General features: G+C 32.7%; 3 protein-coding genes and 2 long non-coding RNA genes across 7 annotated transcripts; all 5 read right to left on the reverse strand.

Annotated features, from left to right (window-relative positions):
* Nucleotides 1-8,858: 8,858 nt before the first annotated feature.
* LOC120074161 lies at nt 8,859-9,765 on the reverse strand. Its single transcript, XR_005480913.1, has 2 exons — nt 9,645-9,765; nt 8,859-9,215 (listed from the first exon to the last, which is right to left on the reverse strand). It is a non-coding gene; the product is annotated as an uncharacterized LOC120074161 (long non-coding RNA).
* An 11,705-nt stretch (nt 9,766-21,470) lies between these two features.
* On the reverse strand, nt 21,471-29,680 carry LOC120073723 (ethylene-insensitive protein 2). Of its 3 annotated transcripts, none has more exons than XM_039026529.1 (8): nt 29,257-29,680; nt 27,438-28,269; nt 26,820-26,906; nt 26,536-26,646; nt 26,242-26,454; nt 25,809-25,991; nt 23,040-25,688; nt 21,471-22,464 (listed from the first exon to the last, which is right to left on the reverse strand). In XM_039026529.1, the coding sequence occupies exons 2-8, from the start codon at nt 27,684-27,686 to the stop codon at nt 22,081-22,083; spliced, it is 3,876 nt and encodes a 1,291-aa protein (XP_038882457.1). In that variant the 5' UTR covers nt 27,687-28,269; nt 29,257-29,680; the 3' UTR covers nt 21,471-22,080. The 3 variants fall into 3 exon arrangements, with proteins under 3 accessions (XP_038882457.1, XP_038882455.1, XP_038882456.1); XM_039026527.1 differs by having other exon boundaries at nt 25,809-25,994; nt 29,257-29,679; XM_039026528.1 differs by lacking the exon at nt 29,257-29,680 and adding an exon at nt 28,914-29,055 and having other exon boundaries at nt 25,809-25,994.
* Nucleotides 29,681-38,413: 8,733 nt separating this feature from the next.
* Nucleotides 38,414-44,415, reverse strand: LOC120072584. The gene is made up of 4 exons (XR_005480543.1): nt 44,357-44,415; nt 40,679-40,769; nt 40,416-40,490; nt 38,414-38,667 (listed from the first exon to the last, which is right to left on the reverse strand). It is a non-coding gene; the product is annotated as an uncharacterized LOC120072584 (long non-coding RNA).
* Nucleotides 44,416-45,823: 1,408 nt separating this feature from the next.
* LOC120072782 (CASP-like protein 5A2) lies at nt 45,824-48,358 on the reverse strand. Its single transcript, XM_039025274.1, has 3 exons — nt 47,863-48,358; nt 46,726-46,858; nt 45,824-46,187 (listed from the first exon to the last, which is right to left on the reverse strand). The coding sequence occupies exons 1-3, from the start codon at nt 48,075-48,077 to the stop codon at nt 45,996-45,998; spliced, it is 540 nt and encodes a 179-aa protein (XP_038881202.1). The 5' UTR covers nt 48,078-48,358; the 3' UTR covers nt 45,824-45,995.
* A 17,365-nt stretch (nt 48,359-65,723) lies between these two features.
* Nucleotides 65,724-69,622, reverse strand: LOC120073289 (auxin response factor 18-like). The gene is made up of 4 exons (XM_039026038.1): nt 68,779-69,622; nt 67,568-68,701; nt 66,361-67,277; nt 65,724-66,260 (listed from the first exon to the last, which is right to left on the reverse strand). The coding sequence occupies exons 2-4, from the start codon at nt 68,675-68,677 to the stop codon at nt 66,191-66,193; spliced, it is 2,097 nt and encodes a 698-aa protein (XP_038881966.1). The 5' UTR covers nt 68,678-68,701; nt 68,779-69,622; the 3' UTR covers nt 65,724-66,190.
* Nucleotides 69,623-72,089: the final 2,467 nt, after the last annotated feature.

Below are 72,089 nucleotides of genomic sequence, written 5' to 3' on the forward strand. Positions count from 1 at the left end.
ACCTCGACCTCCGGGATGGTCTTCTAAGACAAGACATTTTAGTAAACCTGGCTCTGCCTCACTGTTGTTGTTGCCTCCTCTACTGATTTTAAATCTTCTTCGTCTAATTTTCAAATGAGTGATTTACAAGACTTTCTTAAACAGGTTATTTCGTCCAATTCCTCCGCTCTTGCCGTTTTTCCAAGTAATCAATGACTTCTTGATTCAGCTTGCTACAATCATATGACTTTTGATTTTTCTCTTTTAATTACATCCACTACTGAATCTCTTCCTCCCATCTATATTGTTGACAACATTTGTATGACCATATCCCATGTTAGCTCTATTGACACACCCACGTTGCAGCTTTCCAATACTTATTGTGCTCCAAACCTGACTTTTAACCTTGCATTAGTCGGACAATTGTGTGGCCTTGGCTTAACTGTTTCTTTTTTTTTTTCTACTGGCTGTCAGGTTTAGGATCCACAGATGGGATAAACAGTTGGTGCAGGTCACAAAGTGGGAAGATTTTTTTAGCTCACATCACTTCAGCTCCCTGCTTGTTTTCTTTCTACTCCTATCACAAACTCCGCTATATATTAGTGGCATCTCCATCTTATTCATGCTTTTTCTAACAAACTCTATCATTTAATTTCTATAAAAAATTTGAATAATGTTTCCATGTTTGCTCCTTTTGATTGTTTGAATTGCAAACTTGCAAAACAACCTGCTTTGTCCTTTTCCCAGTCCAGTTCTATATGTGACCAACCTTTTGATTTAACTCACTCTAAAATTTGGGGTCCTACTCCTAATACTGTTGTTAATGGTTATCGTTATTTTGTTATGTTCATTAATGATTACTCTCGGTTTATCTGAATATATTTTCTTAAACATCGTTTCCTCTTGTCTCAAATATATATTTATTTTGCTAATATGGTTCAAACTTAGTTCTCTCGTCCAATCAAGGTTCTTCGTACAGATAACTCTTCGGAATATAAGGACTCTAGTCTTCTTTCTTTTCTCACCCAACAAATCATTCTTGTTCAACGCTCTCGTCCTCATACCTCACAAAAAAATGGGCAAGCGAAATGTAAACATTACCATATTTGGACTCTGTTCGGGCTCAAATCCTGTATGCCTCTTGTCCTACAAAATTTTTGGGGTGATGTCGCTCTTATCTCTGTCTACACAATCAATCGTCTCCCTTCATCTATCCTTCAAAACTTTTCTCCGTTTGAACGATTATATGATACTTCTCTTATTTATTCTTAAGGTCTTTGGTTGTGCATGTTTTTTTCTTCTCCATCCCATGTGAAGGATCCTAAATTAAAGAGAACCATGAGCGGAAGAAAAATCGTCCCAAATCTCATTTTTCATTGAATGTGAATTTTACAGCAAATCATGAATAAGATATGCATTTACATAAATTACAGCATGCTATATAAATAGGTTTTTGGAAACCTTACCTTTGAAGACTTTTCTTCAAGAATCCCTTGAACAGTACACGAACACTTTGAAGACTTTCTTCAAGAAAACATCAATCAAGAGCACGAACACTACCACAAAGACTTCCTCGGTATTCTTAGGTAGAGAACCCAGGAGTGATGGGCTCTGACTATTCTGGAATAAAGAAAATTTTGAGTAAAGAGGAGGAAGAACTGAGATTGTTCAACAACAAAATCAAAACTTATAGAACTCTTCTATCTTTCTTTCACTGTCAAAATCGAAGAACAGATTGTAGGAGAAGGAGAATTTTTCCTGTCTTTCAAAAAACCAAATACCACAACCACCCACTTACATGGGTGGAGAGAAAAAGGGGGAGGGAGTTGTAACTCCCTCCCGCATTTTTATTTAAAATAAAATAAAAAATGTTATTTAATATATATAAATATAAATATGATAACTAACTTATCATATTATATATATATAATTATATGTTATATCACATATAACATATAACCTACAGATTTAATATTGTATCACATACAATATAACCTATAGTTTCTTTTCTCTCTTATATGGCATTTAATATAAATTACATTTATATTAAATTTAACAATTATGAATCCAATTCATATTAATAATATTTGAATCTTATTGAAATATTTATTTCCTCTCAATTAATCTATAACTTATCAAATACATTATAATAATTATATCACATATAATTAAAATAACTTAATTATATCATATATAATTAAATCTCTCTATTAATTTGAACAATTCAAATTAATCCAAAAACTTATTCTCATTTAATCCTATTGAGCTACCAAAGGGATCTCATGGACCTATAGCTTGAAGCTTCAACGATACATAAATAATTAATCAAAATCTTTAATTAAATTATTCACCATATGTTAACTATCGAGCACTCCACTAAAGACCGACAGCTGCACTCTTCGAACTACAGATATATTTCTGTGTCCATTGGATATAATCAATCAACAGTACGATGACCCTTCATAAATTACTCGTAAGTACAACTAGGCCAAAATTATCGTTTTGCCACTATAGTTACATCTAACTCCATAAGTACCACTAATCCCTCTAATGAATAATAGATCATAGTCCACCTATGACTAAACCCCTCTTAGGCCAGGAGAGAGTGTGGCGCCACATTGTTCAAGCCCCAGAATTAGCCCTTAAGGAAGCAATTTGTCTACTTACCCTAACCTCGAGGAAGGAGTGAATTCCTTCTTGTGTAGCTGTGTTCTCAGCTCCTCAATCAGACAAATCCCCAAAATGTTAGACTTGTTGAGTCGGTGATCTGGCCACTCTCACCACACTTATTTTCAACTCCCTGAAGCATTTTGTCACTTACTACGCCCTTCCTCGTCTCTGGGTGCCTAGGTATCCACCGTAAGCCTTTCTTCATTTGAACCTCGCCTTAACTTTAAGACTATGCCATCCTAAGATGTTGCTAAATGGAAGGATCTTATCAACGTCCATGAATGATAAATCATAGATCGAACTGTCGAACCCATACAAATCAAAAGACTGCCCTTATAGGCAGGAATTCACAACTAACTCAGGATTCAGGTCATGTCACCTATGGTCATCCTAATAAAATGTAAGTCTCTATTATGAACGGTGTTATATAATGAGACTATACATTTCATAGTTCGGTCTTATACAAACTCCTTTGTATAGAATATCTTCGCTCACATGTCTATACATGAATGATCAGGATCATATCATTTATAGCACTTTACAACAATTGTAACTCCTACAAAGTGGGCCATACTCGTAGTGTCACCAGGATAAGGTACCCAGTCTTATCCATCTACTACAGACCATTTAGGTTATCACTTAAACATAATTCACTCGTATATCTCTACATACATGTTTAAGCTTACAAGATAACTTTGAATGTTAGTTTATTGGTTTGTGGTTGATGCAACAAAAATATGGAATAAAATATCATATATTTTATTAAATAGACAATGAGTTTGTTCAATACATTTACAAATTATAGAACCCTACGAGATTTAAGGCATCAACCCCAACACCATGAACATACTAAATTAGAACCGCGTGTTTGTCTCTGTTGCTTCTTTTGCTACAAAACCGAACACAAAAGTTTTCATTGTTGGGATTCTTTTTTTAACAGATTACACATCTCTCGCCATGCCACTTTTTGGGAGCATACTGTGTTCCCGAGTCTCTCGACCTTTCATGCCTCTCTCTCGAGTCCTCATCCCCTTCTTCCTGATAGTTTTATCGATCTTTTTCTTTCGTTTGCGTCTCCATGTGATATTGAGTTGAGCAATCTACACCAATTTCTATCAATCTCAATCAGCCTTCTGTCTCACCTGTGGAATCTGAACCTGTTCATGACCCTGCTTCTTTTGTTTGACACTCTATTCGAGTAAAGGCATTTTCCATTCATCTTCGAGACTTTCATGTTTTTCCACTATCAGCTTCTTCGTTGAGCCTACCTCTTTTCATGAGGCAAATACTAACCCTTTATGGCAGCAATCTATGAGTGAAGGAACTCTAGACTTTAGACAAGATGCACACATGAGATTATGTCGATTTGCCTCATTGTAAAAAAAAAACCATTGGTTGCAAATGGGTCTACAAGATCAAGACTCACTTTGACGGTTCTATTGAGCGTTATAAAGCTCAGATGGTGGCAAAAGGATTTTCTCAGGAATATAGGATTGATTATGAAAAGACATTTGCACCTATGGCATAAATGACATTTTTCAGAGTCTTTTAGCAGTTGCTGCAGCCAAACAGTGGCCTATCTTTCAAATGGATGTGAAGATTGCTTTCCTTAATAAGGCCTTATCTGAGAAAGTACACATGCAACCACCCCTGGTGTCTCTCCTCCATCCGAGAAGGAGTGTCTCCTTTGTCAAACGTTGTATGCTTGAAGCAAGCCCCGTGTGCTTGGTTTGCAACTTTCAGTTCCACCATCATTTAACATAGATATACTCTAGTCCTCATGACACGACGCTCTTTACATATCAGACGACTCATGGTATTGTTCTACTTCTCTTGTAGTTGATGATATGATTATTACTGGGGATGATCCTCAGGCTGTTTCTGATCTACAACACTACCTTGGTGAGCACTTTGAGATGAAGGATTTGGGTTCACCTAATTACTTTCTTAGTTTTGAAGTATCAATGAGCTCTGTTGATTACTCATTGTCTGAAGCAAAATATGCCTCGGACCTATTGGTGCGTTCAGGCATCATTGACTCTAGTACAACCCCAACACCAATTGATCCCAATGTTCACTTGACTTCTTTTGGTGGAGTTTCTCTTGAAGATGTCAATCTCTATTGTCAACTTGTTGGTAGCCTTATTTATCTGACAATAAATCGTCCCGACATTGCATATGTTGTTCACATTGTGAGTTAGTTCATCGCTGCCCCTCAGACCATTCATTTTACTACTGTTTTCCATATTATTCACTATGTCAAGGGAACTCTGGTACATGGACTTCATTTCTCTTCTCGATCATCCATGGTATTATCTGGCTACTTTTATGCTGATTGGGTTATTAATCCTATTAACAGGAATTTTACCTCATGTTACTATTTCTATCTCAGTGACTCCCTTATTTCTTGGCAGAGTAAGAAACAAAGTGTTATCTCTCATTCTAAGACGAAGTTTGAATATCATGTCTTGGCTGATGCTACGTCAGAGCTATTGTGGCTCTGGTAGTTTCTTGCTTATATGTGAGTTCCTCAATTGTCTGCCACTATCCTTCACTGGGACAATCATAATGTCATCCAGATTGCTCACAATAATGTTTTTCATGAACGCATAAAGCATATTGAGAATGACTGTCACTTTGTTGGTTATCATCTTCTGAATAAAACTCTTCGTTTACATTTTTCCACTACTGAGCAACCAGTCGATTTTTCACCAAAGTTGTGCCTTGGAGTGCTTCCTTCAGTTGCTTAACAAACTCAAGTTGATTTCTACTATACCACCTTGAGTTTGAGGGAGGTGAATATGTAAATGTATACTTAGTCTCTTTTGTAGAGAAGTTTTAGGTTCGTTAGAGTTTTTCTAGATTCTATTCTTAGTCTTTTTGTACTATATTTATACCCCATACACTACCATAAAATTCATCTCGGAGAAATACATTGTTCACAAAGAAGATGTATAAAATAGATTCTAATGTAGATTAAAAAGAGAGAAAAAAATACCATATGAAAATTCAGGTAAGGCTTTTGATTTGTTATGTTCAAGACAAATTCATTTTTGTAGACAGAGCACATCAATGGCAATAGAAAAACAAAAAGTCAAAGTGAGCATCAATCAACATTAATTAATATTGGTTGAAAAAGTTCATCTCCACAATAACTTGTACTAAAAAGATTCAAATTATTATCTTATAATTATTAAGATATTTGTTTACCAATTAAACTACGTTGGATTTGACATTGAAATTAATATGTCATATGTTTTCAATAAAAAAAAAATATAAATTAAAAAATATTATATCTAACTTGCCGGAATGCTGTGGCCTTGTTGAAATAATTTCTTTCAAGTAAGAGATTAAATAGATTTGAATCCTCTGCCATTCATTTCACCTACCAACATTTATACGGTCAGGATCAAGGCCCTACGTTATTTTTTGGTAGCTGATGGCCTCACGTCAACCACGATTCCCTCTTCCTTAATAACAATAATATAATATATATATATATGTGTGTGTGTAAAGTGTGGTCAAAATATTAATACGAAAACAAAATCTATTAAATAAATTGCTTTTTTTTGTTGTGTAATTTTGTGTGGTTTCAAAAGCAGAAATTTACCTGCTTTTATTTAATCGCTTTAAATAAATTGAATAACTAAATTCATTCGACTTTAAAGAAGACGGGTCACGCATTTAAAGAAACCACGATAGCTAAGAAAACTATTGATTGTTATAATTTAGGGACATTTCCAGATATTAAAAAAAGTAACATTGGGCATGTTTTTATTTAGGTAGATAATTTAAATATGAAAAAAACTTAAATGCAATCTCTGTTCTACGGTTGAACTTTATTCAATAAAAATACGTCATGTGGTGAAAGAATATTTTTTAAATTGATTTTTTTTATAAATATTGAATTAGGTGTAAATTGATCATCATTGTTCGTTAAATATTTAGACCTCCACATATGTGGTACAAAACAAAACGTTTTAAAAAAATATTTAATTAAAACAAAATTTCCAAATATAGATGATTAGCTACTAAGTTTAAATGGTAATTTAACAAAGCTATATAGTTGCTCAAAGCCCAAAGGTACTATTTTATTTTTATTTTTAAAGTTAAACAACATGTGGAGCATGTGGTTGTGTAACAACTTTCCTTCATATGAGTCCTTTTCCATGGTTTTTTTTTTTTAACTTCTTTATAAAGAAATAAGGTAAAGACTTGAGATTCCGTTTGGATTAACTTGAGAAAAAATGTTTTTCAAAAAATTAATTTTTATTTAAACACTTTAGATAAAAACTAATTAAAATATACTGAAAAAGCTACTTTGAAAGGTTGTCTAACACTTTAATTTCTTCCAAAATGACTTAGTTTTTAAAATTAAACATTTGAAAATGTACTTCAAACATACCCTTGATTTAATGCTCACATACTGGATGAATCTTTTTTAAAAATATTGCAAGTTCGAAAGTATTTTGTGAAAACGTCTAAGTTTTCATACTTATTAGAAAAATAAAGGAGTTTTAGAGAAGGCCACAAGTTGAAGATGCGATCTTTTAATTTTGGGAACTAAATGGTCTCTAAGAGATTCGATTATTGGAAATGAATTTGGAAATCAGTCTTTTCTGGAAGAGAAATCCAGAACTATGGTGAATTTTTGTAGATGGGTTAGATGTTTGGTGGAAGAAAACATCAGAATAGTAAGGGAAAAGTGTGGCCTTGTTGTAGAGATCACCAAAAACTGTGGCCGCATTGAAGGTTTGCTTTGGGTTCTTCTTTACTTTTCTTTTCTTTTTAGGAGTTATATGGATTTAAGTGGAAATTTGTTTATTGTTGTGGAAGAAGGTGTGAAGTTTACAAAATTACTAGTTGAAAGCCAAATGGAATTTCAAACTTTTCCATCCAAATCAGAAATCTCCACTAAAAACAATAACAACTTATTAACCTAATAAAGAAAAACCAAACATCGCGATTTGTAGATATCAACGTACCTTAATTTTTTTCGTGAAAATATAAAGAAAGAAGTTTAAGGTCTTGTTTGGTAACTATTTGGTTTTTAGTATTTTTTTTTTTAAAATAAAATAAAGCTATAAACACTACTTCCACCTCCAAATTTCTTCTTTTGTTATCTTTTTTCTTTAAAAAATAAAACAAAACCAAAATTTGAAAACTTAAAAAAAAGGTAATTTTTAAAAACTTGTTTTCGTTCTTATAATTTGACTAAGAATTCAATTATTGTAAGATGTAAATCATTGTAAGAAATAGGGAGAAATTAGACTTAATTTTCAAAAACAAAAAATGAAAAATGAAAGGGTTATCAAATGGTGTCAGGATAGACATGAAAAAAAAGAGAACAAGAGAGATGAGGAAGAAAGAGGAGAGAAAGAAGAGAGAGAGGTGGAAAAGATTTTAAAATATATATTTTTTCCAACTCACTTTCACACAACATATATTTAGTTAAATTTATGTTTAAATTTAATAAATTTATTAATTAAGGATATTTACTATTGAAAATTCAATAACTAGCTCATTTAAAATATGAGAGAACCCAAACATCTATTCTTAAATGGTCATGGATCAAAAAGGAATTTTTTTCTTCACAAAATTAGGGACTCAATTATGTTTCTGAAGATAACAAGGTTGTCTTTGCCTCCTAGGGTCATCAATATTAAGGTTATTGTCCATATTTAGCAAGCCAGGCTTTGTCACAAGAAGGTTGCTTTAGATGGGTTAATCACCTTCCTGTATCTTTGTCAAATTTACTTTCAGCTGATTTTGCATTAATTCTCTTTAATAAATAAATAAATAAGGGTCTAAATTGATTCACAATTTTATAATTATTAATTTAAAATTTTTATTGATATAAAACTCAACATTAGGAGTATAATTATATTCGATTGTTTTCCCTTGAAGTGTTTTAGTAATTTTTCTATAAATTAAATGTGTGAATTTTCATCCGTACATTGGTAATCTCTAGTAGTTGATTCTAGATTAGTTAAGGTAGAGCTTCAAAGATTGATTTATAGCTCTTGCATAGTGGAATCATCACTTTTGAAAATTTGACTATGTTTTTAAAATTATTGGTAAAAAATAGATAACAAAATAAGAAATTTGAAGGTGAAAATAGTGTTTATAGGTTTAATATTTTTTTTAAAAAAAAACTAAATTAATTACCAAACCAAGCCTAAATAATTAAAAGGTAGATAATACAACAATGAGCTAAAATATATCAATAAATTAAGTTCCAATTCAAATTCATTTATTTAATTCTATACAAAATAGTAACAGTCCAAGATAGAATTTTAATATCTACAAAGAAGAAACATTCTCGAAAAAAAAAAGCGCACACACAACAGAACATACTAGTACGAGAATTGTATTGGATAGATCAATTGGGCTTATCTTGGGCTTGCAATGGGGGAGCAGGAGGCCCGTAATATACTGGCATTTGGGCTGCTTGCCTTCGTCTATGGGCCCTTACTAATAGGTAAACAGTAAGGCCCACGATCACAACGAACAACAGCATCCAGAGCGGAATTATCACCACGTAGCCCATTATATATTTCCTACGCCTTCCTTAAAAAAAATGTTTAAAAATTTTGAAAATTAATTAGTTTAATTAATCTTGATGGCTGGTTTATAAATGAATCGAGACCTTAACTTTAACTTTACTATGTTGTTATTCAAAACCTATTTTTTTAATTAAAAAATCAGTTTCAAAATTAGATAAAATTAATACAGAAAAGGAAGGGGAATTAATGAATTATGTTCGATTTGATGCAATGGAAGTAAAGGACAATAAGATTTATGGAAGAAGAAGAAGAAAACAAAAGAGAAATTGTGAAGGAAAATGAGAGAATAATCCATTAAAATGAAAATTAAATTAAAAGAAAATTTGAGAAAGAAGAGGCGAAAAAGAAGATCAAAGTATGAGAATTAGCAACAGATTAATATAGAAGAAAAAGAAATTAAGGGGAAAAAAAGGATTAAAATCGGTTTACCTTTTTCCTTTGTTTCACCGAAGCCAAAAGCAAGAACAAACCCAGGAAGGAAGAAAGAGAGAAATTGATGAAAAGAAAAAGATATTCTTTTTTTTTTTTTTTTTTTTCTCTATTATATATAATAAATAAATAAATAAATGTGTATATCTGAAGGCCACTCGATAAAAGTCCAAAGGGTGGGGGCCTTGTGATTGTGACGTGACCCATTTCGTGAAGTTTCAAACACCTTCATTTTTCCTTCCGCTAATCCAATCACAATTTAAAGAGAATTTTCTAGTCTAAATAATAAATATGTGCTTTACAATTTTAAAAGTCGAGGATGGTGTGCTTTCTAATTACTTTTTTACATTTTTTAAATCAGAGATTTGGTGGAGCAATATTTGAGTTAGGGTTGACAAAATTTCTCGTGGGGATCCATCCCGATCGAAGCGAAAAATCCCCCCAATCGAAAATGGGGTCAAACTGGGAAAAATTTTCGAGACCCCATCCGGAGACGGGACGGGGACGATATCTCCGCCCCAATCCCGACCCCGATTAATCCTTGACCCCCGATTTGATATATTTATATTTTTATAAATATTTATTTATATATATGTTTATAATGTATAGTATTGAATTGTAGCCCAATATTAAATATCCAATTCTAACTCTAAGCTCAAGAAGCCAAGTCCAAACATAAAAAACTTAAATAAAATCAAATTTTAATTAAAAAAAATTGGGAAATCCGTGGAGAACTAGTAGGAGAATTGCGTGGGAAACGAAGAATGGGACCCACGGGTACCCGTTTTCCTAATAGAGAATCTCCATCCCTGTCTCGTCATTGGTGGAGACGGGGGCGGGGGTGGGGGAGAATTTCCCCTACAGGGCCCGGGACGGGGGATGTCCCCCACCCCGTTCCGATTCTGTTGTCAATCTTAATTTGAGTGCACTTTTAATTATTGAATAAAAATCTAATTATAACCATTTGATTTTTTTATTTTTTATTTTTGAAAATTAAAACTTTTTCTAGAAGAAATAAAAATTGGTCATAGATCAAAATTTGATTTTGCAAAGTCAGTCGGCATATAATTTGAATTTTCAAACCAACCAATTAGGGTGATAATTGGTTTCAGTATTCTCAATTTTTAAGCTCACTAGGAAGCAAATCGCTGTTCAATTAAGGAAAACCTTGTACAGTTTTGCATTGTTTGGTTTCATGTTGGTTTTTCTATCCTTAATTAGGTATATTATTTATTTTAAATGGGTCATTTTTTTTCCTTTTTTTTTTTAATTAATAGTGTGCATGCGCAAGTGAACGTGTGCATACATATGTGTGGGTGGGTGCAGGTAGGTGTGCGGGTGTGCATGCGCGTGGGTGCGTGTGTGCGCGCATGTACATTTACATGCCTATGTATTTATGTGTGCACGTATGCACGTGCATATGCATGTCCGTGCATATGTGTGTATGCACTTGTCGGTGTATGTGGGTGTGTATCAATCAAAACTAAAGGTTTTTCTTTATTTTTTTTTTTAAATAATGATTTAGATCATGTTTAGTAATCATTTGATTTTTTGTCTTTGTTTCTTAAAATTAAGTTTATTTCATCCATTTTTCTTAATTTGCATATTTCTTAACTACAATTGTTGAATTCTTAACCAAATTTCAAAAACAACTTTTTAAAAACTACTTTTTTAGTTTTCTTTTTAAACCATAAATTTGAAGGTAAAAATAGCGTCCATAGGCTTAATTTTCACAAACAAAATGGTTACCCAAAGGGCGTTGATATTTTTTTCTAAAAAAAAGATAATAACAACAAATATATATGTGCTATATAATTATTAAAATGTTAAAAACAAAAATAATAGTACAGTTGGTCATTCATCCAATATATCATTGGTTCGATTTAGTTTTGACTAGGGGTTTCAATAAAAAAGATTAAAAAAATTAATAATTGTTTGTTTGATTTAAATACAAACTAACATGTTCAATTTATATTAAGATCTAAATCAAATTAGTGACGATTTAGTTGAGTGTAATTTTTTTACTTCTCGTTTCTCTCTTATCACCTAGTAGCAAATGCCAAATTGAAATTGAACGTCATATTTCAGTTTTATGAAATTTAAGAACCGAGCTAAACTCCACTTGACGTTCTAGTTTTTCATGCTATTTATAGCACTTTAACAATACACACGGTTTAATTTGACCATTAAAACTAATTTGGGTTCTTTGAAGAATGCCAAATTGTAATAGGCTTTTTAAAAAATGACCAATAAAGTTTCTACTTATGAAAATAACCAAGAAACCAGCACGGTCAATATCATAATTTTGAAAATGACAAATCTATCCCTATCCAATCACTACATTTTAGGTGTATTTAAAAACAAATTCTACTAACTTAGACAAATCTAATTATCTAACCACTTAACTAAAAAATACAATAAAATCATACTAATCACCGAAAATAACTCTCTTCATTAAAAAAAAATAATAACCAGAAAAGATCTCCTCATTTAAAAAAACATTATAACAAAAAAGGTCCATTCATTTTTAAAAAATAATAATAAAAAAAATATAATCTATCATAATGCAATAATTATGACAACTAAAGTTTAGATATTAAAAAAAACAAATACCTTATACTCAAAATAACCATTAAATATCTTGTATTGATCAAACTTTTCACATATTACACCTTAGAAATACCCCTATTTAAAAAAATAGAGAAATTTAAATATTGTCATATTTTGACACATGTCAAAAATAATTTAAATGTTCGTTAGACTAAGCCATAAAAATACTATGAATATATCTTCATCATATTTTTCTTATAATAAAAATAACTTACATCCAACATAAATACTGTAATAGTTAAAACCTTCAAAATACAAAAAAACTGTCAAATAAATTACATAAATACTTTATACTAGGCCCACTTACACTATTCTTATGTACTTCAAACCTCGTCCACGTATAAACAATTTGAAAAGCAAATGAATCTGCTTCATCTTGATCCGCCGACCATGAACAACGATAATTTTGCTTAGTCGTCAATCCAGTAGTATAGTGGCTTCACCTCAACCACGTCAGTGATGATGAAGATGAAGAAAAACAAACTACAAATATGAACAATGTGATTTAGATGAGTCATCTCCTCTATCGTTTGGTTAGTTACCTTGGTTAAAAAAGACGTATAGAATTGTTTGATATATTATCACCATTATTGTATTTGACACCATCGGAATAGCACCTGCAGATTTATTAAAAAGAAATACGATGACCGATGAGATACTTTACAATAGAGATGACAAGACTTTATACAAAAACAGATCTATTGAATACCTGAAATAAAATCAAACCAAAGTGAGTAGTGGGACCCTAAAATAATGAGAGGGTCATATTTCATTAATTCTAAAAAATGGCCAAAAATTAAAAGTGGTGTTTAATATTCGCCATCTGCCGCAATTTCTCAACTAATTTCCAATATTTGTACTCTTACAAAACTTATTGGACAGATCACTTGGGCCGATCTTGGGCCTTCAATGGAGGAGGCCCATAATGCCAGTTAAATTTGGGCTTGTTGTCTTCGGCTTCAGGCCCTTCCCGTTAGGTCAAAGATAAAAGGCGCACAATCAGAAAAATTGAAGGAAAATTATGAGAAATGCCTAACTAAAATACCCAATATTGAGATATGCCTAAATTGTCAATAATATTGTAAAAGTGCTTATCAAATTTTCACTAGGAGAGAGTGGAGATTTCTTATTCTACTTATATCTCTGTATATCTAGTTATTTACAGATATACCATAACAACATAAATACAATTTTTTCGTAAGAAGTAAGAGATTTTCGAGAAGATTTGAATAATATATATTCTTTTAACCCAAAACCAACCGAAGACTATAAATATTTATAAAAATATTATTATTTATATTCTTTATATTTAGGGTTGAGATTTTTCATTTAAATTTTATGCGATGCGTTCATTTTCTTACTATGCCACAAGATTCTTTTATCGATGACAACGAAAACATAAACAAAGGTAGTGGATCATGGTGAAGGAATGAAAGAGAAAAGTACAACGTCTATTGGTGAAGTTGCTTTCTATACCTGTCTTCGATCCTACCCTAGTTGTGTCTTCAATGGACTAAAGCAAACTGAATTTATGCAGTTTTTTAGGCATGGCGTTGTGCAACATTCATCATCACTTATGTGCAAATTGTTAGCAAACTCAAGTAGAAGTTCTACATTCTAATTGAAATCTTAGTCTAAGCAAGTTAAAGGGTTTGATGGGTTTCTCTTTTACGGTTTGAGATTGGAGAATAAGGTGGGTTTTGAATTTCAAATGGAGGAGTGCACTCTACAAAGCCATTGATGTCGGTTAATATTAATTTTGTATGCAATCATTACAATCTCATATGTAAATACCATTGTAACCTTGTATAGGTCCTATAAGTCGTCTGGGTATACCATTGTAATCTTACTTTTATTGAATATTAAAAATTAGGTGGATCTAACACAGAATACAATATCAAGCATGACGTCACAAACAATATGTATGACAAGTGAGCAACATGAAATCAAACAAAAAATTAACGACACGGAGATTAGCTATCCATTTCGGTGCAAAAACACCTACGTCTGGGGACAGTGTGCCTAATGGAACGAAATTCCACTATAAAGAATTTAACAATTATAACGAAAGTACTTATCTGATAGGCTCCCTCTTTATGACTCATGTATAGTTTCCGTTTCAACTTAGGCTCCCCCTAAGTTTGAGCTCCCTTTACTTCTACAATAATACTTTTTCAAGTTTTGTATGAGATCCCCTCAATCCTAAGAGTGAGATTCCCTCACATTCGTCATATTTAGACTCCCCTAAATATGAGTTTTCATCATCTTTAACGTACTTAGGCTCCCCCTAAATACAATATTAAATCAAACTCCTCCCGAGTTCTACAATAGTTGCCGAACCAAAAAGATCTCAACGACAAATATAAAGATTTTCAATAATAATACATGGAGGTTAAGGCTTAGACAAGTCCTAAGCTCAAAACTCTCAGTACATACTTTTCTAGTTAGGCGGCTAACCCTAAAATTGAATAAAAATACAATATTAATAAGGTTATCTTTGAGTGTCACACCTCGCCCCGTGCCCGCACTCCTGAGCCCGAGGAGACGCGTGAGGGACCACAAATACCACCCTTTTATGATACCTACTGTCCAACTAAACCTCTTTACTACACTCAATAAACTTTAAGTTAAGGAGATAACAACAACTGATTAAGTAGACTCATTTTATATTACAACAATGTAATGTTCATACAACTTCAAGACTTAATTACAAAGTTTACAACAGCACCCTGGAACTCCTCATCTTCCGCTACCTGTGGGGGGNATAAAACATAGAAAACGTTAGCTGCAAAGTTCAGTGAGTGGTAGTTTTAACAAACATAAGTTAGATTTTAGAAATTCATCTTTGGGAAAACAATTCCACAATCAACAATAATCACATAGCAAAATGTAATCTCCTCAACCTGTCAGCTGGACAACCCTGGCATGATTATGTATTTTTCCCAGGTATTCTCCGCGAATGACCCGTGATAACCAACGTGGACACAAGCTCAATACCCTATAACCCGTCGACTGTGCACATGTCGACATTCCTTGTTAGCTATGTTTGGGTACGCTGACAATCCCAGCCAGATATTCTGACAATCCCAGCCAAACGTCCTACCAAGCACGGTAACAATATCCCGAGTATGAATCCCATTTCTCAATGTGAATATACACGCATTGTGACAACAATACAAATCAAATATCCAGACAAACATATTTCCCGATCATGCCAATAGAATATATAAATTATAGAATTAGAAATTCTAGAATCAAAATAATAAAAAAAATATGTCACTATATAATTTCTAATTTTGAGTTTCTAACAATATTCCTTTAGAAACCCCCAAAAAAAAAATTTTCGAGGCCTTAGTGATTCGACGGTGCCGAGTGGAAGGGCCATCGCTCAACGGATAAAAGTTACTCTAGGGATAACAGGCTGATCTTCCCCAAGAGCTCACATCGACGGGAAGGTTTGACACCTCGATGTCGGCTCGCACGGCTCCTAAGCTAAGTGATAAAGGAAAGAAGAACTAAACACAACCTATATATATAATCACTTACATATATAGAAATCAACCATTCAAACAATGGAATAACCACTCACCTTGGTTGGTTAGGAACTTTCTTTTCCGAAGTTCCTTAGGTTTCCTTGGTTTCCCTTTTGAACCCCTAAAATCTTAGCTCAGAACTCCTCGTGGTTTGGTCGGAATCATCAAAACATCAAAGCTAGCCCAAGCTTACCCGACAGCTCAACCCTTCTGTCTTTTCCTCATTCTTTAGCCCGATTCCTTGAAACTTCTTCTCCGGCACCCTACCCTGAAAAACTAGACTCTCAGAGCTTTGAGGTGGCTTTGGAATCACTCCAAACGCACGAGTATTCTGGGAGATATCCTCGTCCCAAATTGATGCTACTTCCATACCTTCCTATCCGACAACATCTTCCCCTCTTGGAACCTCTTGACCAACGCATGGTCTTGCTACCAACGCATGCGTTCCTTTATCAACGCATAGATTCCTCACAATTGGCCTTCATATACTTCCTAATGTCCTTTGAAGAGAAATCGAGTTATCATCTGAAGTCCTTGGCCCTATTTATAGGCGTCCAAAATCTCCTCTAGCGCGACACCCTCCTGCTTGGCCGCATGTCCAAGTGTCCTTTTCTTACACTATTAACGCAATCTTTACGCCATCGCAATCCAAGGTGTCTTCTTCTTCTTTAGCCAACACATAGCACTCAAATTTTCATGTCTTCTTATGCATCCACCTCACAAGCCATATGTCCGGATGATTTAGCATCATCATGGGCGCATTCCACCTCCTTATGGTCGCAAGCCATATTGGCCGATCACTCCCTCGTGTGGCCTTTGCGTTAAACTATCCTCAAATACGTCCATCCAACTTCGTATCCGTCCATCTAACTTCATATGCGTCCATCCCATCTTTGTGTCCTTGAGGTGTCATTTTAACCCCAACATAACACCCTTCAAGCCATTGCCGCCTAACACCTTTCCCCATATGCGACCTACTAACCTCGATTGTGCCTTGTCTAATTAACGCAACCTTACCTTGTGCATCCAATTGACGCAACTTGGTCACATATGCTAGATACTCAAAAGACTCATCCTTGACCGCATATCCTTCTCTTTCGCATGGCTTACCTTTGCCCTATGCGCTCAATTAGGATTATGGCCAACATTCTTCCAACGCATATTATTAGCCTTGTCCTATGCGCCCACCAACGCATAACAACCCTTGAGTCAAGCTAGGTCTCAACTCAACGCCTCATGGTACAGCTTACCATCGCCTAGGCTCCTGCTAATGCATCCCCTATGACCAATGCATGTATGTCCTTGTTGCTTGTCAACGTTCTTAGCCTCTTGCTAAAGACCAACGCAACTAACCTCACAAGCCTTATGTACCGCCAGCCTTAGCAACGCAAAGATATTTCATCATGCGTTCACCATGGCTTGTCTCATTGCCTAGTTCATCGTTTAGCAAGGCCGCCGTAGAGCACCATCGCATAGCACCTGCGCCTATCGCATCGCAAACAGCCTACCGCACAGCTCTTGCTCATCGTGTAATGCTGATGCCCATCGTGTAGCACATCATGGCTATCGCCCATCGCATAGCACTATCGTTTAGCGCGACTCCTCGCATCGTCTAGCACCACACCATTCTGCACGATCGCCTACCGCATCGCTTAGCCCCACGCATTTGTTATATGATCGTCCAGTGCCCGCCTACATGATCGCTTACCTCATCATATAGCGCCGCTCACTTACTATACGATCGCATACCCCATCGTGTAGCGCTGCTCATTTGCTACACGATCGTCTACCTCATCATGTAACAGTGCTTATTTACTCCACAATCAACAAACGTGCGAACTCCAACACCTAGCGCCCATGTCCGCGTAACTTGAGGTTGTCGCATGCTTTGCTAACCTCTCAAGACATTGGCTAGCGCATGCTTGTCCCCGCATAGCCTTTCCTCTTGGCCATACTTTAGCTTCTTTTAATACCTAAATAACCTCTCAAATTCTAGTGGTCAACGCATGGCACAACACCAACGCTTAGCACAAGGCGAACGCATTGTCTAATACTTGGCTATTTTTTTCTAGCCTCCAACGCATAGTTCTTTTTGGATTCATACTTAACCAAATTTTCACTAGTACCGGCTTATTTCAAAGCTGCTAAACAATCTATTTAAACACTTAGAATTTTCCTACTCTTTAACATAGGATTTAACTTATACTTAGTTAATCCTTTTTATCTCCTGTTTAAGTAGGAAAAATGGAAATCCGGATTTCACATTGAGAATATCTTTTAGGAGTGAATAAATATTCTCTGCAGGAAAATAAGGAAGACAGATATGGAAATCTACAAATCACACGGACAGATATGAAAAAGATATTTGGCAGAATCTGCTACCAAACATGTACAATGTTAATAACAATGTCTTTGACGTGTTGCACAACATGTTGCTCGAATTTCACCTGTAATAAAATCACCCAACTACACTATAGTTTTATGATAATATTAGTCAATCATACTCCAATAAATTTATTGAATATTATTATAAGTTTACATATGTACTCCATGTTATTTATATTGTAACCTGTTGTATTTATGCATATATACTTAATGAAATTTATCCATAAGGCAAGTTTTTCCATATATTTATTTATTTATTTATTTTGTTTTGTTTTGTTAGTTGTACTTAGATATTGATATATTTATGTAAATATACGTTTCTACTTTTATGCACGTCATAGGTTCGATAGGATATCTATGTATATTCATTAACACTAGTATCATTTCTACTGACGTATATATACAACATGCATATACAAATCTTTGAGCTTGAGGATAAGAATGGGAAAATTAATAATTTTGAAATTAAAATTGTAATAGGTGAGAATTGTTATATTTGAATTTATTTAATTTAGATAAAAAAATTTGTATCCATTGTTATTTTATATTTGATAAGATTTGAAAAATAGTATAACAATAGCAAACTCTTAATTGGGGGTATTCTTGTCACAACGAATCCAATGAATTTTACTCAAATGAAGGATTAGACATTTTTGCAAAGAAACTAAAATGTAGGAATTTTTAAATGTAACCACCTAAATCTAGTTATTTTTGTGTTCGACCCAAAATTGAATCATTTCCATAATTGTACTCCAAATTTATAGGAAAAGTTTCTAATGCTATCGTGGTATGTCTTATTTCCACTTATATTTTGACACATTATTAGATATTATATTATTTAAATTCATGAAACCTACACAATTCTTAACTTCTTCTTTTATGACAAATAGTTAAGGGAGTTCTTGTGACAAATTTTCCATAACACAATAGTATTAGATATGTTTTTGAATTTATCATCGTGTATTCTATTACATTTTCTATGCCTACCTGCCAAATCCTCAAAAAAGATATATAATCTTTTCAAAATTGGAATATTATAATCTTTATAAAGTAGCCTCAATTTCTGTTATTTTAGCTTTTTTTTCTAATGAACTAAAAAAATTCTTGGTTTTAAAAAATGTTAAATACCAATTTCGTCCTTATATATTGGACTTTTTCTCATGTTCATCCCTATATTTTAAATATATTTACTTTAGTCCTTCTATTTTTAACTTTGGTTTATTTTGCTATACTTACAAAATATTCATTTTATTCCTTGTATTTTTAAAAATCGATCATTTTGGTTCCTTCATTTTCACTTTTATATCATTTTGAAGGGACCAAAATTGTTAGTCTTATAAAGTTCAAGGATCAAAATGAACCACAAGAGCAAAATGAACATCTTGAAACTATAGAGCCTAAAATGAATCAAAATTCAAAGCATACAGATCAAAATGAATATTTTAAAAGTATAAGAACTAAAGTAAATAAAAGCCAAAAGTATAAAAATCCAAGTATTATTTCAAAAAATTAAAAACAAGAGTTTATCGGAGGAGACGTTTAATTTTCATTTTTTCAATCACAATTAAAGGACCGTGGTCTCTTTTAACTCTGACCTCTTAAAAAGCAATAACTCAATTAAGAAATAATGTCAATCATATGACCTATTTAATAAAAGTATAACATAACAGTATATTTGGATTACATTTTAAAGTATTTAATTTAAAAAATAAATCATCTCGAAAGAAATTGAAGTATTTGACTACTCAAAATAGATTTTAAGTATATTTTAATCAACTTTTATCAAAAGTGTTTAAATTAAAATGAGTCTTTTAAAAAATATCTTTTTCTTAAGTCAATCCAAACGACCCTTTAGGCTCATTTGGGATTGTAAGCATAAAAATGATCATGGAAAAATCTCAAAAACCTATCATTTATTGATTTATCAAGAATGACTTTTTTATTATATTAACATGCAAAAAGGGACAAATAACATCTTTTAGATTTATGGTATATTTGGAATGCATTTTCAAATGTTTAATTTAAAAAATAAGTCATTTTAGAAAAAAATTAGAATATTCGACAACCAGTCATAATAATTTGAAGTATATTTTCAACCATTTTTATCAAAAATATTTAAATAAAAATGATTTTCTTAAAAAAAAACATTTTTTTCTAAGTCAATCCAAACGAGCCTTTAACTTTCCTAGGTAGTTAGTCAACTACCTTCTCTATCTGTACCAATCTTAAATTTATCATTCCATATTAAAATAGTTTGTCATATCTATTCCAAATTTCAATCGGTTCAGTTTTTTATAACTATTTTTCTTAAATTTTTATCAAATAATTTAGAATAATGAAAATTAGTCTAAGTCGTATAACTCTTTAAATAATTGTATTATAATAAATTAAAAAAAAATAGAATACCAATATGAAAATAATTGAAATAACATGTCTAGTTTGATTCATATAACAGAATTACCCCCATTTAATATTGATTTTCCTAACCCTGTAACTAAGGTTTTTTTTTTAATTTAAAATTAAAATTTAACAACACCATTTTAGATTTTTTTTTCCTAAAATAATATAACTATAAACAATTATTTTAAAATCTAGAGCAATATACCTTAATTGGCTAAGATATTGAATATTAATTTAAAAATTTCCTCATTACATAAAAGCAAAATCAATGAATTAATTGCTAATATCAAGCCAATTAATAAACTAAATGTCAATAGAAATACCAGATCTACAACTTTAATTAAATTAATTAGTTTAATGTTATTAATTTGATTGATAAGATATCTACAACTAAAAATTTGAATGTTATCAAGACCATACCAATATTTGTACAACCTCTGCAATAGTCGAATAAAACAATATTGTACCTAATCATTACCCTTATATAAATATACCTATCTACAAATAGGTTAGAAAAAAGAAGCTACTAGTTCGAATATTGTGAAAATAAAGATATGGAAAATGATTGAGATTAGTCACAAGATGGATATTTATAAACTTGTTATGCAATAATAAATGATATCATGTATCAACAGCAAATGAAAGTAGAGACCTTCCACGTGAATGTGTAATGTGAGGCCCCAGAGGTTCACTTACATTATTAATACCAATGTCTCCTTAACAGAGAAACCTCCAAATGGCCTGTTCTGAGAATTTTCCAACAACCATTCCAATTGACATTATGATAAATCAAAAGAAATTTGAACCACAGAACATTGTAGTAGCTGCCTAGAAACATTCAAACATCTTTTCAGTTCAAAAGAAAGGCACCAAGGAAAAATGAAAAGAAAAAAGAAAGGAGAGAAAACCCAGAAACTGACTAGAATATCTAGATATGAACCGATTCAGATCATCTGAATCGACAAAAACAGAGTCGAAAAACCCGAGAGGATCTGGTTGTCTTTTTACACACTGAAACAGGAAAGGAGAGAAAGTAGCTTCATCATCTAACAAACAGCAAGACTAGAATACCTTTTGTGGAAAGAGATTTTTGAAATGTTCAGAAAGTTTTGGACAGACAATATATACAGCACATTAGCTCTGTCTGCTATATACTAACTTTTTTTTTCCAACTTTTCAAGTCACCTTGTGATCTCTCCTCCAGCAATTACTTTGACACAAGTAACTGGTGCAACCATCATCATAACTATCAAATTTCCATGTGAGTTTGCACCAGTTTCCTTGAGTTTTGCTGCAACTAAGAGTCCATTGAGTCACATCCTAGCCATATTTTAACATGTGGGAAGAAAATTCGCAGCAAAGAGATTTGATACATGTTTTGAGAAAGAGTGAGAAAGAGTAAAGACCGGGCGGGGGGGGGTGGGGGGGGGCATCTCGTTCCGAACCATGAGCTGCTTTCCAAAATTAAACAGCTGGGTGATCTGTCTGTCGCCATGTTTGGGTAAATACTATGAGCTATAAGGAACGGATGTTACTGGAAGCTTGCGTGAAATAGATGATACTTCGTGAGTGGCAACAGGTTTATTGGATAACCGCCGCTTGTAGCGTTTGAGGACCGATGCCAAGTTCTCCTTCCCCTTCGGGAAAGCTACATCGCCTGCAGCTGTACCAGTTCGGCCCTTTCGGCAAGAGATCGCTATCTCCACATCCTTGACCATATCCAGAAGCATTGCAGCAGTGGTGCATTTTCCCTTGCCAGGTTTTGCAGCAGGAGGCAACATTCCGTTTGCAATTTGTGGGCTTGACCTTTGCTGGAATGCTTGGGGAATTTGCAGGCAGAAGCATGGCGGCATCGGTATACGAGGCTTTGAAAATGCAGGATCAATAATACCCTGAAAGGATGTTTACCATTACAGTTCACAAAATTAGAATTGCAAAAGCCGAGAAAAAGAAAAGTGACAAAATCAAGAAAGTCAATGCACAGTGGACACTCATTTCGTACTCTACCATGACAATCTAAACGTAAAAATTGATGACAGTTTCTACTACGTGCATGCATTGATACGAATTGTGCATATTGTTTTTAGACAAGATGGAAAAGCATCCTCGCTGCTATTTGTATCTCTCATATTTACTTTAAATGGAGCCAGTAAGATGCACATTAGCAAAACCCCCCAAACACTGCAGGCAGAAGAGATTAAAACCCACAGATTCTGAAAATATCCGTATACAAATGATTAGGTTGGACACATAAAACAATTGATCCCATCATAATATCTGTAATTCATATAATTTAAAACTATTTCTGCCCATTTTGACTGCAAAAATGTCTGCCCCACAACTGTTCAAACTCTTAATAGAAATGGACATGATCAACTAAGGCCAATGGTATTTTCAGTATGAGACATTTACCTGACACAGTAGGTTATATATGTTAGTGATACAGAGAAAAATAGACAATGTTTACCTGAAGACGATTGAGTACGTAAGTATATTTTCCCCATAGTTCTGGCCGACTTTCCATAAGTGAGAGATCCAGAATCCGGTGAATGCACCATACACCAAAACTTACAATTAAATCTGATCTCCAAATACAACCTTCCCCACAATGAGGTATTGAGGATATAGAAACGTTTGAAAAGTTCGTATCATTCTTCATTCCAAAACCCGATCTCCTATCGGGAGAAAATGAAGGAGATTCTTTCATACGGACCACCCGACCCATCTCCCTTGCCTCAGCTTCATAAAGAAATTTCTCCCTGGCAGCTACACAATCAATTAGTTCCTCATCAGCACCATCACTTTGCCCAAACAACCAGTCTGATCCTTCCAATTTAAGAAGTCTGACAATGCAGTCTCTGAAGGACTGGAGCAGCCTGGCCTCTGAATGAACAATAAAAGAAGCTTCTTGACTAATTGAATGCTTTCTCCCAATTCCTTTACTCTCAGAATTGCTATTTTTATCCAAGCCAAATTGCTCAGAAGGCTGTCTATACCAGAAAGAACCAGAATCCAAATGAGGATTCATTTGTGGTGATAATGCACCATTGTAGACATTTGACGGAGAAAGTTCATCAAATGCTAAAGGAGCAACTGATCTTGGTCCAGAAGTTGTGTAGGACACTCCACGAGCTGTTATTCTACCAATAGATGATCCATAACCAGTCACATTATCCCACTGAGAACTCTTATCTGATACGTGCTGATCACGATGAATATCGGGCAAGCTATGGTATTTCTTTGTATTAGATACACTCGATAAATTCTCACCAGTTCCAGAAGGAGAAAGATCATAATATTGTCTTTCGGACTCGGAAGGATTCCTGGATACCACGAAGTTGGAGAATCCAGGGGCAGGGGCCTGCTGACAAGCACCCAAGCCATTTTGCAACTTTTGCCCCATTGCAAATGCAACCGAGTCGCGGACACCACCCAAGGTATGATATTTAGAGCCCGATGACTCCAACTGACCATTCAAGTTACCAGAATTTCTTTCCTTGGCCATTCTACTCAGATAAGTTAACTGATAGCCATGGACTGTGGCAGGCTGATAATCCCAACTCTCAGAAGAAGGCAAACTGCGCAAACTAGAATAGCGCTTCACTCCAGAGTCAAGAGCATTATGGCTAGAATTATTCACATATGCATCCAAAAGTTGCATGTGGTTAGACCACAATGGTTGGTGTCCCTTTTGTATCCCATAAGGTGGTTCTAAACCACTTTGTACCTTCTGACTCTTGGGGGAGTCATATAAACCTGAAGAAATTGAATCAGATGTTTTGCTTCCAAGAGGTGATATGTAAGGAAAATCTTTAGTAACAGCATCCGGCTTCAGAGAGGAAGTTACAAGTTTCGAATCCATACCCAGCAATATATCTAGTTTCTTAACCTTGGCATCTTGAGTGGCCACTCCATGGAAATCATACAATTGTCCCCAAAATTCATCAAGAATTGCAGTAAGTTGGCGCCTTGCAGCACGCCCAAGTCCAGCTAACCTTGAAAGACTACCAGTACCATTCCCACCTTCTTCACTTTTCCCACCAATACTTCTAAAAGATCCAGGACCCTCAGATGTTGACGATGGTATATTCCCAGAGATCTCTTTCAATGACTCTTCAGCCTCCCAGTTATCAACCTCATAATCATCCTTCTCAGAACGTAAGTCGCCATCCAGTCCAACAGTCTTTTCGACGGGCTCCACTGAGTCAATTTTTAAGACCTTTTTGTCAGCCAATGTTGAATCAGGAACATCATGAGTCACAGTTGAGGATGAGACTAACTCCTCAGTGGATTCAAGTTCCTCTTGTACATATTTTGGGGAGCTTGGAACTACACTACTAGATCGATTCTCATTTTGATTAACTGAACCAAGCACCTGATCAGGTTCCATAATATTTTCAGGCAAATCAAAATCAAACTTTGTCGTAGACTGGTCTGAATGACTTTCTATAGGCTCTGCACTGTATGAACTTTTACCCAAATCTATGTCTTCCCGCTCTGCAGCTGAATCAGGTATAACCTCTGGCATATCCCAGTTCAATACTTGAGCATCTAATTGGACAATAGTAGTGGCAGATTTCAACGGGGTAGCTACCAACCATAGCATCAGACAAAACGATGAACAAGCAGTAATAAGGAGAACCACATATGGGATTGACATACCACTCCCCATGTTCCACCTCAAATTAATTACCCAATCACTGTTACCAAATATCATCTCTACAACAAATATAATTTTCAGTCCTAATATTCCAACAAAGATAACAATTGCTATAAATTCCACAAGCTGCGATATTTTGAAGGAACCCATTATTGTTCTTGATGAAGCAACACGATAGAGGGGAATCACAGAAGATGGAAGCAATAGAGCTACCATAACCTGAGAAAATATAAGAAGTTGATACATCCCTTCAGCACCTGAACTCCAGACACAGCAGAGTGCTGGAATTATGGCAATAATCCTAATTGTAGCACAATGGAGCCAACCAGGAATATCTAATTTTAAGAAATTAGTCAGGACCAGTTGACCACCAAGACTCCATGTGAGAGCTGTGATTCGATTTGATAGAAACAGCACAAGTAAGAAGAGAACATATACCACTGGGCTCCTAAACACCTGCATAATTTGGGTGGAAACGCGGAATAAGATCAATACTCATTACAGTAATACCGTGCTAATGTAGCAATTAAACAGGAAAAATAAATAAATTAAAAAGGGAAGGGGGCTCTAGAGCACCTGCTCCATTAGAGACAATGCATCTGGAAAGGTGTGCAAGGCAAGGCCACTGCTATAGAATACATTTGCAGCTGAGTTCATGAGAACATTATTCACCACATAAATTCCACTGAATATGCAGAAAATGGCAAACAAATGATTATAACACAAAACTTCTTTGGAAATATTTGGCGGACTCTGGTGCTGCTGCAAAAAAAATATTGGAAAATCATTATAAAGAAAATAAGGATATCCAAATTTATATTATGAAGAAATAAAAGTTTTTTTCCTTGCAGGGTATAAAGAAATCTAGATGATTATATAACATTTGATGGTAAGCAAAAATCATCTCTTTCTGACTTTCCTTGTTTGCTCATACACATTGACTAGGAAAAGTAAAATATTTGCAGTTTTATGCTCAAGCAAAGACAACGAGAGAAGAAATGAGAAGTACCTGCACAATAGAAGAATGCACATAAAAATTGTGAGGCATGACACTTGCTCCAAGAAGACTCATAAGAGTAAAGGCACTTTCCCCATTTAACCTTGTCAGCATGAGATTCATGGAAAGTGGAATTTCAGGTTGACTGATTAATACTCCAAGAACCAAAGAGAGCAGTATAAACCCCGCCATGCATATATACAGGAACTTCGCCCTGCCATCTTCCTGGTAAATAGAAACCCATGAAGATAATGAATTACATCAAAGAGAAAATTATGAATGATAGTGATTAAAAGTTTTACTTACCAGAAGGTCAGCAAAAGGGGGAAATAAAGCAACAGCAACACCCGTCAAAAGGACACACGTGAAGAGGTCCCACCCAAGTAGAAGATTAAGTCCATGTGAAATGCCCAAGATCTAGTATGTTTTTTAGATGACATGTTAGCTTTATAAGGAAGTTGGTTATCAAATTTTAAGAATTAAAATATGGTTGAAATAGACCATGCTTCACTAAATTTTTTTTTAACAAAATTGAATCACGGTTTTAGCTGGAAGCCTGAAATAAATTAGCAGAAACAAAATAAAATTACCATGTTAAGGTCTAACAGAATCACAGAAGCCTCTGCTTGGATTCCCAGGAAGAAACATGTACACTTATCATACTCCTCGCTGCAAATCTTTGGTATGATCAACAGAAGAAAATAGGGTACAAAATGTCAACCTCCAGTAACATTTAGCAACTAGTAGTTGAGTAATTTAAAAAGTAACAAAAATCAACCTATACCCATGGCAGAGACCAAAATGGAAGAGGTATAAAGTGAAGGTTACAAGCTAATGTATCAAACATCACAGATGAGTACAGTTTTCTTGAGGGTAACCCCAAACTGGGAACACAGGCAAACAAAAGAAATTGACAATGCTTCTACATACATTTTACAAAACTGAGGAGAATAAAAAATACAATCAACACATGAAAGTCTCCAGTAAAAAATATTTCAAAACTAAAACATGGAAAAAAATCAACATCAGTCAATTGACTGATTTTCAGATAAAAGCTGCTTGGTACACATAACGCAGTAACATATGCACAAAAGGCCAAAGGTGATACATCGCTCAGATATCAAAGATACTGATTTGAATACAAGAAGAGAACAATAGTTTCACTTTTAAAAGTAAAAGTGCTAAAGCCTTAAAGACAAATAAATTACCTGGGCAAGACCTTTTCCAGTGACCACACCAATGCTAGCCGAGAGATACTGGCACAAAATAGCAGCAAGATTGAAAAGAAGCACTAACACAAAGAGATCAAACCCGAACCGAGCACCTCCTTCAACAGTTGCAGCCCACTTTCCAGGATCAACATAACTAATTGAAACCAGAAGTGCAGGTGCAATGAAAGGTATAAATTGATGAATAGCACCCGACTGATGAGTTGTCCACAATGTCGTAGATTCCATGGTATAAATGGGGATTTCCCAAAATAGCCTGATAGAGCAGTGTTAAACCGTGGCTAACAAGTCCAGGAAACTACAAATGTCCTGATAAGCACCAAGATAAACAATTTACATCACAGCTGTTCGTGTTTCCTATAGTTACAACCTTTCGCCACTCTTTTACTAACGAAAAAGTAACAATTTCAACAATTAAAGGGAAAAAAAAAAGAAGAAGAAAATCATCCATTGTAAATAACCCCAGTTCCATCATATTTTTCAAATATAACATGAACATCCATCATTGCCTCAATAATATTGTTCTGGCACATTTTATGTCATCAATCCATCGGTCCTAATAGCACAAAAATCCTCGAACTGTAGCTGTAGTTATCTTCCTTAGCATTCTTAGAATGAAATCCAATCGAACGGTAGAGTGATCTTGATTCCCTATTAAATTAGTGACGATCTCAAACGAATAAGAGAGCTCAACCCAGAAAAGCAAAACTTCAATCTGTTAAATACTACCCTGCTCAAGAAAGAAAATTCTGCTTTCACCGATGGGACAGACCCCAATACAACAATCACCTCCTCCAATGCTCACTATGACCTATATCAATGAAATGATATCGGTTAGCAACAGAAGAAGATAAAGAGAGAACTGTAATGCAGAAGAAAATAGTTTTAATGTAACGCAATACATTCGGAGAAACAATAGATGATAGGATCTCAAAATTACAATAACAAAGTAGAAACACAGAAAGTCCAGAATCCAAATTTTACTATAAAGAAAACAAAATTGTGAAATCATGCAAAGCGTGAAATCTTTAGGAATCAAAATAAGATGTCGACTAAACAAACTGGAAAAGTAGCTGAGACCACAGCTATAAGACAGAGTAATTCTCAACAAAGTCAGTTTAGCAACCTTTAGAACGCTCGATTTAGGGATGTAGGAGAATTCTACAAATATGTTTACTTCCATGAGTAATCCTAGTAATAAATAAGCCTGGCCCTAGCCCCTAAACCCCCTTTTTTTCTTATATAAAGTCAACATCCATAGCTGCTAATGAAGTCATGTAGTTCAATTAATAGAACCCCATTACAATTCAAACCCTAGACAGTCAAAATGCAGAAAAATAGCTGAAGAACCACCAGGGGACTTTCATCAGACACAATAAGGGTATCCCAAAATTGCAACAAACAAATCAAAACAGCTAAAATAAACCTCAACCCAGAACCCAAAACCTACTGTACCACAACAAATTGGCCACCAAAAAGGAAGATCAGAATAAAAAACCATGGATCCGATGCAAGCCGAAGATGACGAAGAAGAAGAAGAAGAAGAAGAAAAGAAGTAAAACCCAAGTTTCATTTACACGGACTTCGAGACATTATTGATATCGCTAAAAAGAAACTATAAACAGAACAAACCCACACGAAGCTGAACACAAAATGAATAATTTTTTTGGTAAGTTTTGTTTATTTTTAGGTGGGAAATTAACAAATAAAAAAAAAAAAAAAAAAAAAAAAAAAAAAAGTAGGGTTCGAAAATTCTCTTGTTGTTGGTGTTGTTGTTCTACTTCCTTTTGTTATTCACCTGGGTTTTCCGTATATGGCTTAATTTGTGGGAAATCTCATTGAATCCATGTATTCAGTGTGGACAGTAGATCTCATAGATGCTTCAGAAACGCCACAGAGTTAATTGCATAAGCTTTATATATAGAGAGAGAGAAAGGGGGAACAGAGTTTTTGGGAAAAGATGAGAAAGAGAGAGAAAAAGGGGAAATTTTGGGATAAAAGTTACTGGTGGGCTTTGAAGCTCATCTGGAGGAGAGAGTTTGTGTGTGAGAAAGTGCAGAAACTCCCACACACACACACAAAAATTTAACCTTTTTCATTTATAGCTGATGAGAGTGATAGACTGCTTTCGCTTCCATACTCCCCATTCTCTCTCTCTCTCTCTCTCTCTCTCTCGCCCTTTTTCTTCTTCTTCCTCCTCTCTCCTCAACTCATCTCCAATATTTCTCTTCTTCATTTTTCTAAATATCATTTTGTATTTTGAATTTTCTTAAATTGCAAATTCAGCCTCGCTTTTGAAGAAAGTTATAATTTTTTCCACTGATTTATAATTAAAATTTTAGTCTATATTTAGATAAAATTCACATAAATCATACATAGATTATTTAGTTAAAGCTTATTTATGAGTTTTTTTTTAATTAAATTGTCTGGACTATTCACGAGGTTTTAACAAATCAAAATGACTAAATTCCAATTTTTAAAATTATATAGATTAAATTCTAACTCTCTCTAAATTATAAGAGTTTTTTTTAAAAAAAAATTTAACCTCTAAATCTTGTTTCAGTTTTGATATGTAATTGTTGGCATTCAAATCTCGTATGTACTGAATTTCGTTGCGGGTGCCCAACGACCTTGGCCTTTGACCCATCTTTCCCTAATGTTGTCTCAAGATACTTGAAGTCGTGTTGTCTCGAGATACTCAAAGCTTACTGTGTAAGAGATTTTTCGTACTAATATGGTGCTGAGCCTACTACACTCTGATTGCTTAAGTCGGTATTAAGAGTGATTAATTCAACTGAACACAAAAGAGAAGTAGGACCTAATCTCTCATTTGGAGATTACTTGCTCTCCCTTTGAAGTGGTTGCACGGTATTAATTATAAATCAATCCTCTAACATAAGCACCATGGTTCGTATGATGGCAAGAGTGATAGAGACGTTTCTAGCGTACGAGGTTGTAGGATGTCAATCTAGCTTTGATTCGTTTTATTTCCAATTGTAATATATTAATCGACTTAGTTGATTAGCCCCGAGCCCCGATGCACTACTATTTCCCTTTTGAGATGCATGCTCCCACTTTTGTCATTTCTCAATGCCCTTTGGACTTAGACCTACCTATAGACTTTCTGCTCTGCATTGGACAACCCTCAACACTACCTTGAATAAAATTTTAAATTAGTTAATGTAACTTCAATAAATTTTAAATTAAGTCATTTAAGGTTTTTTTTTTTTTTTTATCAAAATTGGTTAAATAATAATAATATTTTTACACCAAAAAAGTCACCATGCAAGTATATATTCATAATTTTATAAAAGTAGATGCTAGACTAAATATTTTCTTGGAGACAACAATAAATGAACCATTTTTAAGATTTATTTAAAGTATATAGTTTAAAATCGAACAATTTAAAGTGTATGAGCCAAAATAAAACAAAACTCAAATATATTTTAACTAAGTTAAAGTATCATTTTAATCCACGTATTTTAGAAATGGTTCAATTTTAGCCATGCACTTTCAAATGTTGAATTTGAGTTATGTAGTTTCAATAAAATCTTAAATATAATAAATCTTGCTAATTTATTATCATTTTTTTTTTCAAAAATTATTTATTATAGGTTAACATTTCAGTATGAATTTTGAAAACATATCCATATAAGGGGTATTTGAACACTGAATTGAGTTATGAAATCTGACGTTAATATGTTGAAGTTAGAAAAACTGTGTTTGAGATGCATAGTTATAAGATAAAGTTTTTTAATAACTATGTAAAATAGAGAAATAAGGAAAGATTAAGTTGTTTGATAAATGCGCAAACTATTGAAGTTGAGTTTTTTAACACCAATCTATGAGTCAAAGACCCCTTATGTGGATATGTTTTCAATACATATAATAAATAACTAACCAATTTTTCTGACATGAAAATTATTATTGGGATTTAACCAATTTTTAATACAAATTAATTTTCACGAACAAACTTTACAATTTTCAGACTAAAATCGAATAACAAAATAAAATAGTATTATCAAAACGAATATAATTCAACTAACATAATATTTGTATTATCCATCATTCTATTGCGTAGGTATTTATCTCGGATAAAACAGTTTTGTTTTTTTGTTTTTTTTTTCAAAATATTTTATGATATTGGATTTGTGAAGACAGCTCAGGGATGATGGTTACTTTTCCTTGTTTCAGCGAACTTTAGGAATGCGTATTATCCCAACGGTACGGTCAACTTCAATCCAAACGACGTGTCGGCACAACAATTTTAAATTTCTTCCAATTTTTACAATTTCCTCTCTCGATATCCTCGCATTTATGGCTTATTAAGTCTCGAGATTTTCCTCCTTAATCTTTTATTACTTTCATAATTAATTAACTTATACTCTTAAATCTATTAAATACTTGTTTTACCTTCACTTAAACGGTTTAATTGGAGCATTGCCATTTATGCATATATTTTTAGAGGTTAGATTTTTTTTAGTCTTTAATTTTATTGGAAAGATATATATAGATACTTTTTAAATATAATTTATTTAGTTTGTTCATGAATTTCTTCACGTTTCTTTTCTTTATTTTGAATTTTAGAATTTGACCATTAATTTAAACGTTTGTGTTGAGAGAAGTGAAACCATGGGAGAAAAAAATGACCAAAAAAAAATAAACATGTTTTTCAAAAGTATAAAATTAAAAGTGAAATTGTTATAAAAAAAGAAGTAAAATTTTGAATAAATAACCGCACTTTAAAGATAGATATTTAATTTATTTTAAAAAAATGATATATAACAAAGAACAAAAGGTGGATCTCATGGCTCGAATCAAGCTCAAAAAGGCAAACATTGAAAACGCAAATGATAAAGAAAAAGACTAAAAAACTGAAGAAATAGAAGGAAAGACACAACTTTAACAAGAAAAGACATAAATTAAAAAAAAAAAAAAAAAGTACCGTATGAATAACATACTCTATTTGTTCACACTATAAATTTGTATTTATAAATTTATTTTAATAACTTCATCCTATTTTTAAACGTATCTTGACGTGGCATTTTTATACGTGTATATTTTCGATTATTTATCCCGCTAAAAAATTCATTTATTTATCAAATTGCAAATTGGATAACTGCTTGCATTTGTTAAATACTATAATGACACTTTTCAAGAAAATTAAGATAACTTTAATTTGTCTATAGATTATGATGTCTAGCATCAACAATGATATAAAAATAATACTCATGACTTGACTCAATTGGTAAGCTTAATGTATTATTATTGTGAATATGAAGTTAAAAGTCTACAGTATTTAGATAGGCTCTGTCATGATTCATGATAATGTGTGCTTGTCTAGTGTCAACAACATTAAAATCATTAGTTGAATTGTGAAGTAATTTGGAGCCTTTTAAAGAATTCATCAAAATAAATTAGGAACTTTATATAGTTTTAGTTGAATTGTGAAATAATTTTGAGCCTTCTTAAGTAAATCGCCGTGACAATAAACTTTTAGGATAATATTGGGGACTCTTAATTGATTATTATAGCATGTGGGTTATAATAGTTGTGTTTGAAATTCAAACTATTTTAATATGATTTTATAATATATAGTCTGTGTTTAAGGGGTTAACTATTTTAGTATGAGTAAGAAATAGTAAACATGACAAATAAAAACAAATTTGAGACAATGATACTATAGTTAATTGTAGGTTATAATAGTTGTAAATGCCAATTATTGTAATTGGAGCTAACAGTACCCAATTGAAGTTGGGGTCAAATACCCGTTAGAATGTTTGACTCAAATACTTTCTTTGGCACCTTAAATAACTTGAAAATGAAAAACAAATCTTACCTCAGTTAAAATTTCCGAAGGGAAAAAAAAAAGTGTTGATGTCAGATAGATATCCCTCACCCAAAAAGTTAGTTCAAGAGATAAGACTTCTCCATACCTATAAGACTCAACATCCCATACTTCTTTAAAGAAGTATAATAAATAAATCTGCATTTTCTAGAGCAGCAAAGATGTATGTCAAAGAAAAAGACACAAGCACAAATGGGGCCATGAGAAAGCTAGTATAAAAACCTTTAGATAGGTGCAGAAAAACACAATCTTTCACTTTGACAATATCCTAACTTTCATGTACGGGAGAATACATCAACACATAGCATAAATTATTCAAAGAGACTGTCATAATATAACGGATAGATTTACACTATTGAATATATAAGAGAGAAACAGTAAAAGTATCTCACAAGTAGAGTTACAAATTCAGTATCTCACAAGTAGAGTTACAAATTCACTACTAATTGTTATATTATAAGATAGTCACATTGTGACAATTTCCTTCAAAATACCAATAAGTTGAGGCAGTTGTCGCAATGTAGTTATTGTCATTAAATGTATGATAGAGAAACGGTAAAAAGTACTTTTTTGGTAGATTTACAAATTCATATAAATTGTCATTACATATTCAAAAGATCAAACAAACTTATTACCTTACGTGTACTATACAAGCTTATGTGTGATTGAGATCCATGCACGAGTACTTATGAGATTCTAAAGAATGTCGTCACAATGTGGTTGATAAATCTTCATTGTTTGAATGTATAAAAAAGAAATAATAAAAGTACTTCATATACATATTTTCAAATCCACATCCAACGATTATTATGAGACAGTCACATCTAAAGAGACGAATAAATCTTATTACCTTACTTCACATAGCTTACTTATACAAATGAGCTTATGTGTAGCTGAAATCAATACATAAAAGCACTTATATTGTGTAAGGGTAATGTAAAATTTTGTTATACACGAATTTACAAATCTACATTCAACGACTATTACGAGATAGTCACAAACAAACCTTATTAACTTTAATCCTAATATATGTTCACATAGCTGATAGCACAATACTTAGAGAATTGGGATTAGAGTAGAAGGTTTGGCAGGGCAAAAGTTTCATTTTCTTTGGTTGTGGCATTTCATCAAACACTTGGCGGATAAAAACCAAAGAAGCTGGGCAGCAGAGGAGCCAAAAGGCAAGCCCCATCAAGAAACTACTTGACCAAGTTGGAGATAACCCAAAATACAGATTTGTTTGATTCGAAATGGGTCCACATCAAAAAGCAGAAAAAAGTTCTTTTTTTTTTTTTTAAGAAAAATAAACAGAGCGAAAGTCAAAAAGGAAATATCAAGTGTTTATGAATGAGAAGGAAACTGATTTGATGATCAGTTGGGGAGTAAAGAGAGCTAAAACTTGCCTCTTATCGTTTAACAAATCCATTAAATGATGAGGTACAAAAATTTGTTTGGAAGCCAAAAGAGAAAATGGTGGGTTCCATGGAAATTGGTGTTATCTTCTTCTTCTTATTTAAATCTACAAATTTCAAACCCCTACTATAACTTGTGAAACCGTGGTTGATTAGGAAACTTTACTTCAGTTTTTATTTTTAAAGAATATATTTTTTTTCCTTTTAATTTTCTCATTTTATTTTGGTATCTTGACTTGATATAGTAGCCGTGACAATATCCATCATTATTTGCTATATGACACAATAACTATAAACAAAACAATTCTTTAGAATCATATTAGAGAAAATTCTATTTGAAAGTCCATGTACTCAAAATTGAAACAATTATAATATTATTTGGTCTCTATATTTTGAGATTTATTCAATTTTAGTTCATGTATTCTTAATTATCTAATTTTAATTTATATATTTTTAATAAATCTTAAATTCAATCGTCAAAGTTAATTTTTACTAAAATTGATTAAATAACAACAATAATTTTTATTAAAGAAATACGTTATGTGAACATATTTTCAAATTTTACAATACTACAAAATGTTTTCTAAAAAATTTTAAAAAAAAAAAAGATACACAAGAACTAAATTTAATATTTATTTAAAGTACAAAGATTAAAGTTGGACAATTAAAAATACAAGGACTAAACTTAAACCAACTTCGAGATATTTTAATTAAAGGGTTGTTTTCAAATTTAAAAAAAAAAAAAAGCCAACTTATTACAAATATGGTAAAATTTTACTTTGATAGACCGCAATAAACATTTGTCAGTATTAATGATAGATATGATCTATCAATTTTACCATACTTATATTATCAACAATTTTACCATTTAAAACAATTAATCTTAACCAAATTGAAAACTCTACCTTAAATTTAGGAATCATATGTTGAAGAGAGAAATTATGAAGTAGGTTAAGTGGGTAATATAACAATTCACAAATAACAATTTTACCAAAACCATCCTAAAAACCCAGAAAAAAATAAGGCTAATTTAATTTTCCAAATAAATATTAGTGGAGAGAAAAAATATTTAAAAGAAATGCCACTAATGTCAAAACTTATAATGTACATTTAACAATTGTTTTTTGTGTTTTTAAAAAAAATAAAAAAAGAAATAATCTCTCTCTAGTCCCAAAGCCCATGGTCTACATGCAACATTCGAATAAGGAGGCATTATTTATTTTCATTAAACAAGTAACCTTGTAACCCCAAATGAAGCAAACAAAAACATTTAACAAACTCCATCACGTTCATTGAACTTTAGCCATACAAATAATTAATATATTTTTTTATATATATAACATCTTCATATTTATACATTTGACCCCATTCAAATTTTAATAATAATAATAATCTCTTCAACTTTATATTATAACAATTCTCAAAATCATATCATGTGCTCTTAAGTATTTTTTTAATACATCAAATTTATTTTTATTTTAATTAACAATTAATCAGAATATTAGGAAAAAAACTATTTTTGTATTTTGGAAATATATTTCATCGGATAATAAAATAGCAAATCAATACCACTATGCAGGTTTTTATTTTCATTTTTATTTTTCTCCATTTTTCTTGGATCACCATGGCTCCAAGAATCTAGTAATTTGTTTAATCCCAATTATATATATATATATATTCATTTTATTTGAAGAAGATTCAGATTTATGGGGTTTTGTAGCAAAGTTGGTTCATTTCTTAGATGGGATTGTTGGTTCATTGTATCTTTTTTATTGATATAAACTACAAAAATATGTGTTTCTGACTCAGAGGACACATGTTGGAGAGCATCATTATAAATGATTAATATTATGATTAATAAACCTTCCTTCATTATTATTATTATTATTGTTATTGTTATGTTGTATTATTTAATTATAGATATGTACTTTAAATACATAATTAATTCAACATTACTTAAATAATTACTCTCGACAAAACACACACTGAATTTTTTTAATATTTTTTTTTTCAATTAAGATGGTTTTTGATACCCATTTTGGGTGGGTCCTATGAATCAATAAGCTAGGATTTGACTATTTAATTTGTACACAGTATCAATCGACATGTGTAACTTTAGACAAGTTTAACAGGTTTTAAGTTGAAAATCAGGTGTACTAAAAAAAAGGAAAATTATGGTTAATTTAAACCTAGTTTAGAGAAAGAAAGTCGTTAATTATCATGTTAAAAGTGGTTAAAAATACAAATAAATTGATTTTTTACGACAGTTTTAAAAGTTACTGTTTTTAAGTTTTTTTCCCTTCTTTTGTAATCTACATTGTTTATTATTATTATTATTATTATTATTATTTTACAGATTTTGTAATATATATTTGAAGATCGATGTTTAGTTTTAACCAGAACTTGGAAACAAATAAAATTTGTTACTAAATAAAATCATTTTTTTGAAAAATAATTTTGGTATTGATTTAAATTCATTTTCTGATTCTTTTTAAACACGCGTCTTTCAAATCTGGGGTTTTTAGGTCCATCATTTTATTTATTTATTTTTTAAATCTTTCTTTTTTGCCTTTAGCTATTTTAGCATAGAAAAGTCGGTTAATTTTTTTTCCTTCCAACTTTTGCATTTAAATTTAAATATTTTCTTGAAGATTTATAACAAAGAATTAAATTCACCTCAACGATAATTATTAGCATGTTGGAAAAATCATTTTATGAGAAAATATTCATTTTTTTAGGGAAAAAAAAAAGAAAGTATTCATTTTATTTCATCGTTTGAAGCGACAAATTAACAAAATTTCCTTATTTCTCCAAAAAAAAAAAAACATAATTTCCTCAATTATAGAGAATACATTTTATTTCGTTGCTATACAAAGAATATTATATAACAAATTAGAAGAAAATCAACATATTGAAGTCCTTCTTGCAATTTTTATTAATAATTCAATTTCTATTAGTTCACTCACTAATTTTAACATAAACAAAAAGGAAAAGGATAAAAACTTCATAAACTTACTAATTTTAATAAGATCTCAAAATTAAGTTTTATTAATGCCCAAATTGATCCATAAATAACTTTGTTGAAACTCATAAATTTCAACAAAAAAAAAGGGGGGGTCTAACGTTTTAATCTAATCAATTATATACTATATATGTGTCTCAATAGTTTTTGAATTCATATATATGAGAATAGAAAATATTTTTTAAAAAGTTAAATGTTTTGATTGCAAAACTAATTCCATTTTAAAGCATGTCAGCGGCTCATTTTGAGCCTTATTCACTCTAAACACGCTAAAGAAAATTATTACACAAAAGTGACAATAATTTGCCATGAATTCGTTGAATTTCGTCTTGTGAATTAAATTAAACTCTTGAATATATGTCCAATTTGAGTAACGAAATGACTTTTCTTATAAGATTGAATGAGTGTTATGCGGCACTTGGTACTCAAATATTATTGTTCATCATCTACCCTTGGATGAACAAGATTTTTTTCCCTCGTAATTTCAAGAAAAACTTAAAACGATCTATATATTGGATTCTTAAACAATGGAAGAAATATAAATAAGATGCATCATAGGCTTAAACTGGATATATAATTTTAGTACATCATATATATATTATAGCAATTCTATTAATTCCTTTCTAATTTTGATCATGTTACAAATTTTAACATATATCGATTAGTCTTGCCAACATAAACACTAATAGTTAAAAAAGTCCAAAGGTCAAACTTCGACCTTCACTTCATATTTGTTGTACTAAAGAAAAACAATCTTTAATTTTGAAAATGAATGGAGCTATCCGGTTCGGTCGGATCGGTTCTGAGTTCATGGAGGAATCTAGTGATGGTTTGCACAAATGCTCCATCATCGTTGTAATTTGGTTGAAAATGACTTGAGGTTGGCTGAGTCGAAGTGGTTGACGAATTATTGCTTGTTCTTGAGATCTGCATAACAACAAGAAGAAGCTAATCGAGGAATAATTTTGTTGATCGTATAAGCAACTAATATATAGTGGTTTTTTTAAAAAAATAAAAAATATTTAAAATAACTTTGTTTATTTCTTGCCATATTTTAATATATAATAGAAAAAACCTAGGTTAAAATTATATCATTTTCGTCTTTGCACTTTTAATAAATCTTAAAGGTTAAAATTGTATTTTAATATATAATAGAAAAGACTTGTTCAATTTAAATTTCTATATTTTCAAAGGTCTAGTTTTAGTATGTTCTTTCTATAAATCTTAAAGGCTAGATTATATATATATATCCTTAAACTTTATGCCTCGTAAAAAGTATCCTTGAACTTTCAAAAGTTTCAAATGTACCTTTAAATCTTAAAAAAAAAAATGTTAAAAAATGCCTTTGCCGTTTGTTTTAATGGAAACTGTTAAAATTTTGTTTAAAAAATACTCCTGGACTTTCAAAAGTTTAAAAAATACCTGTAATTTTTAAAAAAAAATTATAAAATAGCTTCACTGTTAGTATATAAATAAAAATCGAATACCTCGTTGCAAAAATAAATTAAAAATTAAAAAGTTTTAAATGCTTCTATCGTTAATATGGTGACCAATTTGTTTGAAGTTTTTTTAAATTCAAAAAATCTAAGTTTAAAGTAAATTATACAGATATTTTCATTTTTTTCCCATATAAATACTTTCATTTTTCTCTTAATTTTTGAATTTTTAACTTATACCAATGTTCTCAATAACCAAAATTTTAAATTAAAACATAAAATCTCACAAAGTTCCAAAATAATAATCTTCCCTTAAAACATATCATAACGATAAATAGTCCAACAAAAAAAAAACGTATTTGGCTATTTACCATGCACACAATCAACTATTAATGTGCAACTTTGTTCAAACATTTAAGTCTTGAAATCTCATGGTGCTCTTTCTTCTTATTATAGTCCACATATATTAACTGAAATGTGCAATTTTATTTATTTATTTATTTTAGATAATCGAATGTCAAATGATTAACAAAAAGGGAATAAGAGGGTATGAAAGAAGGGATGAGAGAAAAAAAGATAGAAAATAGAGAAGTAAGAGGGTATTAACAATTTCTATTCATATAACGGTGAGAGTATTTTTTTTTTTTTTTTAAGTTTAAGGGTATTTTTGAAACTTTTGAAAGTTTAGAGGTATTTTTGACACAAAACACTAACAATTTTCATAAAAAACTAACAATAAGGGTATTTTTTTAAAAACATATTTTGGAAGTTTAAGAATATTTTTGAAACTTTTAAAAGTTTAAGACTATTTTTGACACAAAGTACTAAGGTATTTTGTATAATTTACTCAATCTTAAATCTTAATTTTTATCAAAATTGTTTAAATAACAACAATAATCTTCACTAAGAAAATACAATTTGGGAATATATTTACCAAATTTATAGTAAAATTGCTAATAAATAATTTTTTTTAAACAAAATCAACCATAAACTAGTAATACAAACTAAATTTAGATTTTATTGAGATTACAACAACTAAAACAAGTCTCAAACTACACAAACTAAAATAATATTTTAACAAAAAAAAAAAAACTACATATATTGATGTGGAAAAGACAATAACTCAAAAAAAAAAAAAAGTGACTTCGACTGTTATGAATGAATGCATGGAAATATTTTTCAAAAATATAATTTGAAACCATTTTTTTTCATAAACTATATGTGGGAGAGAGTTCTTACAGAGGACATTCGTCGTCGTTTCGATGATCTCATTGACTTTGTCTTATTGTCTATCATCTCAATCAATTCATCAAACTAAAAAAAAAAAAAAACATATAAAAATGTACACAAAACATGAAAATGTACGTAAAGAGGAAATTATCTTTAAAAAAATGAAAATAAAGATCAAAAGTTTTACACAAAAGTATGAAGAAATATTAGAATGGTACAAAAAAATTAGATCGATCCATGAAATATTAATAAAGAATGGATTTTTTAAGTACCTGTTTGACAATTATTTGGTATTTCCTTGCACATTCATAGAGTCTTCTTTCATCATCAACACTTGACATTATCAAAACTTCTCTCTAATCTCTATTTGAAAAAATTTCGACAACTTTAAGGCAATATTTTTGTATACAAATAATATATGGTGGGAAGGGAATTGCATGATGTTAATTTCAAGACATATAAAGAAATTTTAGCATTGACCGTTACTCACCGCCCCTTTAGCACAAAAATGAATATCACCCCTTTTTTCTGATCCAAATTCTCTTTTCTTGCATTATTCAAGGTGAACTTGTTTTTGTTTCGTATATAAAACGTAATCCTAGTTGTTTATTAATCAATTTGAAGTTATAAAACTTAACTTATTAGTCATAATTCAACTGATTAAGGCAGGTATATGTAAGCTATCAAGAGGTCAAATGTTTGAATCTCTCTGCTTTCAAATGTCGTTGTGTCAAACTTGATAAAAAATCGTAATTTATTTGAAAGATATAGAGAGAAGGGAATTGTGTAGAAACATTTCTTTCATTTAACTACTTGCCATATACTCAAGTTGTTACTTGTGGAATAAAGAAGCAAAACGATGTAGGTTTGCATGTAACAGATGGTCTAATTTGATTTTCATTGGACTGGTCAACTTTTTAGTTAGTTTCTCCCTATTTTAATGATTGCTTTTTATTTGCTTTTATAACCGATTTTTGGTAAACTTTACTTTTTCCCCATTTCAATGATTCTTTTCAATTTTTTACTTAAATTATTTTGAACTTTATGTATGCTCAACATTTGGTGTTAAATATTATTCTTAATTTTATTAGTGCAATAAATATAACAGGGACTTAAATTTTCGATCTTATAGGAAGGAATAGATGGTTAACGAGTATGGTAGATGTTTGTTGTGTGTTGGTGCAGGTATCTCATCTAGATCCTTCTGTTCCTCCAACCCGCTCCTTTGGTCTAGGTATTTCACCAGAGCATATCTATAAGAGTACTCGCATCGGTGTTGTGCCGAGTCAAGTACACTTTGATGCCCTAGTTAATATACAAAGTGTTCAATTTATCCGAGGATAGAGAATTGCATACTCTTTAAGGTTGGTGACGATTGATGTACGGTTATTTATAAGGCCCATTGTTTGACGTGCACTTAGAATATGTGTAATATTGGTGGTGTTAGAGTAGGTGTGACCCATAAGGTCGCAGAGTGCCATAGGGAGAGAGGTTGGCTAAATTATTTTCCTTTAGATAGAATAGAGCGAGCTTAGCCAATTGATATGGGATTTGAAGGTTTAACATTCCCTTTGGAGACTTGCAGACTCCTAGGTAGGCTTCAAGATGTCCTTAGTGTGAACCCTGAGCCCTGATTTCTCAACTTTTGTATGTTCCCTACTGAGACCAGTGTGGTGAGTAGGTTGATGTGAGAATTAATATGTAATGGTAGAGAAAATGGTGAAAAGTTAGAAGAAAAGTTTGAATTTAAAAACTTGACTCTTGGATAAAGCTTGAAAAATTGGCTAAGTGTTATGCCCATGAGTTAGCGATGTGCTAAGCATTGGAGTTGAGTCAAGGGCGTTGGCCTTGCTCATTTGAGAGGTTATTTGGATATTGAAGGAAGTCAAAGTGTGGTCGAGAGAAAAGCTATACGTGACAAGCATGCGACAGCCAAGTCTTGAGATGTTAACGTGCATGCGGCAGCCTCAAGTGTGCGCGAGCGTGGGCGTTGGGCGTTGGAGTTGCGCGCATTGGACGATCGTGTAGCAATGAGTGGCGCTAAGCGATACGGTAGGCGATCGTGCGGCAATGTGTTGCACTAGACGATGCGAAGTATCGCGCTAAACGATAACGTTACACGATGGACGATAGCGTTAAACGATGGGACGCTAGCACTACACGATCGGCATCAGCGCTAGACGATGATGCTACGCGATGGTTGTAAGCGCTAGACGATAGACGTTAGTGCTAACGATGAGCATCAGCGAGATCTACACGATGAGCTAGAGTTGTGCGATAGGCTATGTGTTGCGCGATGGGTGAGAGCGAGATCGTTGGGTGACAAACATCAGCGTGAGGTCACTGAACGATGAACTACACGATGGGGCGGTGAGCTAAACGATGGAGCATGTGTTTATCAGTCTTAACCACCGATTAAAAGCACCAGTTGTCTTAAACATTGGATTTAGCTCCATGAAAGCTGAAGGTGTCATGCTATACTTTAATGAGAAGCGGTGGAAAGCAGTATTAAAAGGGGAGATCGAACTTCAAACGATCAGTTTGAACATTTCCTCCGTACAAATTTAGAGATCTTGGTGTCGTTAGAAAGCTCTGAGAGTCTACTTTTAGAAGTGACACTGCGGAAAGAATTCCTCATCGGAATAAGGTCGGAGAAGGAGAAAAAGGACCAGAGGTTCTGTTCTCGGGTGAATCCGGGCCATTGTTAAAGAATTGAGCCTCTAGGACAGACCACAAGAAGTTTGAAGCTGACATTTTGAGGTAAGCTTCCTGAGACAATTCTTAACAAGTTTGTAGAAGGAAATTTCTTGAGATGAGCTCTAGAATTCGAGTTATTTATTTCGTAAGTTGAATATGGAATTTCATGAACAAACAGGCAGCTGCTTGAGTTGAGTAAGCTGGCAACTTGAGGTGAAACGCTTGAACAGACCAAGGGCTGAGCTTTTCTGTGCGTTGGACCTGCTGTGTAAGACGAGGAGAGCTTGCAGTGAAGTTTTGGACGCATAAGCAGTCTTGTGGACGACCATGTGTAGCTGTAAGAACACTTGAAGAAAAGTGTTAGTTGCATAAGTGGTGATACGTTTGTGAAGAGCGATTGGAAGCTTTGCATGAGCCAAATCTCAAAGAAATTCCTAAGTGTTTAAACCTACAGCAAGGTGCGTTGTTGTGAAAGTCTTTAAGAGGAAGGTTAAACACAAAGCTTACTTAAGGGTAAGTCTCAAAAGGGAGACCTATGCAAGTAGCTAATATATACTTTTGTGTCCACAGGATTGACACCAGTGATAGAAGCATATCGACCCTTGAGGAATAGTTCTAAAAGTTGTGAGTGACTAAATATTTACAGTGTTTTAAAGAAAGATTATTCTCATGCTAGCTAGTTTTGCAAAGTAGTTTCCAAGTAAACCATAAGTTATGTTTTATACACATGCCATGTATGAAAATTTATTTTAAAACTATTTGTGTGTTTAAGTACTCCAAGCATCCGTTAGTACCTTTAAAGACATGTTTTCTATGTGTATTGCTTTACATGCTTTAAAGAGAAAGTCATAGTATGACTAATTTTACTTGAAACTCGATACTGAGGGACATTTGAGAAGGTATCCGAGTAGCTCAATACTGAGAGACATCTGAGAAGGTATCTGAGCAGAAGTACCTAAGGTATGACGGTACTTAATTATAGCCATGTGCACATAGGTAGTTAAAGTCAGAAATTGAACAAAATGGTTCTCTCTTGACTAGCAATTGACGTTGGGATTAAACCTATTCTCAACTAAGGAACAGTTCATGTTTTATGATGAAAACATCTTTATATGTTGTATGCTTGGAAAATGTTTATATCTCAGTACAAGGTTACTGTAGAGTTTTATAATTTCAAATTGATCTCTTTATTGAGACTTATGCATGAGAATCAATTTTCTTTCTTAAGTCACTCACTGGACTAGCAAGCTCACCCCGTTTTCAAATGTTTTTCTTTCCCCCAGGTAGCGGTCAAATCCTCAGGAGATAGCTCTGCATCAGTTCTGCCACTCAAGGACAAAAATTATTAGTTTTGCTAGGTACTCTTTTCAATGTTGGAGGGACGATTTAGGTCATAAAATCTCCTACAACTACTTAAGAGAATTCAAACTTAAAAGTTATTTTTCATGTGTGTAAGCATGTGTTTTTCTTTAATAAAAAATTTAAGATTTTGATAATCTCGATTGGACTAGAGATCTTAATAATAATAATACAAAAACCTTCCGATAATTTTATACAACCTATATATGTCACTGCCTACTAGTGAGACATGATACTTTGTTGCATCAAGGTGTACTTGTCAAGTAGTTTGTTTAAAAAATTACTTAAGCCATTAAAATTTACCAACAGGATGCAAGTGTGTGATCCATGAATAATAAATCAACCATTGTTATAGCCAAGAATCGAATGTTTCATGATTATAATGAGCACAATGGTACGACATTTCACCTTAGAGATTGCATTTCATGATAAAAAGATTCAAACTGAATGGTGAAGATAGAAGATCAAAGTGCCACTAAAATTTGATGAAGTGAACAAATTGCTTTGCTCAAGGGGACGTTAAAAACTACGCACGTTTCAATTCTAAACACATTATATTATACACGAATTACTATATTTATGTATTTAAGCTTTTAAGATGAATTAGGGTACCCATGGATTCACAAGATGAGATTATTGTGGGACCTAGGTAAAGTCCTATAAATATGTTTGTGTTTAATGTACTTGAAGCAGGGCATGAACAAGAAAAGCACTAATGATATCTATGAGCGTTTCTTCTAAAAAGCTTAATGTGGCTAGGCTAGGCTGGAAGAATTATTTCTATAGGCCAAGAGGTTGAAGATTATGCAGAAGTGGCTGAAGTGAGGAACAAGCAAACCAGTCATTAAAGTATAATTAGAGAAATAAAATTCAAAGATATTAAAAAAAGACTTCAGCTAATCATTATCTACGTGTAAAGCCCTGACCTAGGATTCAAAATCCATATTTGAAACTTGATGGCCCCGTCAATCCCCTACGTCCTCTACGACATGGCAATGTCATCCATGTTTGTCTTGAACTACTTTTAAGAGTGAAAACTATCCCCACAAATACACACGAGTTCTTTCAACATATTTTGACCTCTGCTTCCTAGAAAAATTCCCAGGTCACCTAATATAGGATTGCTCTAAACTAAATACGATTAACTTTTGAGTTCCTATGAATGAGCCATAAAAAATTATTGTGAACCTTGTTGGTATATATAGTAATTATAAATTCTTTTAAGCCTTTCTTAACCATACCAAGAATCTCTCTCATTTAAATGTGATATCGGTTCATTTATGTACCCGTTATGAACTTAGGCACACATCCAAGCATAACACCACTAGGAGGAGTATATAACAAGTACATATACATACTTCTAAGCAAAACGAAGTGATTTTATTCACTGATTATTATCTCAATTCTCAATCAAACCCAGCAAAAACCTACATGTGTACATCAAAATTTCCAAATTTGTACTGTATAATTTAGATCAAAAAAGTAGTTGGTGAGACAAAAACTAAAAGAAGCTAACTTTCCCGCAATGAAATCTCACCGAGAAGCTAATGACCAAAAGTTCAAGAGAAATGAAGGTGAAACAGCAAACCAGCTAATGAAGGCCATTGCAGTGGCGGACTCAAACTGTGCACAGTGGTTCACGCCACACTTGTTAAGGTCATTGCCTATGAGAACAGTAATCCCTGCTGATGAACATGCAGCAGAAAATGTAAGGGTGGATGTAACCTGCAGGAGGACACAGTTCGTTATTTATATCAACAAGTATAAATGCTAATTGAACTTGAGAAATTAAATTCAATAAAGTTTTATTGGTTCAACAAATTCATTTAATAATAAGCACATTAATTGAAATTATCGTAATTGTATTAAATGAATATATATTACTATGATTACATAAAAGTATTAACAAAAATGACATATTAATAAAAAAAAAATTAATATAATATAGAGTATCGGGCTCATTCTTTCATAATGGAAGACACGGCATTCCATTGAGATGCTTATTCTATTGCAAATCACAGATGGGTAAACCCAATAATTAGACAAGAAGTCTCTCTTTGATTCTCATTTCTCATAGCTGATTCTTGCCAACCAAGCATAACCTTAGTACTCAATAAATACTCAATGTCAATCAAAGATTCTATGAGAATTGTGCGACTATAACAAGATCCTGCATTGCACATGACATATCAGGCTACAAATCTAAGATGTATGCAGATCTATTACGTGTGTGTTTCGAAGTGTACAAGCAAAATATTCTTACCGCATCACCAAAGGTGAACAAACCAACTATTGAGCAGTTCCTCAAGCTTCGTCTGACTAACAAGGCATATGCATCAACTACTCCCAATGAAAAGCTCCACAAGCATTGCAAGCCAACAGCAGCAACAAGATATCTGAGAGAAATGATAGGCGATAATAATTCCATATGAACAATTGAACACAAAGTTGAAGGATCAAACATACTGAATATCTTAAAATCACAACTTTTGACCATGAATAAAATTACCCAACAGAACAACTTCTTTCAAAAGAGTGACTATTTTCAGTTTTCGGTTTCATGAAGAAAAGTAAGAGAGAAGTAAATAGGATATCCTCCCAACTTTTAAAAACCAACCAAGGTTGGGAAAAACTCCTGTTGGTATGAACAGATGAAAATTGCAAAAGAAAATCAGAACAAATTTGGTAAACTATAAATTAGTAGATTCAGTACAATTCTTGTTCACAAACAGTGTCATCGAAACTGACATGAAACATATGGAAAGATATTTCTTCCACATGAAATATGAACTTGATTATGGGATGAATAATCGACCAAAAACTAAAGCTCCATGTTCTCAAACAAAACAGCAACTTCGAGTGGATTTCAAGTGTACTTCTCCGCTCAGTTGGAAAAATAATACAACACTAACAGTAATAAAATCCCTCGAATCCTAACAGAAAATACTGAATGACACAAGCCTCGTCCTTTCCTTCTTGTAGTACACACTCGAAAGTTAAGGGACAACTTTTCTACTTGTCTATATGCACTTCCCTCGATGTCCCAGGGCTCTAACGCAACTCGCAACACATAGAAATCACAAGACCTCGGTGATAGTGTAATGCAAGTTATTGGTATATTCATGAACAGAGGCTAAAGTTACTTCCCAAGTATATAGGCACAATTACCAAACAATTGTAATTGAGGGAATAATCAGCAATAAATGACGAAGAAATACATTCTTTATAGATAAAATATTCCGAACGACGTCCAAATCACGCCAAATATATCTTAATTTAATCAACATCCCAATTCCAGTTCATTGACTCTATAACGTAATATTAGGAGATTAACATAATCAAAACATCGAGAATTAGTCGGAGCCGGATACTATGAGACAAAAACTGAAGAATTACGTACCGAAACGCCGTGACGGAGGGGAAATCACTGGTGGTAGCCATAACACAGAGAGAAACTGCAGCAAATATGAACTGAAGGAGACGAAGAGCAAGTCCACCTAGTGTTCCAGGCATGCCCTGTACATCCTTCATCCTCACCCTCGGCCCATTGTGTACCGCTCCTTCCGTAAGTGGTGGCGCCTCCACCGGATGCACCGAAGGCCGGCTGACGTTCATCGCGTATTACAGCGATCCAACAGTTCAATCACTGAGATTAAACAAAAGTTGTTTTACATTCACTCCATAATTCAGAACCCTAATCGGTCGCAGGCGAGCCAACACAGCACAGAGAGAAAGATGGAGAAGTTTAGCTTGTAAGTAGGAAAGGCCGTAGATTCTTGGCAATCAAAGAGCAAAGGGAAGATCCAAAGTCCATGAAGTCGTCATCTTCTCCATTGTCGCCATTTTGGTAAGGACGCGAGTAAGCTCCGAGAAAGGGAAAGCAGCCACGGCCAGGCCAAACGTGCGGAAGGAAGAACATACGAACGTCGGCCGTAAATGGGCCGGTCCATTTCAAATTTCTTAATAGCTCATTGGGCTTAATATTTAATGGCCCATATTTGATTTCATCGTGGTCTCCTTTCCAAGCCCTGTGTTTTTTAAAGCTCAATATCTAATAAAATAACTATAATCTTCTGGGGCTAAGGCACAAAATAAAGTGGGGATTTTTTTTGACAATTACAAATATAGTAATCATATCTAAAATATTAGCAAATATAATACAATACAAAATTTAAATCCAATTCTTGAAGTTTATCATTGATAGACCACATCACTGATAGATTTTGCCATCTTAGCAATTCTTTAATAATATTGTTATACACTATATTATTATCCATAAAATTAATGTTAATTACAATTTTTTTTAAGTACACTATATAAAAAGTACTAAGAGTAAACATAGTTAAAGTGAAAATATAATGAAAAAAAAAAAAAGACTCCTAAACCTAAGGAATTTTTTATTTAGACTTGGTAAATTTAACTCCTTTTTTTTTAGTTAATAAAGAAGAAAAAAATCTTAATTATTACTATTTTTTAAAAATGATAGAAAAGTCACAAGTCCAAGAACATGAGTCTTGGAGCTTCACAAAAGGTGCACGTCTTAATTTGTGAGTTTCGCCTAGAATAAATCCACACCTAGCATCTAAATGCGTGTTTGGGATAACTTTTTAAATACTGTGTAATGAAAAATACGTTTTAAAAAATTACTAAAGTAAACTAAATTTTAAGAGAAGAAAGTAAAGAACATTTTTTTAGTATAAAGAAATAGAGAAAAAAAAACGTAGATGTTCACACGAGATTTCCTGAGAGAATTTAATTCATGGAATTCGAACTCTATATTTGTATTAATTTCAATATAGTATGGTATAATCTCTAATACATAATCTTTTGACGTTTTCTCTCGAAAAAATAAACTCTAATGTTAAGCTTGTTGATTTTCTTGGATGATCAACCTTTGGGCTTGATGATCTTTTTAGAGGATCGGTCTTTGGGCTTGTTGATCCTTTTGGAAGATCAACATTTGGGTTTATTGATCTTCTTGGATGATCAACCTTTAGACTTGTTGATCTTCTTAGAAGTTCGGCATTTGGATTTGTTGATGTTGTTGATTAGTTTGGATCAACCTCTAGCTTGTTTATCGTCTTGGATCGACCTTTAGAGCTTCAATCTTCTAGTTTTTAAGCTTGAGAGCTTCAAACTTTTAAGCTTAAGAACTTGGGAGCTTCAGTCTTTAGAACTTGAAAGCTCGGGAGCTTCGATCTTTGAAGATTGAGAACTTGGGAGCTTCAGTCTTCAAAACTTGAAAGCTTGGGAGCCTCGATCTTCGATTCTAGAGAACTTCAATCTTTAGAGCTTCTAATCTTCAAAGCATCCTATCTTTAGAGCTTCCAATATCCCCGTAAAATGAAGGGATAAGGCCTCTATTTTTTTTAGAGGTTCTTCATGGACCTTACATGGGTTTGGGCCCAATTTGGTCCCAAAAGTTGGTCTTGAGTTAAAGTTGGGTTTGGACCCATTTTTACCAAGGCTTGAATTGGATTGGGCCTAAGCGACTTACACGACTCGATCCAATTTATAATTTCCACAATAAGTTTAGGCTTTTGTTATAATGACGCGACAACTTATAATTCGCTGAAATTTCTCATTCAATAAATGCTTCCTTTTCGAGATTTATGCACATCTATAAAGTGGGTGAATCTCGAAAAAGATAATTTGAAATCAAAAGTATAATTTTGACTTCTTTTGATGTACCATTTTGATCAAAATATGAGAATTCAGCCCAAAATTTTGATTTGAATTTTGTTTGTTTGACATATTTTACCCAAGTAAAGCAAAGATTAATTTTAGTCTTTGACTTTCTTATTTAGGAATAAGCATTTATTTGAACTAAAGTGGAGAATTTATGCTCCATTTTAATTACAAATTGAATTTTGAGTAGTGTCCCAAATTTTTGTATATACTTAATTCTTCATGCGAATTTAAAGTATAAATTTGACTTTGCCTTTCTCTAAAATTCAATTTTGATTTGGAGTAAAATTTTGACTTCATCTTTCTCTTTACTTCATCCTTGATTTGATGAAGCTTGGAGTATGTCCATATTTTGATTTGAGGTAGCACTTAAATTATGCAAACGGCTTAACATTGGATCAAATTTAGTTGGTACCTGAATAGTGTTTTTTGTTTCATTCCAATTTGGATTTGGCATGAATGTTGGAATATGCCAAATTTTGTTTTCAGAAGATTTGATTTTAATTATAATTTAAATTCAAATTCAATAATTTGGTTTGGATTCAACTCACCACTAAGGTAAAAATTGAAATATACTCAAATTTTGAGCTAATTTGAATCTTGATAAAACTTGACAATTTAAGGTAAAATTTAGGCATTTAGATTATTGTTTTTTGTATTTTTTAACTTAGGGGTTGTTTGGGGCGTTGAGTTGAGATAAGATGTTTAGAGTTCATATGTATGTGAAGTTCATATATTTGTGGAGTTTATATGTCTGTAATTGGGGTGCAAAGTTATTAAGTTTGAGTTCATATGTTTGCGTTTGGGATGCAAAGGTGAGTTCATATGTCTAGATATCTGAGGTAGTTTTTTGTACTATAAATAATATGCTTTTATGATTACTGCTTTTATTTTGAAACTTCTTTATTCAATAATTCTACCTATATTTATTTGAATAAAATATGGATTGCAATTTTTTTCTTTTAATCTTTAGAACTTTTTTTTTTCTTTCTTTTTTAGCAATGAACAACAATTAATCCATTACATTTTTTTTTGGGTTAGAAATATGATTAAATAAATTGAGAAACTAAAGCGAAATAAAAACTTTCTAGCCAATTTTTCTCCATGAATTTCATTATCCTTCTTCTTTTTCTCTTTTTCCTATTGTTACTCTGCATGTTTACTATGTCATGTATTTTTTTTTAATTAAATCTCCCCCATCATCGTCACAACCAATGTAATGTCACCAAATTTTTTCAATAGTTTCATTTTCATTTCCTCTAAATTTGGAGGATCATCAAATGACAAATCTCTATTTTTCCCTAATTCTTGCTAGAAAATGTTTCTGAATTTTTTTTCTTCATTTTATTGGTTTTTTTAAATTACATGTTATATAATTTTTGTCTAAATATTTAACACTCGTTTGATATGTGAATTAAATACGTATAAATATTACACTTAATGTAGACAAAATAATATTTTTTATATAATCAACAACCCTACAACATACTGTAAAAGTCATCAATCTTATGGTAGTCGGAAGTGGTTGTCGAAGTTGATTATCGAAAATGATTTTTGCTGGAGTTTGTAACTGGAGATGGTTGTTGGAGTCTGAAGTTGGTCACATTAAGGTGTATTGGAGTTGATTGTCGAAATTTGCCATCAGAGGTGGTTTTCGAATTCTGGAGCTGGTTAGGCGAAAGTGGTCGACGAAGTTAATCATCTAATATGATTTTCACTAGAGATTGTAGGCAGAGGTGACTGTCGAAGCTTAAAGTTAGTCATGAAGATGATATTAGAGTTGGTTGTCGAAGTTTATCGTCGAAGGTGCTTGTCGAAGCTTCGAGTTGGTCGTCAGAGTTGTTCGCTCAAAGGTGACTATCGAAAGTGATTTTCATTGGAGTTTGTAGTCGGAGGTGGTTGTCGGAGCCTATGAAGGCGGTTGTCGGAGTTGGTCATCTGAGTTTGTTGTCAGAGCTAAATGGTCGTCGGAGTTTGTAGCGTGAAGGTGGTCGTTGAAGTTAGATCACCGGAGGTGGTTGTCGGAGGTCAAAATTGATTGTCAGAGTTGGTCGCGCGAAGTTTATCAAAGCTCGGAGTTGGTCATCGGTGCCGTCATCGGAGGTGGTTGTCGGAATCTGGATTATGTAACAGGAATTATCATCGAAGTTAGTTGTTGGAGCCCGGAGTTGGTCGTCGGAGTTACCATGAGAGGTGGTTGTCGGAGTCCAAAGTTGGTTGTCGGAGTTGTCATTAGAGGTGGTTGTTGGAGCCTGGAGTTAGTTCTCAGAGTGTGACCGTGGCTGATGGGTGAAGTCATTGAAAATATGGGAAGAAAGAAGAGTTGGTGTGAGTTGGTAAAATATACCAACTCAACTTCACTAACATTTAAAGTTGGTGGGTCAAACAATGAGTTGATATATTATACCAACTCAACTCAACTCATGTTGGTGAGCCAAACACCCCCTTGGTCAAATATGAGATTTCAACCAATATTTGTTAACCATCTAAATAATTGAAAGAATTTTGATTTAGTTGAATTTGTGATAAATCTTCCAACAACTGTGACTGATTTGAGATAAATCTTTAAACAAAATCACTTCCTCATCTATAAACAGAGGCAAGTCTTCAAAGAGATCATCTCCAACAGAAAAGCTTCTAATTTGATTGATTTGTATGGTTACAGAGTTTTAGTCAAATCCATTCGGCGGCGAATTAATGGAAGCACCTGAACCTTTTACAAAAGCTCTTCTTCATTTGGATTTTTATTTTCACTGAGAATTTTCTTCTACTACCCTTTCTAATTGATTTTTCCCTACTTCTAGCAGCTTTTTGTGATAAAAACTCTTTAATTTGATGAGGCAAGTTGATACAGTGGATGAAACCAGCAACAATAAGAAGAAAAAAAGAAAAAAAAAAACCTTTTTTTTAAGTTCAAACCTCTTCTCTTGTTTTCCATCGCTAGACGAGTTGACATGAGCAACCACTTGTCACGGAATATCTAGTCCACATTGATTTATTTTTACTTATTATTTTTTTTCTTTGCTTTTCTTTTGTTTGGGCTTTTCTTTTCACACTTTTTTTAATGCTCTATTTTTATTTTTTTTAAGATTGTTTTGTTGAATTTTTTTACACCCATTTTCTAATAACTTTTTTCTAATTCTTTTTTATAGGAGCTCATAATTCGTGTCCCAATTTCATCATCAACTTCCTAAGGGTTGAAAAAGATCAACTTCCTCCCTATAATGATTTGTGGAGATGGAGAAGCAAAATTACCCTAGAATAGGAGGCGATGCAACACTAAAAGAAAGGTCTAAAAATTTGTCGGTTACCTTGATACATATAGATTTAACTCCCGAAAGGTCTGAACTATTTGTTCGTTGCCTTAATAGAGAAGTTTGAATTATTTGTTGACTCTAGAGAGATCTAAATTATTTGTTGACCATAATGAGGTCTAAATTATCTGCTGACCCTAGAGACTTCTAAATTATTTTAATGTTCAGTTGCGGTCTAAGGATGATGACTTTTTAATTTTTTACCTTGACTTTTCACCTTCTACATCAGACCTTGCTTTGTGCCTTTTGCATCAGACCTGGCTGGCTTTGTGCTTTCTGCATTAGACCTGACACGCTTTGTGCCTTCTGCATCAAACCTGGCAGGCTTTGTGCTTTCTGCATTAGACCTGACACGCTTTGTGCCTTCTGCATCAAACCTGGCAGGCTTTGTGCCTTTCGTATCGAACATGGCTTTGCACCTTCCACATCAGACATGGCAGGCTTTGTGCCTTTCGTATCGAACATGGCTTTGCACCTTCCATATCAGACATGGCAGACTTTGTGCCTTTCGTATCAAACATGGCTTTGCACCTTCCGTATCAGACATGGCAGGCTTTGTGCTTTCCGCATCAAACATGACTTTGCACCTTCTGCATCATACATGGCTTTGCACCTTCCGTATCAGACTTAGCATCATGACTTGAGCATTTGACGTGACATTCTGAAGTCTTCAATCTTAAGTATAATGCAACATTGGTGAATCCTTCACATTTGAACTTGAAGAAGCCTCAACAAGTTCTACGAACTTGGCTTGATAAAGCATCAACAAACTCTTCAAACATAAGTTTGATGAAGCATTGACAAATCTTCGAAAATAAGCTTGATGAAGCATTAACGACTCCTTTGAACTTAAGCTTGATGAAGCATCAACCAGCTCTACGAACATAACTTTAATTAAGCATTGGGGAATTCTCTGCATTTGAGCTTGATGAAGTAATTGTGAATCCTCCGTACTTGATTTTGAAGATGTGTCATTGAAGCCTCCACACTTGAGCAAGCAAAAACGAAGCCAACCATACCATACTTTGAAGATGAAGCCGAACCATCCACACAGAATTTGAAGATGAAGTGAAACGGCTTCTGATCTTGAATTTTGAAGATGAAATACCACTTCAAGTGAGCAATGTTCCAATGTTGAAAACGAATTGCCGAAATTTAGGCAAACGGTGCCTTGAACTTAAAGCAAACGATGCCTCACACTTGAAGCTTCTTTACTTAAGATAGTGAAGACAATATTGATCTTTTTAGTGAAGAGTCTTTTTGTATGCATCTTATTTGTGTAGCCTCGTGCAAAGTAGTGTATTCCTTCAATTTACTATATCTCATTTTACTAGGGACGGACATCTTCAATTTATTGCTCTGCCTCCAATTTGTTGGGTGATGGAAAGTATGAGCAAGCAGGAGAAGTAATCAGAGTTAATAAACATTCTAATTATATTTAATTTGAGTTTTAAAAGCATGCAAACACTGATTTTTAGATAAAAGGGCTTCCAGAATTTGTACCATCCAAGCTACTCTCCATGAATTTGACCTTCAAATTAGTAATAAACCACCAAGAGTGTCTTCTCTACCATTCTCAGCCTTGAATTTAAGTGGTGGAACTCAATATTGAAGTCAATTGAGTATAAGAATGAAAGGGTTTTAGAGAGCAAGAAATTTTCTGCAGAATTTCCTTAAATTCCAGCAACCCTTGCCTTTAAGCATCAACGAATATACATGAAGCCACCAAACCACTATGAAAAGTGGATTTTCCCACTAAATCCCATTTAATTTTCAATTTCATTTTGATTTAATTCAAAATTAAATCAATTTCTAAAAATCAATTTCTAAAATTGATTTGAAAATTAAAAATTAATTTTATTTTAATTAATTAAATAATAATTTAATATCAAATATTAAATTAATCAAACACCTAACTTTAAACCTGAATTATATTCATATAATAAATATTTAAATATTTTAAACTCTTCAATTTTGTTTAATTTCATTAAAATTACGTGTTAATTATATTGAATATAATTATTCAAACCCTAATTTGAATTTGAACATTTTAAATTGAAAATCATAAATTCAATTTGAACATTTCAAATTGAAAATCTTAATTTTTGATTTTGAACATTTCAAAACTACTCAATTCACTAATCTAAGGTGTTAATGTTTTACGAGCTAATAGAGAGACCTTATGGACCTATAAATCATGAGCTCCAATGATTTGAGATTAATTGGCTAAATATTTTAGACCAAATTAATCAATATTGGTTAACTACTGAGTCACACCAATATAGCTCGATAGTTGCACTTTTCTCACTGTAGATATATTTTCGTCCACTTGATTTAACCATAATTAATAATTCGACCATTCACAGGTTTTTCGTAATAATGGTTGGGTCAAATGTTGTTTTACCCCTGAAATTACATTTTACTCCTTAAGTTCCACTAATCAACAATTAGTTTGTGATCCAATCACTAAATCGAATCCCTCTCAAGCCAATGAGAGGGTGAGACCCCTTGTTCAAGACCTGGATACTAACCCTAAAACGGGTAGATGTGAATTTCATCTTGCATCGTATGTACCTAGCTATCTACCTAGTTTCACCTCTGAAATTGGAGGCTTATTGAGCCAATGTTATCGAGTTAACCCTCACCTATGCAAATCTAAGAATAATCCCGAATAAACAAGAGTTCATAATTAGCTCATGATTAAGATCGAGTTATCTAGGTCATCTTATTCAAAATAGTCCGTCTTAAACAGTAAACAATGTTATAAAGTAAAAGTGACTTATTTCTTGGTTTGATCTTATGCAAACTCATTGGATAGGATGCCCCCACTTCTCATGTCTCCATATGAACGATTTAGGATCATATCGTTTGTACTATGTACAAAGCAGGCTGCATCCGATAGTGTTATCAGAATAAGATACCCAACCTTATTCATATACTATAAATCGTTTTGGCTATTTACTCGAACTTGATCCATCTTTATGTCTCCAAATAAAGTTTAAGTATTCATGTAATAGCCATGGATTATAGTTTATTGGATTTAGTTTTCACAAGTGCAATTTATATATTCAACAACAGCTTTATTGAATAAATATCCATAACATTTTTATTGAGAATAGAAAATGTTTAACATTACAAACTACGAGTAGACATACAACCCAACAGATTCCCCAAATTTATTGGGATACCCCTATTAAAGGATAAAAATCTTCAATTTGGGGTTTCATTTTTCATTGAGGATGAATAATATCAATTTTGTAATGTCACAATTAGGTGGTTGTGGCATTCCTATTTTTTGTGATAATATTTTTTGGATTGAATTAAATTTCTTTATATGGCCTACCACCTTGAAGTAAGGGATCAGGCCATAATGTAGTTCAAACTTTTTTTTTTGTTCGTCTTTTAAGCTCATATGGGCCAAGAGCAACATATAGTTTAGGCTCTTGTGATAAGGAGATGTTATTGCATTTATATTTTAGAACCTTTTACTTCCATCATGGCATTGATCCTCTTCTTCATTTGTAGAATTTGTCAATATGATGAGTTTTGACCTCACCGTTAAGGAATCTTATTTACTTATGACAACAGACAACTTTCCCTTCATGCGTCAAGGGATAAGACTGTGAATTGTATCGTCATTGTTTGCTTCACAAATGATTTTGCCTTCAAAGTTTTCATATTTCTTTCATGTTGATTGTTTTTCACTTTGAGAAAATCAAAAGTAGATATCGAAGGTTGATTTTTCTTTGATGTGGAGGTACTTAGACTTTTGAAAGCTGAAGTTCGAGTGGAAGTAGACGTTAAACAATTGTTTTCTTCTTCTCTCGTAGCCATACCTAATCTTTGGAAGACCAAAGATCGAGTAGTTCAAGGCTTAATACGATTAATGACATAAGTTTTTTGCTTGATTTCTTTTGAATCATTGACTTCTTCGACATTAATATGATATAAACTTGTAAATTTTATCTGATTGCAACTACTTGTTGTTATTGCAGCATGATTTGATTGAGCTATTTCATCAAAGTCTAGCTTAATTTTTCCTTCTTGAGCTAATTTTAGAATTAGCTCTTTTGGAATGAAGCATTTTTCCACTGGGTGACTGATGACTCGATGATACTTACAGTAGTTTGGACCATCGACTTTTTGCATCTCTTTTGGTCGTTTAGACTCAGAAAGTTGAATAAGTCGTACTTTTAATGGTTTTTCTAGCATACCATGTATGTTAGAATCAGGAAAGGACAAACTTTTTTCTTGTCTTTCTTGCAAAGTTAAGTGACGCATTTCATATTCTTGACGTTTTTCTAGTTTTTTGCCTTTTCCTTTGAAAGACGACTTAAGAAGAGTTGTATTGACAACCATGATTCTTCTTAAGTCACATTGACATCATTTTATTTATTTTTTACATTAGGGACTAAGATATTTTGTCTCCTAAGTTAGCGATACTTAGCTCTATATTGTGGCGGTGAGTTGCTAGCTTTTCAAAGGTGCGAGGCTTTATACCTTGAAGAATGTAAAGAAGTCCTCAATGCATGCCTTGAATGTACATCTCAACGGAAAACAGTTCAATAAGACGGTTTTGCAATCTAGACTTGCCGCTCTTTAGTGATTTATGTAACTGATAACGAGTTCACCTTCTCGTTGCTTAGTGTTGGTGAGCTCGAACATACTGACTATTCATCTTGTATTGTAGAAATGGTTTAGAAACTCCTTTTCAACTCGTTCCCAGTTGTTAATTGACTCAGATTCGAGGTCAGTGTACCAATAAAAAACATTTCCTTTTTAAAGTTCAAATGAATTTTTTGACCAATAAGTCCCCTCGCATACCAGCATTTTCACATATTTCGATGAAATGAGTGACATGTCGCTTTGGAGTATCCTTCCCATCAAATTGTTTAAACTTAGGTGGCTGGTATTTGGTTGGCATTGTTAAATTGTAGATTTTCTTTGTATATGGTTTAGAATACAAAAGAGAACTTAGAGAATAACCATCTTACTGCGCCCTGATAGAGTTTGTGATCATATCTTGTAATTGTTGTACTGACAACGAAGCAATTGAAGTTTATTGTTGTTGTTTATTTTCTTGTAAGATTGTCTTTCCTTTGTCGTTATCCTTGATAGTAGGTGCTTGGCTTGATTCAGCAACATCACAACTTTCGATGTGATTCTTTAAAGACGCAATTTCATAATCTCTCTCTTTTATTTCCTTCATTAGCAAGCTAACTTTCTTTTCAAGCTCGGGCATTCTTTTTTCATTTGTACCCACGCCTGTCATCATGACTGATATTATAATGGGTTCTGAAGCTTCTTTACTTGATTATTCAGAAGATGAAGTGACTTCGTTAGACAATGAATTCTCTTTGATGACAATTTCGCTATTTGTTGATTTCAACAGTTGGTTCCATAATTCGAGACCTCAAAGAATGACAACTCTTCAAATCGTTGAATGTCCTTGGAACGAATTCAAGTAATTATTCTCGTCTAAACATTGCTTGAAGTTTTGGATGTGTTTCTTTTAGGTGTCATGACTTCTTTAAGTAAATCTTGTTGTAGAGAAATAGATGAAAGATAGAGATTGTCCCATCGGGCGTGCCAATTTTGTTCACACGAGATTTCTTGAGAAATTTAATTCGTGGAATTCAAACTTTGTATTTGTATTAATTTCAGTATAGTTAGTACAATATCTAATACATAATCATTTGATGATTTCTCTAAAAAAAAAAAAAAAAAAAGTAAACTCTAATGTTAAGCTTGTTGACATTTTTGGATGATTGGCCTTTGGGTTTGATGATCTTCTTGGAGAATCGGCCTTTGGCTTGTTGATCTTCTTGGATGATTGGCCTTTCTTATTGATCTTCTTGAATGATCAACTTTTGGGCTTGTTGATCTTCTTGAAAGATTGGCGTTTAGGCTTATTGATCTTCTTGAAAGATTGACCTTTGGATTTGTTGATGTTATTGATTAGTTTGGATCGGCCTCTAGCTTGTTTATCGTCTTGGATAAGCCTTTAGAGCTTTGATCTTATAGTCTTTAAGCTTGAAAATTTGAGAGCTTCAAACTTTGGAACTTGAGAATTTTGGGAGCTTTAAACTTTAAACTTGGGAGCTTCAGACTTTGGAGTATGAGAACTTGGGAGCTTCAGACTTTAGAGCTTAAGAACTTAAGAGCTTCAGTCTTCAAAATTTGGAAGCATGAGAGCTTCGATCTTTGGAGCTTGAGAACTTGGGAGCTTCATTCTTCAAAACTTGAAAGCTTGGGAGCCTCGATCTTCAATCATTAGAGCTTCTAATTTTCAAAGACTTCTATCTCCAAATCTTCTAAACTCCCCCGTAAAATGAAGTGATAAAGCCTCTATTTATAGAGGTTCTTCATGGGCTTGGGCCCAATTTTTTTTTAACCATGAATTTGAATTGGGACCCGAGCAACTTTAATTAGACAATCCAATTCAATTTATAATTTTCACAGTAAACTTGGGCTTTTGTTGTAATGATGTGACAACTTGTTATCCATCTAAATTTTTCATTCAACGGTAGGTCATCCATCATTGTCGAAATTCATTAGCTATTTAAATTAAATTAAAAAATTTAATTATATTCTCTTGTTTTTATTTTCGAAACAAATAGACTGTTAAAAGTGTGTTAAGAAAAAATGATAAATGGAAAGGAAAATAGAGAGTGAGGTAATACAATTTCCGAAAGTTAGCGAATTAAAGAAAAAGCCAAAAAAAATAAATGCGACATGTCGCTTTCTGAGTGAGGAAGGAGCTAAGTGTCGGCATAGTTATGTGTTGGGATGTCGGTTCAGACTCGTGAGTGGTGACTATCGTTTGGATTTTAGTTGGCAGAAAAATGTGGGGCCTACCGCACGGGTTATGTTTCGTATGCCAATAAATTATATAATAAATGCCATTTTCCGTCACCATCTCTTTTTAAATTTGTTTATTATTATTAATTTTAGGATTATTTTGTCTACTTTCGTTTTGTGTCCATTTCATCAAAACCATACAAGACAGCTCATAAATAAGGTTGTTAGATGTTTTTTTCCCAAGGGGAAAAAGAAATGGAAAAGGCTAGATTTTGAAGCTGGTTGGTTTAAGAATAGAGAAAAAGACAATTTTGACCCATAAACTTGTTCGATCTTGTTGGTTTTAACTCTCACCTCTTATATATATATTGATAAAGTTGTTAACGTTTTTACAATAGAACTAAATACAAAGAAACTAAGAGTCAAAGTTGATAGAGTTTTTACAAAAAAAAAAAATAAAAGCATATTAATCACTTAGTTTTTGGCTTCAACACTTCAATGTCTTTTACAATACCTAATGAAAAACAAAATATTCATTTTAGAGTTTAATCTAATACATCAATATTGACGATAATAACAATATTCATCAAGTCTACCTTCTTAATCACAACAATATTGAAAATCATTATAATTCCATAGGTAGTGATTTTCCCTAGCTCCTTACATGAGAACAAAAAAATATCATTAGAAGAGGTGGTTAGATTAACAATTAGCTTTAAGATATGGTAAGTTAAAAGAATATTCGTTGCTAATCAAATAATTTAGTAATTTACCAATTCAAAGTTCTATGGTTCAATCTTCTGCATCTCTATAATTATTGAACTAAAATAAATTTGTTATATCTTTCAAAACGTGTGATGGAGTTTGCAATTGTTAGATTTGCTATTTGAAATCAATAATTATGGACTTGGGTAGGTAGATGGTCAAATTTCACATTGGGAGCTAAATTAAATGTCATTACCGGCTAGTTAGTCCAAGTTCATTAGTTTGTTCAATCACTTTCATTAATATTTGTTACCATAACTATCGTACAATGGTACGTGGAGCAATTGAAATGGTTATTAATAAGGTAAGGGCACATTACCATACTATAGAGGTTATGAAATTCAAAATGTCATCATGTACTATCATATAAGTAGTCGTTGCAATATTAGACCAATCGGTAAGATTTTAGTCCATATTTAATTAAAACAATTAAATGTATAGAATGCAACGTCCTCTAGTAATATTAAAAAAATGAAAATGACATCTCTATATTAGAGTTTCAATATATATGATAACTAATAATAAATAAATGGGCCCAAAGGAATTGGGCATTGTCACATTAGGATATGCCCAACCTTGTACTTGGTTCCACATCAATATATACTAATCAATAACAAATTAAAGGGGAAAATAAATAAATATAAAAATTTCCCTTTGTCATTATTTTTTCTTACAGAATTACCAAGTATTTCGTCCATTAAACTTTTAAATTATAAGTTTATCATTAACCAAATATTTTTTAAATACATTTGATTTCTTAAAATAGATTTTTTTTTTTTTTTTTTTTTTTTATAAAAAAAAGAAGTAAATGGAAACTACTTTTCTGTTTTTATCTTCCCAAAAATTTGTATGAACATTAACTTTTAGATACTCTTAAAGCAATATTAAAGAAAAATAGTTATTCATATTGGATTCATTGTTGAAAAACATTAAATTAAAAGACAAAAATAAATTACTTAATCTAGAGACGCTTTATTTGGTTTTCATAAAAATAAACTTTCATAGAAATATTATATGCCTTTTAGTCTTTTTAATGAGAAAATTTGTCAAAATAAATATTTATATGCGAGCATTTCCGAAAAATAGATCATGAAAAAAAAAAAAAGACTGAAAAATGAGATATGTAAATCATGGACATCGTCAATAAATCATGTGAATTTCAATGCAAACATAAGTTCGATACTAGTTGATAAGTTTATTATATAATTGTATCCACTATCCGTTATTTATAGAATATAATGCTTCCTTCATCAATAATTTTCTTTGGTGTTTTAACTCTTTAAGTTAAGTTTAATTTTCTAAATATAAAATAAAATAAAAACAAAATCAAAGACCTTTGCACCAAAATATACAATTGAGACGAAAGGTGTTTTCAAAGTCCATGCATTTATTTATTAGTATACACTCCATGCATTTATTTAAAGATATGATTTTCAAGGTGTAAAGGTGCAGTGATTGCCAATCTATGCTTTATTTAAAGACACGTGATATGTGATTTGAGGTTACTTTTTTTTTTAATGCTAAATTATACAAAATAGTCCCTAATATAATTTTTTTTAATGTAGTTCTTATGTTTTATCCTTAATTTTTTAAAATCATGAAAGAAATTTAAGTAAAAAAATTCATTAAAATTTTGTTAACAATATATATATATATATATGAGCCAAACTAAGCATAACCTAATTGCATACAAGATGTGTTGGTGATAAAAAATTGTCCGTAGTTCAAATTTTTATGTTTATTGTTCATATATAATATGATATTAAAAGATAGAGAGAAGTCAAAAAAATCCACTTTGATTTGTATAATTTGAATTATATATATATAAATTTTTAAAAGGTAAACTTTAGTCTCTAAATTTTTAAAAATGAGTTTAGAAGGTTTTTAAAGTAATTTTTAATTATTTTAAATAATTATATAATATTTAAAATTAGAAAAAAATATTTTGTTAAAAAAAATAATTTTAGCTAGAAGAGATCATTTTTTAAAAATTGTTTTTCTAATTTACAATGTTGTATAATTATTTAAAATAATAACAATTATAAAATATTTGAGTGAGCTTTTAATCTTATTTTTAGAGATTTAGAGACTAAAAAGATATATTTTGAAAATTTATTGACCAAACACATTTATCCTTAAAAATTGAAAATTTAAAAGTTACATTTTGAAAATCCAAGACCAAACACACCTATCCTTCAAAATTTGGGGACTAAAAAAACATAAGTTTACCCATATACACATACAAAAGATCATGAGAACCAAGACTTGATAACTTCAAGGTGGATAATAAAAGCTCTATAAATATGTCATAACCCAAAATTAAAGTGTGAACATAAAATCTAATAATTGAGATAAATTAAATCATTTTCGATATTTAATCTATTTAAAACTACATGAAATTAATTATTTCCTTCTTCAAAATCCAAAAAATTAAAAAAATTAAAGAAATTAAAGTCCAAAAATTTAAAATAATTAATCCGAATTTATCAAGAACTCGAGCGGTCACATGTGTGTATATGTAATAAATTGTAGTGAAGTAAAATAATGTTTGCATGGAGTTTGCCTGATTTCAAGGAATTGGATCTTTCAAAAACCCTAAAAAGAAAAGAAGACTAAAGTGACTGTTTTTAAAAAACGTAAGCCTAAAGCAAAGGAAGCCCTAATAAAAGACACACACATGATTTTGTTGGTCTCTCTGTTTTAATGCCTAGTTCCAGAAACGGTGCCGTATTCGGTGGCAAAAACTAAAACCAGGAAATGAAAACAAAGAAAATTAAGTAGCTTTATTTATTTAAAAAAGGAAACTGGAAAAGGGTACTTTGGGAAGGGAAAGGATTTATGTCTACCCTCAATTTGAAATTGAATTAAAGCATTGGTGGTTTGTGTTTCTGGTATTTACAATCTGCCTTTTCATCCCAATCCCATTGTTTCACCTCTAATTGGGATGTTGGGACAAATAATCCTTTTGTGTTTTGCTTATTGAAGTATATATACACACATAATATACACTAAAACTTTATAATAGTTGCCATTAATAAAGTGATAATTAGTATATAATGAAATTGTAACAATGAAAAACATTTAAACGCAATTTTTGGGATGAAATAGAAACGCATTGCAATTGTTATGATGAAAAATCAGTTAATTACAAATCATATAATGATTTAATTTTTCATCACTTAAATCTTGAAACAAAACAAGTTTCTTTGCAAAACCTGCTACAAGTTTTCTTTTTGTTGCTTCAATCTTGCGATGATTTTATAATCTCATCGTAGCCTTAAAAACTAAAAAAAAAAACCCTCGAGCAGTGAAAGAAAGGGCTTTTTGTTTTCATCATTTCGCTACTTGACATATTTAAACTTAGTTTTAAGTTTTTAATTTTCATAAAGAGGCATATAGATGTTGGTTTTGGTTTCGAAGGTTTAGAGATGTAAGTTCTTCCATTTTAAAAAAGGAGAGAGGTGGTTGTTCCTAACTAAGATATTTATCTTGAGACTTAAACCTCCCACTACTTGATCGAGAAAAAAATATATTTAAACTCGTTGAATTTTGAGTACAAACAAAAAATTTGAATAATTATATCATTCTTTTATCTTTTCAACTCAAGAATTGAGAGTGCATTTAATGGGTCGAACCAAAAAAGTGGATCCGGATCCTTGGAGGCCTATTCGGTTAATGGTTCAAAATGGCATTTTAACCTAATAATATTTATTAAACAAATTAAAATTTTTAATTAAAAAAAAAAGAAAGAAAAAAAGAAAACGAAAACGTAAAACCAAAGGCAAACAGTCCGCTCAACGAAACGCCGCGACACAAGCAGCGAGCCATTTTTCCTTCAACGAGATGACGTCATCCACACGTGAATCTTTATGGAGATTTCGCCACGTAAGCTCCAAGTGGTCCCACGTTCTCACGTGTGCCATAACTCCTTTCCGCTTCTAACGACGCCAACTCAGCATAATGTATGTTTTTTACAAAAAATTTTTTGTTTCTTTGAACTTCCAACGAAATATTTATTTTGACTTTCAATTTCGATATTGATGATGATCCTCAATCCCTACACAAACTAATTATATTTTATTCCAATAATTAATCCCCACACGAGACTAACTTTTTTTCTTTTTCTTTTTTTAATTCCAACCCCGTAATAGTTTTAAATCATAAAATTATTAAAAAAATATATTTACATAGTAGATCTATGACACTGATAATTTAATTTTTAAATTATCATGACATTCTACTGTATTTATAAATAAATTGACGTATTTTCATATATTTAAAAATAAACCTACATGATTTTAGTTTAATTTGGATAGAGTTACTTAAACCCGTCTCACCAATTCGAGTTATATTTCGTACTTTTAAATCATGTCACTTATGTAAAAGCTTTGAGGTGATTAATATGTATTTTTTTCTTTTTGAAAATTTAATACTTCATTGTACAATCAAATTAAGAAGAAAAGAAAAATCCAACTTAGACCGAGTTAATTAAAGAAAAAGGAAGGGGAAAGAGACTAACAGTAGAGTAGTCTTCCAACCAAACAAACTTACATCATTCATTTTGGTCATACACTAAATGAAAACCACTTTCTTCTTATGAAACTTTTGAATTCCCCATCTTTTGGGGAATGGCATTGATTCAACAAACTCACAACTCACTACATAACATTAACTTTTACAAATCAAATTCAAGTTTCAAGGTAAAGCCCTTTTGTCTTTTCTTCTTGAAGTGCCATTGTTTTGGGACTTGCTTTCACAAGAAACCTTTAAATTAACTCCACTTCAACTCATTATCATATTTCACAATGCTTCTCTTACAAATACATTCCCAATACTTTCAAATCACTTCCACTTATAATAAGAACTAACCCCACCTAAAAGAGAAGGGGATAAAAAAACCCAAAAAGAAACCCCCTCAAAGTTCATCATAGAACATGAGGATGTAAGCAAGTTCCAAAATTCAAACATTCCCTCCAGAAGTTGGATTGGGAAAAATAAAAAAATTAATTATCAGGAAAAGGAAAAATATGAGCTTTCAGAGTTAAAAAGCCTTGAATCTTAGCAGCAGCTCCCAGATTTGAAACAGAGAAAGGTCAGCAGGGAAATGAAGGACCTGATATTGACCAGCTGTACAGTTGAAATCAACTTTTATTTTTCCTTCTAAGCTCCTACATTGTTACTTCCTGAATCTGTTAGAATTGTCAATCTTCTTGCTGTCTTGATGAAGTCACTGAAACAGAAAGTTAAGCTTTAATCGCAATGTGATATGTAATGGAAATGACAGATTTTAAGACGATGTTTCAACGTTTGCAAAAAGGAAGAACATATACCTGAATTGTTCGTCACCGACATGCTTGACAGCACCGGAAACATCACGGTACAAGACATGGTTTAACGTCTCTGAATTATCTATACCAAACATATTTCCAATTTTTCTGTACAATTCTTCATAAGACCCAAGTGAAGAAAGATCAAGGGTGCGACCCACATCTTCTGATTCCATAAAGACTTTACAGTGGCCGGTATCCAAGTTAGGCTCGATTTCTTGGCGATTGTCCTTGTACCATTGGAAATTTTCGCAAGCCAAGCCTTCTTGTAGACCTTGTTGATGTAAAGCAGATCCAGAACCATCGGAAAAATTTGCCATTTTGTCTCCATTTCCATCTGATGAACTATTTCCAGTACCAACAGGAGAAACCGTATCGCCAGAGAAGCTTTGAGACATCTGCAATTCTGTAAGTATAGGTCGGCCAAAAAGAATTAGCTGAGGAGTCTTTACGTTGTCGAATTTCTTTGAAGCTTGAGTAGAATGTGCCATGGTTAGCAAGCAAGATACATTTTCACTCATACTTGGTTTTTCAGTCATTGCATTACCAGAAAGTCTAGTTGATCCAGCAGCTGGATCCAGTGATCGATAACCAATCGAAAACAGACCTGACTGCAGTTTACTGAGATGAAAATCTGACAAGGATAGACCAAAATGAGCATGCCTGGCTCCCTGCATGCCAGCAGGGTGGTTGTCGGGAGGACAACCGAAGGGGCTGCCAGTCCCATGGAGATAACTAGAGAATGATGGCACGGGAGGTTGGTTATCGAGTGGGAAATCAGGGTGTTGTGGATATCTGAATTTCTTCCTTGGTGGTGAGAAGGGGGCAAGGTGAATTGGAGACATGTTCGATACCAATTCGACCAACCATGGGCTAACGCGTTTCACATTCTGAAGTAAATCTGGTTCATCCCATGTAACCTGCACAGAAATCAGAGTGTGTTATTAGCAAATGATAAGATAATGACTCTTCCATGAATCCATAGAAATATCAGAGAGCACCAACTGAATGAAATGTTGTGGTATGTTAGAATCTTGCAGGTACATTTTCAATTTAAAAGGTCAACTACCACAAATCATCCAGACAATCACTTAACTTATAAACATCAATGTTGCTAAGAGACAATATATATTCGGTCCTGAATCATCATGTTCAGAATACATTGATTATCTGCAATGAATGCAGACAGGGAGAAAAGAACAGTGATTACCTGAAGAAGCCTCCATGGTGATTCAGGCCAGCGTAGTGGGTCAGCAACCTGAACCGAATTGATGGTACCCATGAACCAGCTAATTCGTGAAGAGTCCTCGGTTTCAAAGGCCATCTTGAACCTCATACCTGAACACCACCGGATCTGCAATGCTGCTTTAACCAGTGCTGCCTTGACACAGAATTCAGGAGTACTAGCTCTTGGATAGAATACTATTTCAAAGGGTTGTCCATTTGCAGCAAGTGCGGCAGCTTCAATAACTGATTCGGGCTTCACTTTCCCCTTACCCATGAGACTTCCATTTCCATTCATGCCACTAGCCGACCTCGTTAATCTGTTGTCATCTTCCCTCAAAAACGCGGAGAATGCTCCATACGGGACAGCACAGTTGCCACCGGCTGGATTCCATCCACATGACGACTCCGGTCCATCTCCAATTCCCCTCTTCGCCCGTCTAATCCCGACGCAGAGATCTCCGTTTTCTGCCCTTAAGAAAACAATGGAATCACCTGCAACGAGCTTCTTATGGTTAACAAAAGTACTCCAGCCAGTAGTCAAAAGATGCCGCCGAGGCGTCCCTCGGTAGATGTGCCTGAATTTCCATGTCTCGCCATGAACATCCTTAGCAAGAATGGTCTGAACAGGTGGATCAGCAGAATAATCCAACCGAGGGAAGATGGTTTCTGCACAATACCTTGGAACAGAGAAACCCCCACCATTGTTAGCATCAGATTGAGTCAGTGTCTTTGCAAATGAAGTTGGCTTATCCTGTTCAGATCCATTAAGCCTCCCAATACCATCATCTTCAAAATCTAGTTCATTTCCATTTATGGGAATCAACCTAAGTTTGGCAAACACCTCATCAGTGTCAGGATCTGCAAGGAACTTGATGGCAGAAACTCTGCAAAGGGTATATGAAGGAACCTTAGAACAGTTCCTGAAATCAACTGGCGCACAAGAATGCTCCGCATGGCCTTGTGGAAAATAGAAAACTCTAGCGTTCACCGGCGGCATTTGAACCATTCCTCCAGCACAAGCATGCCATAACTGAGGATCTAAACATTTCTCCACCTCTTTCAATTTCTCTTTTGAATCCATAAACGTAATCATCTCAATCCAAGCCAATTAATTCCTCTGCCAACCAGGGAAAACTAACATCTTAAAAACTGAATATCGAGTGTATTTACAAGCCAACCCTAAAATATTCTTACCTTGTAGAACATAAATAACTGTTTTCCGTCGACCATCTAAGAAAGGGAAACAACTGCAAAACCCAGAAATTGAATCCCAAAATTCTCAGAAACAGAACATTGCAGAAGGAAGAACAGACAAATATATCTCCAAAATCTCGATACCCATATCAAAATTTTCTCAATCCTTCCGTTCTTGGGAATTCACCCTTTTTAAATGGCAACAAAATTCCACAGCTCCAGAAACCTAACATTCACCAAATTCAAAGGGGTCCCCAAGCAGCTTATTCACCGAGGTTTGACTACTTCATACACCTCCAGACGCAAAACCCATGAACTCAAATTGGATGAAACAGATTAAAACAGAAAAAGGGTTTGGAAACTCGAACAGAATCAGAGACAGAAATCAAGATCGAGAGTGGAATCAGCGTTTCTGGAGCTCGATCGAGAGCGGCGAAGAAACCCAAGTGGGGAAAAAAGCGAAGTGGCAATTGGTGAAGGGAAGGGAAAAGGGAAAAGAATAGAAAAGGCTAGAGAGGAGGAGGAGAGAAGAGGAGGGAATTGATGAAAAACAGAGAGAAAAAGTGGGAGTATTCTTCGTCCGGGTCTTGGTGTTTGTTGTTGTTGTTCAAAGATTGAATGAGTGAGTCGATGGCCGACATAGAAGCAGATAAAAAGCCGTGGACACTCACAGAAGAGGAGAGAGAGAAGGGAGCTTTTGGATCATCAAATCATGGAAGAGTCCAAAAGCAGAGAGCAGAAGTAAAAAAAATAAAAAATAAAGGATTAGGAGAAGAAGAGAAGATAAAATAAAGGGATTTATTACCTTTTTCTTTGGATCTGAAGAAAGAGAGAGTGAGAGTGTATCTTCAGCAGCCACCAAAACACACGAACAAAGATCTTTAAAACCCTTTCTATCCTTTTTCTTTTTCTTTTTCTTTTTCTTTTTCTACTTCCTTTCATTATTTTATTAATTTCCAATTCTCTTCTCTCTCTTTAACACTGTTTTTTTTTTCTTTGCCTTTTAATTTTTTATTTGGTTCAAAAGGAAGAAAAAAAAGTTAAAAAATAAAAAGTAAACTACGGGGAAACTAAAAAGTTAAGAGGAAAATTTGTATATAATGGAGAAAGAAAAGGGATGGAATTGTTGGATCGTAAAAATAGAGAAGGAAAAAAATTAGGTTTACGAACATTATTTTCACTACAAATTTCTTTTCTTTTGTTATCTATTTTTTTACCGATTGTTTAAAAAATCAAATCAAATTTTGAGAACTAAAATGGTAGCTTTCAAAAAGTTGGTTTTGTTTTTTGAATTTGGTTAAGAATTAAACCATTATATTTAAAAAAGATGCAAATCATGATAAGAAATATGGATGATGTAAGCTTAATTTTCAAAAACAAAAATAAAGAACAAAATACTTACTAAACAGGCCTTAATTTTTTGTTTTTTATTTTTGAAAATTAAGTCTATAGGCACTACTTACACCTCTGAATCTCTTCATTATTTATTTATTTTTTTTTTATCAATTGTTTACAAAACCAAGCAAAAATTTGAAAACTAAAAAAAGGAGTTATTAAAAACTTGTTTTTATTTTTTTAATTTGACGAAGAATTCAATTATTATACTTAAGAAAAATACATAAACAGAGAGAAAATAAACTTAATTTTTAAAAACCAAAAACAAAAAATAAAATAGTTACGAGGACATACGTTTTTATTTTTTTAAGAAAAAAAACCGTCAAAAGTAGATCATATTTGATTTAATTTGAACCTTATCAGAAATGTGTGTATAAACAAAATGTTGTAGGCAAAGCCAATCACGTGAGAAGAGGATGAGGAGTGAGTGAGGGTGTTTTGGGAATAAGAAAGATGGTTGTGTTATGTGGTCAGGATGTAGTACAAAAGTATGGAAAGAGAATGGTCTTTTGAAATGAGCACTCACATGAGGGACTTAAAGGAGAGAGAAATTTGGTTAACTGAAACAAAATAAAATGACAAAATAGTACTTAAGTTGGACAAGGAAGAAAAAATGAGGATTATTAGAGTTTTTTTTTTTTTTCTGGATAAAAAAATAAAGGTAGAAATGGTAACTAATTGAGAATTACATGTAATATATAATTTACAATACGAGGGACAAGAAAATCGAACCTCAAATTTAAATTTGATAGCATAAATTTATATTAATATAGGCAATCAAAGTCATTTCTATTACAAATGTTTATTAAAAAAATATTTTTTCATATATATGGACAATTATATTTGTATTTATGTTTTCTTTAAAAGAGAGATTTATACTTATGTTATATGTCGTCTTTAGATTTAGTCTAATGATGATTTATTGTCTATATAATTTCTGATTTTTTGTTTATTTAATGTATAATATGTTAGGGTTTTTCTTTCTATTTTCGAAACATTTGTTATCATTTTGGTCCTTTCAATTCTATTTCTATCTAATCTATTTCAATGTCAATCACTGAATTTATTAAATATGAAATTTGTATGAAATAATCCATTATACATATGAAATTGTGTTAAAATTTTGAAAATAAAGGTCAAAATGGTAACATTTGAAAGGTACCATGGGAACGTGTAGAACATATGGATGTTTTAAAAATACAAAACTAAAAAGAATAAAAGTCGAGAAAATAGGGACAAAAATGGACATTTTTTTAAAGAGATAAAAAATGAACATTTAGAGTATATGAATCAAACTGAACAAAAAATGAAAGTATAAGGATAAAAAGTAGTATTTACTCTTTTTTTTAAAAAATTTTTTCTCATCATATTTTCAAAGGATATATATAAACTCTAAAATAAAATTTCTCCTTGTTTAAAATATGCTTCTATGTACTATCCATAACTTTTCATAAATGTTTTAAAATTATCTTTAGAGTAGAAGTCCTTTAGAATGTTGAATGAAATTAAATCGGTATGAAAATGACATGAAACAATGTGACAATGACTAGGACATTTGGCCAAATTAAGTTTGAAAGAAAATTTCAATATACAATTAGGCACATCGACTTTTTGTCAAATATTCTAATGGGTTTTTACTACAAATGCAACGTTTACCTTGCAATGTCTATACAAAGGTCGAGCATAATATTGTAACTTTAAAGAATTTTAATATTTAAAAAAATTAAAAAAAAAAAATAGTAAAACATAAACTTCAAGAGTAGTTCTTACCATTGACCCAATGTCCGACACATTGCCACCCCTTCGCATGAAAACTCTCTCTTTTGTATTTACCTTTTTCACTACTTTTACACATTTTCTTGATAACAAAATTAGGTTGGGGTACCTTTATTACATGTCCACGCTAAGATTATTTT

Source organism: Benincasa hispida, chromosome 3, assembly GCF_009727055.1.
Source record: "Benincasa hispida cultivar B227 chromosome 3, ASM972705v1, whole genome shotgun sequence".
NCBI classification, from domain to species: Eukaryota; Viridiplantae; Streptophyta; class Magnoliopsida; order Cucurbitales; family Cucurbitaceae; genus Benincasa; species Benincasa hispida.

Excerpts from the sequence above, each read along its gene's own strand:
- LOC120073289 (XM_039026038.1), bottom strand. The coding sequence starts at position 68,677 with ATGATTACGTTTATGGATTCAAAAGAGAAATTGAAAGAGGTGGAGAAA. Across the intron at positions 67,278-67,567 it reads CACCATGGAGGCTTCTTCAG|GTTACATGGGATGAACCAGA; the intron begins GTAATCACTGTT and ends ATTTCTGTGCAG. Across the intron at positions 66,261-66,360 it reads GTCGGTGACGAACAATTCAG|TGACTTCATCAAGACAGCAA; the intron begins GTATATGTTCTT and ends TTTCTGTTTCAG.
- LOC120073723 (XM_039026527.1), bottom strand. The coding sequence starts at position 27,686 with ATGGAATCTACGACATTGTGGACAACTCATCAGTCGGGTGCTATTCAT. Across the intron at positions 26,455-26,535 it reads CCCCTTTTGCTGACCTTCTG|GAAGATGGCAGGGCGAAGTT; the intron begins GTAAGTAAAACT and ends TCTATTTACCAG. Across the intron at positions 22,465-23,039 it reads ACGTACTCAATCGTCTTCAG|GGTATTATTGATCCTGCATT; the intron begins GTAAACATTGTC and ends ACATCCTTTCAG.
- LOC120072782 (XM_039025274.1), bottom strand. The coding sequence starts at position 48,077 with ATGAACGTCAGCCGGCCTTCGGTGCATCCGGTGGAGGCGCCACCACTT. Across the intron at positions 46,859-47,862 it reads CCCTCCGTCACGGCGTTTCG|ATATCTTGTTGCTGCTGTTG; the intron begins GTACGTAATTCT and ends CATTTCTCTCAG. Across the intron at positions 46,188-46,725 it reads TGTTCACCTTTGGTGATGCG|GTTACATCCACCCTTACATT; the intron begins GTAAGAATATTT and ends GTCCTCCTGCAG.